This window comes from Macrosteles quadrilineatus, unplaced genomic scaffold, assembly GCF_028750875.1.
Source record: "Macrosteles quadrilineatus isolate MER2022 unplaced genomic scaffold, UCM_ALF_1.0 Scaffold_2__2_contigs__length_208266976, whole genome shotgun sequence".
Lineage (NCBI taxonomy): Eukaryota > Metazoa > Arthropoda > Insecta > Hemiptera > Cicadellidae > Macrosteles > Macrosteles quadrilineatus.
This window is the reverse complement of record NW_026542595.1, coordinates 9602460-9674548: the sequence shown is the minus strand read 5'-3', so window position 1 is coordinate 9674548 and position 72089 is coordinate 9602460. Positions and strand designations below refer to the sequence as shown.

The 72089-nt window shown below is 34.6% G+C and overlaps 3 protein-coding genes across 3 annotated transcripts; 2 read left to right on the top strand and 1 right to left on the bottom strand.

Moving 5' to 3' along the window:
- The first annotated feature begins 12828 nt into the window (after positions 1-12828).
- Positions 12829-27727, top strand: LOC128987740 (uncharacterized). The gene is made up of 8 exons (XM_054408748.1): positions 12829-12909; positions 15115-15260; positions 15864-16043; positions 20359-20545; positions 21195-21313; positions 22009-22142; positions 22532-22649; positions 24876-27727. Exons 2-8 carry the CDS (start codon positions 15146-15148, stop codon positions 27038-27040), a joined length of 3018 nt encoding a protein of 1005 aa, XP_054264723.1. The 5' UTR covers positions 12829-12909; positions 15115-15145; the 3' UTR covers positions 27041-27727.
- Positions 27728-33216: 5489 nt separating this feature from the next.
- On the bottom strand, positions 33217-43865 carry LOC128987744 (zinc metalloproteinase nas-15-like). Its single transcript, XM_054408752.1, has 8 exons — positions 43674-43865; positions 43481-43619; positions 43295-43351; positions 38784-38960; positions 38352-38532; positions 36473-36591; positions 36168-36301; positions 33217-33413 (listed from the first exon to the last, which is right to left on the bottom strand). The coding sequence occupies exons 1-8, from the start codon at positions 43863-43865 to the stop codon at positions 33264-33266; spliced, it is 1149 nt and encodes a 382-aa protein (XP_054264727.1). The 3' UTR covers positions 33217-33263.
- Positions 43866-48748: 4883 nt separating this feature from the next.
- Positions 48749-54945, top strand: LOC128987983 (zinc metalloproteinase nas-13-like). Its single transcript, XM_054409144.1, has 6 exons — positions 48749-48891; positions 50013-50222; positions 52257-52443; positions 53137-53261; positions 54423-54556; positions 54793-54945. The coding sequence occupies exons 1-6, from the start codon at positions 48780-48782 to the stop codon at positions 54943-54945; spliced, it is 921 nt and encodes a 306-aa protein (XP_054265119.1). The 5' UTR covers positions 48749-48779.
- The last annotated feature ends 17144 nt before the right edge of the window (positions 54946-72089 follow it).

Here is a 72089-nt window from a genome sequence, read left to right as displayed (position 1 = left end):
TTTAAATTACCATACAAATGGCTACAGTAAACTATTTGGTGCTAAACCAGCATAAGTGCTCCAATCACACATAGAGGTCCAATCATGAGAAGGGTCGAGTGCAAATTAATTAATTGTTTCCTATACTGTTAACATTTGATCGAAAAACACCCTTCCCTTCCATGTAGTAGCAAACCTAATTACTCCCTTAACTAATGCTATTTACTGTATAGAGAATGAATATATCTTTTTTTAAGATGATATTTTTATGGAAATTCAATCAGGCAAATGGAAATTCGCTTATTCTGCAGGTTGATGCACTGTAGATATAGAAAATGAATATATCTTTTAAGATAATATTTTTATGAAAATTCAATCAGGCAAATGAAAATTCGCTTAACCTGCAGGTTGGCTGCGGCGGGGGTATTTACTCTTTTTCCTGTGCTCATAACTAAATAAATGTTTGCGTAATCTTACACACAAAGTATTTTACTATCTGTACATTTTTACAGACACATGAAATTAGCAGGCTTACGAGGACTAAATACAACTTACAACTCTGCATAACTTTGTTACGTTTTAACGTATTTCCAACAATTCAACGATGACAAGGTTCAGTTAAGGAATTGGTAACGTAAAGTCAAGAGTAGTTACGTTTCTATTCTTTGTCTCATCCAGTATTCAGTGGCAATTTTATAAAATAACTCTTCATCAATTACAGTACCTCCAATATAAAGAATATAAAGAAGTATATCAAGGATATTTTTCCGTGATATTAGCCAGGAATGGCCCATGAATCACCTAAGTAGCTGATTGCTCCGCTTACACAGTGGTATTTGATAATAAGACTGGAAGGTCAGGCCGCCCACCACCTGCTATCATAGACTAACCAACACAAGTAGACTTGTCATCCCATTGTAAATTTTGAAGCACGTTTTTCGTGTCTAGTTCATGTACGGTGACACTGGGCGCTAGTGTTGACAAAATTTTGTTTCTATTATTTTATGGTTAATTTCTTGATTTGTGCTTTACTGTTTGGTTATATAACTAGGAGACAAGTTATTGTTTATGATTGGATCGTATTATTTTGTTAAACGAGGTTTTAAATGACTGTAATAACTGGAAACAAATTGTAAACAAAACACGACCTCTACATAAACCGTACAGAACTAACAATAAAATTGTCTTCAGCTGTTGCATAAGGATGAGAAATCTACTTGGGGGAGTATGTTTTATCTATGCTGCTATGTAGCTATAATGTGACGGGGACAGAGCAAGGGCACCGTGGACTGTAGTTGTAGTTGTAGAATATAATCAACTGTGAGATAGTGCAAGCATAGATAAAGTAATATGTGCAAGTATATATACAATACAATACTATATGTACATTGGAGAAAGCGAGACAGCCTAAAGCTGTTGTTACAACAAGAGAAGCTTTGTCTTCTTGTGGTCATATATAAACTGTACTTCGTAGCCTTCAAAGCGACAAAAATATTAGTGGTGACAAAAAGCTCGGTACAGTAGCAAGACATATCTATTGACTATAATATTATTTTTGGTATAACAACTCTGTATACATGTGCAAGGTTAGTTAGAGTATATGGAATATAGTTTGGCCAAGCAGGCTATGATTGGATTTATGTTATGATAGTCTTTGGCTATATAATAATTACCTCATTGTGGTGACACTGCAGGTGAGGCGATCAAGCAAGCAGTGGCGGCATTCAAGACTCACTCAAGGAAGTCAAGGCCATCTACATAACCGGAAGTTCTGTGGACGGTGGACAAGCCACAGCCACCGTGTGAGAAACGCTCGTCTCCCACGATACAAGTGGCACTGATGATCTCATTACAACATTAAAATTTGCCCCTGTGTCGGTGACTCGGTAGAGGACCCCACCTGTAGTTCAGCAGAACAGAACGGTACTATCAAAGACAACAGTGGTACTACACTCAATACACCATTTCAACAAGATTATTGTATCCACCCATCCAAGGTGTCATAAAAAGTGTCGTTGAATAATTTTGGTCATCAATTGATTGAAACGCAACAGAGATATTTTAACCAATAATAAGAGAAGGATAAATGTAAAATGGAGTGTATTGCATTGTATTTTACTTTGTGGGTAAACCAGCTATTGCTTTTAGCCGTAACCATTTGTTAAGAGCTCTATGATCAGGTAGAGCTCACGGAACGGACAACTGTACGTTCATCATTTACATTGTAATACAATCAGGAGGCATCGATGTATAAGCATCTCTGATTTAGGTTCAACTTACACTGCACATTCTGTGTAGGATGTTGCAAGTACTATACGAAGAACCTTTCACCCACAATGTGGGTCGCACCTCTCGCGTCGCTCATACATTAACATTTCATCCACCAAACGTGACGAGGCCTGAGTGACGCAGTTTGGGACGAGTTTTGCAACCCAAGTACGACTTGGTTGGTTTCAAGGGGCTGTCAAAGCAAAATGGCGAAGCAATCTTATTACATCACGAACAAGATTGATAAAAGGTTGTTTGGCTGAAATTATTATTCTAATTCTATTCAAACGACTCGACTAGGAGCTCACCCGAGTGTGGGGGAACTGCCTACTGACTGGAGCTAGGGGCGTGCAAGATTTTGGAATCTGAAAACGAAAGCCGGCGGAATCTGAACACCTCCGCACTCTAACTTCAACAGCAGAATCAAGGTCATTAGAGAACATACGAGACCAAGATGTATTGAGTGTTGAGTGGGGCTTTAATATGCGATACTATAACGTACGTACGCATCATTTGACATACATTAGAATTCCAACTCATCTGTAAGGCGACCCTAAACGGTTAGTGTCTGTCCTTGAACCGAGAAAAGTTGAACGGTGACCAACTGAAAATCTGAAATGGACGATAGAGTCTCCAGATCGTTGTCTATCAGTTCAAACCCGAATGGCAACATGCACATCTGAACCATAGCACATTATTTTCTTCGAGCGGCTTTATTTAGCATAAAAACCCGAATACGAGGCAGTGAGGCACTAAATTCTACCTACCTTGTTAACAATCATGAAATAATTTGACCATGAATCATTACTAACAATCATGGTTTGGTCGGGAAAAGATTTATTAAGTGAAGCCTCGTATAGATACTATGATAGCCTCGTCATCTAAGGTTTGATGACAGGTGCTGCCATGGAACATTATGTGAATGACCCTGTATTAGGGTTTTCATTCTCCACAACAGCACAGACAACAGTCAACAGTCTACGGCTATAACTCTCGATCTGTGGATTCTCCTGGAGCCCAGTACAATTGGCTGGAAAGGTTTTGGCAACCGTCCGGGTTTCTTATTGGCAAATATTTATTGTATGAAGCTCAAGCAAACGGTCCTTGGTTTAATGTAAACAGCAGACCGTTAGAAAATTAAGAATCTTGCTAATTCGTTTTGGATAGGAAACACACGTTTTGATGCGTACTTTAGCAGAATGTGCCTGTACTAAGCTAAACAGTGTGCATACAATAACTTAAAGTGTTAATGATTTGATGTACGTTACCTATTGCCCACCCATTATTCCGGCTCCTGTGTTGGGTCTACTTATCTTTCTGAGATCTTCTTATGATTTCTTAGAATTTATAAATTAAATTGTGATTTAATTGATTATAAAAACAACAGTCTTAGCGAGTCTTTGTTTATTCCAACATTTTGAACTCTTCGCAATTTGCTTAGTTTTAAATTTGGATAAAAATAGGAATTCCTAATTTGGCTCTCTAGGCTCAATTGGAGTGGAGTCCCCGAGGTATATAATTTGACTAATCAGGCCGAACTAGCGCTAAGTGACAATTTCCCAACAACTATATCTGCGCCCACACGTTTACACCCACAGGTACAGGTGCAGGTAGTGGGGTTGGAGTTGGAGTTGCCTCGCACAGCACTCACCGCCTACGTCAATCACCTGCAGTCCACCATATTGTTATTTTAGCAATGCACTGGTCTATTATTTTTCTTTAACACAATATAAAACAATGTGTGATGTGCTTTTCATACAGCTCTTCCAGCACTTAAATTGGCTAATTACAATTACAGTTAATCAAACAAACATTTCTTATAGTAAATCTCTTTTTAATTCTTAATTCTATGCTGTTTTATGAGAATAAACCCTAAATAAATTATGATTAAAGGCATCTTTTAACATCCGCATTATAATGTAAGGATTCCCTGCAGCACCCCCGAAATCAAATGAGCAGTAGTGGTGATGACGGAAGTCAAGGATTCTAGAAGGCATTGGCCATCTGCTGCTCCCATCCGGTCTTGGTTTTTGTAGCGATGCTCGCACATCCGACATCCGTTGTAGGGCCATCAACGGAGCCACTCGATGGAGAATTACACCAATTATGTTTAGGAATGAGCTACAATTCGATACGCAAATTGCTACATATAGTTGGTTATAAGTTGTTTTAAGTCCTAAACAGCAGAAGCTCCTCGTCTTTATACTACTTATATTTCCTTTTTCTAAGGTCAGCATGGGACACTTGGGTCATTGGTAGATGGGAACAGGTTAACCAAAATGTATTAGTTGTTGACCAAACATATGTAGAAAATAGCTCCAAATATTGCTATAAAAACACACTTCATAAAAATATCAAGACGTATAATTTTTTTTGGAATACGTGTAACATTTTAGGTGGCTCTCTTTTAGGCTAAAAGACACGTGTTTCAAAAAATTAATGTTAACCATGTTAACTACCTAATGAAGATGTTGAACTATATAAAAATCTCGCTTGTCATTTATTGTAGTCCCCGATATGGTGCATGTGATAGATCAAGCTAATTTGACGATCCATTTAATTTACCAAACTATAGATACATGAACACCTTTTTTTCAAAATACACATTTAGAAAGAACAAAATTCAAAATTTCGAAACGCTAAGTAAAGTTTTGGACAATCACTCTAATAATTTGTAAAAAATAAATGTTAGTGATTTGAAAAACAGTAACATAATGTACAGTACTGTAATTCACAAATAAGGAATAAATGAGTTAAAAAGAGTTGAAATAAACAAATGTGTTTTTATAACATGTTATATTACAATTGTTTGTGGCTGATGGTCTTCTCCCAAACCCTGGAACCACATGCCGATCTCCTTTCATTCCGACAAAATTTTCTGAGGGAGTCATTGTAACTCATTGGTACATTTTATAACTGGCATCAAAGTATTTTCGGTGTGTGCATGAGACGAAGCCGAGGGCAGGAATTGCATTTCCATATTTAAACAGTAAAAACATGTGACTTGAATAAAAAAATAAACTTTATTTGCTTTAATTTAATAATTAAAAATTAAGTTGTTAACAAACACTAATGCGGGTAGTGGCCAAATAGTGAACTGTTTGAGAGCTAAAAGAAAAATCATCTGATCGTTTTCCTCTCTGCTGTAAACTGAAGCTTGGGAAACAAATACTTTATTTAAAACTGTATCAGCTGTTATCGTAAATAGCTACTTTTTGTACAGGGTAATGGAAACGTAATACCACAAGTAATATAAATCACATTGCTTCCTCACAAATACAATTTTCCATCCCAATACGCTCAGCCTCAGAGTGTTTGTAATGGTCTCGTTCAGCCTCAGCCGTCCATAATCATCCCAAATTCTTTACGGTCCGCCCCTGTAGAGTGTAGAGCACCCAAGGAGCCCCACTTATACTTTTGTCCGTGGTTGGATACAGATTCAGCAGCTGTCAGCCCAACAGATGCCCGCCACGCGACAGCTGTGTCTAGCCTCACCTGCCCAGCTGTCTGTGTGTCTGTCCGGGCACTACGCTCTGTATATCCATCATAGGCACCCCCGCCTCGGACACAGTACTTGCCCACTGCAGCTGTCTGTGTGTCTGTCCGGGCACTACGCTCTGTATATCCATCATAGGCACCCCCGCCTCGGACACAGTACTTGCCCACTGCAGCTGTCTGTGTGTCTGTCCGGGCACTACGCTCTGTATATCCATCATAGGCACCCCCGCCTCGGACACAGTACTTGCCCACTGCAGCTGTCTGTGTGTCTGTCCGGGCACTACGCTCTGTATATCCATCATAGGCACCCCCGCCTCGGACACAGTACTTGCCCACTGCAGCTGTCTGTGTGTCTGTCCGGGCACTACGCTCTGTATATCCATCATAGGCACCCCCGCCTCGGACACAGTACTTGCCCACTGCAGCTGTCTGTGTGTCTGTCCGGGCACTACGCTCTGTATATCCATCATAGGCACCCCCGCCTCGGACACAGTACTTGCCCACTGCAGCTGTCTGTGTGTCTGTCCGGGCACTACGCTCTGTATATCCATCATAGGCACCCCCGCCTCGGACACAGTACTTGCCCACTGCAGCTGTCTGTGTGTCTGTCCGGGCACTACGCTCTGTATATCCATCATAGGCACCCCCGCCTCGGACACAGTACTTGCCCACTGCAGCTGTCTGTGTGTCTGTCCGGGCACTACGCTCTGTATATCCATCATAGGCACCCCCGCCTCGGACACAGTACTTGCCCACTGCAGCGACCGTGACGGCCTCTCAGTTGCGGCGCTTTCATCTATATGTTAACTTCCATAGCCCAATAAAGAGTGTTAGTATGTGAATTTATTGCGTGACTACGTCTACTCGTATGGGGCATAACTTCATACTCAGTAGTAGAACCTCGATAACATTACTCTCATGAGGATTATAAAATAAGACTTGTTTGTAATAACATGTGATTAGGGGTAAAATAAATCTAAAGGGATTTGACAATGAAACTTGTTATCCAGGGTGACTTGTTATCGAGGGTCTTGTTATCAAGGTATTATCATTATTGTACTGGTTGTTTGCCCTTAATTAGTTAGGCGCATTGGGGCGAGTGTACCTAATGACTTAATGGGTAATTAGGTACCTAATGTGTATATTTAATGTTGATGGCAATAAATAGATTTGATTTAGATTTTTTTTTTTTACACGGCCCACTGTTTGCAACGTATTCAGATGATAGCATAGTATCAAACAACCACCCACGACAGACAGTACATATTATAATAGGAAGTCATTTCGCCTCTTATTGGTATACTAACGGATAGTAACCAAATGATGGGGCTCACGTAAACAGGTGATCGCAGATCTTTCGAAGGCACGGGATTGAAAGTCGTCGTCATCGCCAAACTCATTATCATCACTGATTATATTGTCATCGCTGAAGTCGTAAAATAAGAAATGTTTCATAAAATGCAAAGTTATTTGAATTCATTGGTTATAACAATAAAATCTAAACACAAACCCACTATTACACTATTTAAGCCACAAAACTACGAGCAATTTGTTCCTTAAAAGCCTCTTTTCACTTCCAACGTGACCATTTTTCTCCTCTAGCACAATCTCTCAACTTGTGATACCAGCTGTCGCAGAATGTACATTGCAAGCTCTGACAAGACGTATGCCATTATGTTCGTTCACTTTAGCTGCTTTAGAGTGGAACGACAGAACAAGAAATACTGTAGAATGAAACATCTCTTTCTTATGTGGTACCGTAGTGTACTGTAAGTGTAGTATCCAAAAGACAATGGTAGGTAGCTGGAACGATCCCATACGAACTAACAACTTTATTGGTGTTTGTCACAGCAGTGTACAAACCTAGTTCAAATAATTATGGAATGATTACGAAATGCATAGTTTCATTTATCAAAAGTATTAATCTTTGCAGTCTGTCTCCTGGAGCAAGGGTTGATGTTTAACTAACATGATAGACGGATTTAGTTATATTGACATAACGATTATTTATTTTTCAGTTGCACCCCTTTAGGCCCCATAAAAGTGGCTATTTTATACCGATTATAGATGTCCCTGCATATATCCGATGGACAAAGTCATGTTAGGTGTTTCCCCTTTGTCTTCGGGAGCGGAAGTGGTCAGCTCAGCGTATCCAGCCGGCTCTGAGGAATGCGACGCCGCCACCTGGACATCAGGATGGCGGATATCCTCCAGTAATAGACAACACCACCTGTCTCTCTCTCTCTCACACACACACTCACACACGCTAGCAGCCTAATTGCTGTTGCGAGGGTGGCAAGGCCGTGTGAAGTTGAGACAATAGTCCCAGGAATGTCAGGAGGAGGGACCGTTTTATGTGGGAGTTTCAGTTGGAATTTGGCTTTTCTGTTAACATTTCCTTTGTTGACTCCCAGGTTTCTCTTGGGTGAGTCCCAGCATTCAGCGAAAGCTCTGGAAGCTACTAGGTTGATGAGAGTAAACATAGTTTGTAAAGACAATCTCTAAGCTAATACACGGCCCTATGAGGTCTGAAGTCGCGTCCGTCCGCGAGCTAGCTACACGACGAAATCGCTCAGTGAACGATTCAGCGCAGACGTCTGCGGCTGGACGAGGACGACTTCCCTTTCCCATAGTTGCACAGGAAAAAGCCTGAGGTGAGGTCGAAAACGAAAACGGTATGGGAATAAAGAGAAAGTAATTGATTTTTATGACCGATTCGTGTGTTGACAGCCTCCGCCCGCCTGCCGTCAGTCGGACGACCGGCGTGTGTGTGTGTGTGTGTGTGTTGGAATTATTTTGGAGATGTAATTTTGAAATATCCTTAGCAAGACGATACTGCTTTGCTGCTTTGATATGGCGGACTGCCGACAATATCGCTTTGGAAACTATACTGTGTACAACAGACTTTGCCTATTGTATGAATTCCAACATTTTCTCTAATTATTGAATAACAACAATCTATTGGAAATTAGGAACAATGTGTAACTCTGTTTCTTTGCTTCTTTCCATAAAACACTACCGGTACCCCGTTTCAATAATCCGATTTCGGTGGTTGGAATAAAATGCATGTTTACACGTTTGTACCAAATTGCATCAAAATCGGATTAGTTTTGCTCGAGTTATCGTGCCGGACACATATATCTAGCTAGAAACTTCGGTATATCGTAGTATTTGAAAGTATCAAATCGTGTTCCGCTCCACTGATTGGTTAGTCTGCAACAATATCAACAATAGAGTCACAGTCGCATCGCGTCCTGGGTCCAGGTTATCACAGAACGATAATGGACATGACGTGATTGGCATTCAAATGGGGCTGCGATCGACTTGATTGGAATAATCTTTACTTGACTCCTTCCAATTGCTAGTTTAGATTTACAAAACATTTCTAATAAATTTTTAATTGTGAACATTCCAAAAGTCTGCATTTTACTAAGGCATATACAGTATTTTATAGTATTTATCTGATGCCTATACGATTGAAAAAGGTTTATAATAATAAAATATTGAAGATAAAAACTTACCTCCATAAGAAAATATTTAGAAGACGACATTTGTTTTTGTGTTAGACAGACACTGAGATTTCTATCTTTATCAACATCTGATATTGTCTGAAAGCTGTATATAATACGAACTTAACGCGCAACACATATGTGTGTACTCTGCAGTATCACGGTAAACGAAGGCACTGTAACAGCAACTGTTTTGTACGGCGTGACCGGGCGTGACTTAATTATTGGTAATGATATTCAGTTAATATAGGTAATATCTGGAATACTTCTGGTATTGTAAAATGATAAATATATTGATTGATCTTACTATCACGCAGTTATCTACTTGATGTTAATAATTTGTCCGTTGTTGTGCATAATATACTGAAAAAAAAAACTCTCACGTCATTACCAGTTTTAAATAGCCATTTTTTATAACTGGATGTAAAAAATACATAAGAGGAAAACTACTGTAAACATGACCTACTGTCTCATAGTAAATCGTTTAAAAATGGGATGAGAAGTCTACTTGCGTTGGTTAGTCTATGGCTTAGCTATTCTCCAAAGTTCTCATAGGACAGTTTTATTTAAAAGTTAGTCGTTAACATTTCTTGTTATAAAATATAAAGAATTTTACATTAGTGCAGCTCCTGTTGAGCTGGAGAAACTTCGTTTGTTGTTAGGGACAGGATAAGTAGAGGCAAGGTATCGTTTGGGACTTGAAAAATCCTATGTTTTGATATATTGTTAATTGACGATTTTTGTTAAACTCAGATGTACGGAAATGAGCAATTTTAGAATAAAGAGTTATTATAAATTTATCGCAATACAGTAAATTAACAGTAAAATTTACTTCAGTGTAATTTAAATGTGTTACAAATTTCAATACAGTAGTACCTTTGACTATCCAATACTGTAGTCAATGACTTCATCTATGGCAGTAGCTTTGGAGCATCGGAGATGAACCGAACAACCTCAGTCATCACGTCATCACTCATCAAAGCCTTTGATTTGTTGGTTACAGTTCAATAGATTGCCACTACAAAGCGCTAGCGCTATGATCTCCACAATCTTCGCTACCGACATTATTACATTGCTATAAATGCTGTGTCAAAACTACTCTCCGCTTTCGATAGTCAGTACATGTAGCATAGCTTGCGCTTGCATATCCTTTCAACAGTTTGTAAATATTGCACCATAAATACTAAAAAAATAATCTTTTTACGTGTTTTATTCTTAACTTAACGTATTGATAAACATGTGTAAAACTACCAATATGGCAAACTTTTCTCATTTTGGTTACTTATCAGTTCAAATAATTTATGATAGTATACAGAACTGTAGGGATGCCTGAAGCTGGAATAAATTACCCTTCATTCCACAGCACAGTATTCTCAAACAAGGACCCACATATCTAAAATCATAGCAAATAATTACTTAAAAACTGTTGCATTTTTGAATGGTGTTCAAAAACCGTTTGGCGATTGTCTACTCATTTTATGTTTTAAACATCTATATTTGCATACACAATATATATTTTGCTCTCCTTTAGGTGTATAATGAACCCCTACTCAGTAGGTCCTTAGGCCTAGATAACAATTAATTAATCGCCTATTATACATAAAATATTTTCCAGGTACACCTGGAACAGAACGGAAATATTATACCAAGTTTGATTGAGTAACAGTAACAAATAAACATGAAACAAGAAGTATCACAAATGAAACCTGAATATTACTGTACTTTATAACAAAACAGAAGTTGTAGCGCCTTCATTACCTGTGACACTGCAAAGCTCACATAAACGTAATGCGTGTAACGTTAGTCATAGTAGGCTTATAGCCATTCGCAATAAAGAGTAGTAACATCGTTGTAAAGTATAATACCACTATAGATCAATAATTTTGGTGTCGGATCACTGATGGTATCACTAGATTGTGCTATTGCGGTTTTTCCATATCCGTCCGTTCTCATATAAATCGTTGAATAGAACTTTATTACAAAGCATTTATTGCATTCCAGCAATAAAACAGTAAAACAAAACCAACATGTAAATTGTTTCATAAAGTAGTGTCGAAAAATGTTGTTACACCATAAGTTGCAATATTTGAAAAATATAATTTTAAATAAGTCCTGCAAAATTAATTTAATGTCCATGAAATGTAGTAAAACACTGCGTCTACACAAAACAGGCAGGGGTAGAGTGTACCCTTAAGAGTTCATCATTCTTCAAAGAAAATAAAACTTGACAGTTAATTTAATCGACGTTTCCCAATATTTTTGAGAGAGAGTAAGTGGTTTATTTATTTCTTTGACTACAGTAATATGTTTTTCAACCCCACTTTTGTTGGCAACAAAGAAATCAATGGATGCTACATCTTTCCTTACCAGTTACTACGAGTACATCGTTAAAGATATAGCGTAGGTAAGGTTTGATAAAACGTTATAGTGGTTTTGATAATATGATTTAAAATAAATGGGATAAATTTTAAACCGTAAACATATACTCATATATATAACTTGTCTAGTCTATGATATTATACAACAAGTTTGTGGATAAATATCAACGAACATTTTAACAAGTTTAGTAGTTTAAGACCTGTTTAAACCCAGTTTTCAGTAAATACTAATGTGTACATACTAATGTGTAGTATGTATGCAAGTGATCGCGCTGAACAATGTTTATATGTAGTCGCAAATGTCGACGGCACGGCGTTCTGATGGTTTTCCAATATTATCATCTCCAGCCAGAAACTGGATTCTCCGTTCTTGTTCGATTTCAATAAATCTCACGTCAAGAATAAAGAACTCTCGCAATTAGATTTCACTCTGTAAGGAGTTGAAAAGTTACATAAGTAATCTCTTATCTGTGAACGAAAGTAGATATTAATCAATGATAAAATAATATTTTGGTAATAAATGTTATCATAGGGCACCACTAAACTTGATTGTTTTTTTGTTAGCTAAGGTTCATCGTTTTATTTTTTTCTAGTGGCTATCATGACTATGAAAAGTTACATAAGTAATCTCTTATCTGTAAACGAAAGTAGATATTAATCAATGTGAGATGTAGATCAATGTAGATATAGTCCGATTATGCTGGTTCGCGAACTCGTTCCAATAAATGTAGGTTTACACGTTTGTACCAAATTTCATCAAAATCTGATCATATTTGCTCACCCTAATATAAATCTAGTAGAGAAACCCCACAATTTAAGATGCAGTATTTTATACATCGATAGCAATACCAATGTAAAAACTTTGAATGCGGCATAACAATACACATCATCAATTAAGAAAGCATTTTTTATTATTTTCCATACGTATGCGTCCATAGAATACGTAAAAATATATATTTAGTGTCTAAGGGCCGTGTTACGATCAAACACATCGGTTTCGGATCTAGGACTCACCATAAATACCACGACAATTGCTACTTTAATAGAAAAAATCACTATATCTAAATACAGTAACTTGTCTAAGTCACCTAAAAGCCAACTTACATATGATGTCATTATAGATTTATGTAAAATGAAAAACTGGAACACCTCTGTTATCACTATAGCAATGATAAGGTCAACACAGTCTCTGAACAGTATCAGTGTGCTATGTACTCTATGCTAGTGCCAGTGTGTGTCAACCAACCAATGCTGCTTCATGCCTACGTTAGAACTTTGTGAGTCCTCCCTGGTTTTACAGCAATAATTATAGCTTAGTGATTTACATTTACTAAATATGTGTAAGGTTTAAAGCTCAGTAGCCTCCGTAGGAAAACACACGTTTGTTTTGATTTTGTATGTTAGCGACTGTCCTTTTGAATGCAAATTGTTTAACCACTCACATTTGTGTATTAGGAAAAAAATGAAAGAATTCGTTAAAAGTTAGTTTATTAATATTTATAAAATATTGCAGCCTTGTAGTTGATTACATCACTATCAAATACACTAGCGGCGAAATTGCAGTACCAAATAACATGGATGCCAGCAGTGCCAACAGTTGTATTACGGATAGCTGACATGTATAGTCGATCCACATTAATGTATCACTCCAATGTATTAAACATTCCTGATTCTTGGAATTATGCACGATCAAGCGTTTTAAAAACAATGCTCAAATGCTTATTGTCAAATACAGTCTCCCTTAAAAGAGTCTTCCGTAGTGGAAGCCATGTTGGATTTCTTCCCCATAAGAACAATGTTAGAATTGCATCATTTGTGGACACGTAACGGCGTTATTTGTTAAGATATAGCTTTGAAATTTATAATTTGTATTTTTAACATAATAGACTCGTGACTGAGGTTTTTGAATTTCGAAAATCCATTTTCATTTCCTTTCAATAATTAGCTTAATTTTAAGCTAATTAATAATCAATTATTCATTATAAAAATTAAAAATTGTGAAATAAAAAACGTCAATCTCTGGAGGACCGCAATTCCTTAAATTTAACTCCTTATCCATAATTATATGACAATTTGCTGATGAGATATTTGGACCCAAAGTTAACATTGTTCTTATGGGGAAGAAATCCAACATAGCTTCCACTACGGAAGACTCAAAAATACGGGAAATGGTTCTATGGGTCAAAATAAAGAGAAAATGATGAATTAAACTTTTACAAAATAGCTTTGTTAATAATATATGCACCAATTTGTATTTTTCACGTATATACAGTATTTAAATTTTTAATTAGTTTGTTCGAACAGATCTTTATGAAACTTGCTATTTATATCAAGGTAAAAGAAACCTTTGTTACCAAAAGTTAATTTTGTCCATTTCAAAATTCAAAATGGTGCCCATTAACGTTTTTATAAATTACATTAGGCATAATGCCGCAACCCCTAGCCTGAAGTAATGTGAAAAACAATCCCGGGCTCGTGCCTAGCGTCTTAGAAAAAAAAAACAAGAAAAAACTATGAACTGCCATGAAAAATATGAAGAACACTTTTATTTAGCATTTTTAATTTCCTATAAAATATCACGACTTTTAGTTCAAAGAAACCAAAATGAGGTGCAACCTGATTATGTAGCTTGCCCTTATTCCACCTCATTTTACAACAAAAATCGAGATATTTCAAATATTTCTTTATTTTTCATCTAGGGACTTACTGATGCTTATGCCTACTGATCTTTGGAAACACTGTGACATGGTTTGGATTCATAAATTGTGATTTTCAAACTACAAAAAATAATGATCTCATTTTAGATTTCACGCAAAAGGAGTATTTCGTAGTAAAGAAGACTAAATAGTTTTAATATGATGTAGTAAAAAAATACTTGGTTTGACAAATCTCAAAGCTATCTAGCTAACGCTCATTATAAAATAAGTATTTAGATCTGAGTACCTAACATGTGCCTAAGCCCTGTGTTAAGCTAATCATAATATATACATCAGATATGAAATATTGAAGTTAAAAATGTTCACTAACAAAGTTTATCATTTTGATTTGTAAACTTTAATAAAATTCCCATAGATTCTTTCATAAAGGTCGCCATCGTATTACTCAATAGATAAGAGGTGTAATAAATATATTTTCAAGGTTGAGAGACGATATTTTCATTGTTCTTGATAGCAAGCATACAGCTACGACAATGAACTATTAGTTTCCCCTAGAAAAGATTTAGAGGGAACTACTTTTTGGTTCAGTAATGTATTATTCAATTTTTAATAAATTCACCATAATAATTTATCATAATGTAATGATAAGGTTTCCTACAGAAAATAGTGGTTTGTGAATTTGTTATGACGTCGAATTTTTAGTGGTACATGAATTCTCTACCAAATTAATAGGCTACTCTATATTTTTATAATCATAAAAAAATATTAGAAACAAAATATTAGTTAGTTTTCAGTGTTTTAATGTGTTTTATTTTTTATTTTTAGGGTGACATTGATGAACTGAAACTCTTTATTCATGCTACTGCTTCTGTTGCTGAGTGTTTATATTCTGCCGAATGTCTACACAAAGCCTGTTCATCCCCTCAACCCTGTGGAACAACCCTCGGAATGCTACATCTTACCTCCGTCACGTATGTAATCAATCGTTAGCATCTATAGACAGCTATTTAAGCCCGTAATAGATCGATCGATATAAGCTACAGCTGGTCCATATAGGTTGAATGTCCACTCTATTTATTACGGTAATGTGTACGTCAACGGTGTCATAGTCAATTTAATCCATTTTACCTATCAGGAACCAATATAAAAAAATCCTTAACCATAAACATTTTTAGACGATTATATACTCTGGCTAAAGAGAACTAAGTCCTAAAACAGCCTCAGTCCAGTAGGGTTTCAGCTCTCTGGATTGGAACATCACGAAGAATAGAAAATAAGATTATAAAAAATTACTTCCTTAATGGATTTTACGGTTGGTATGGTTTGACGAATCTTGTATTTGGAAGATATCTTTGGGGTAGTCCTAAGGTAGAATTCAACCATTTAACGATGAGGTAACTTGCCAATGACCAAACTAAACAGTTAGGTACCTATGTTATTCTATTTTCATATCGTACAATATCATCCTTATATACCTTAAATTGGTAATAAATGATAATTTTTTCGATTGGACACTCAAATCATCATCAGACCCAATGATCGAGTTTTTTGATGGGATTAACCTGTTTCCGCAGCCCCCAAGGTGTACCACTGGACCCCAGAGAGCCCCGTCAACCTGTGGGAGCTGTCAGGGAGGTTCCAGGGAGACTTGGTGAGTCACCAGGTGGTGTCCCGGGGGGAGCGATGTGTCCTCAAGCAAGGTGTTGACTACTGGCCTGAGGCCGTCGTCCCTGTGTCCATCGGCCCTGGGTTCGGTAAGTAAAACAGATAAATAAATAGTAGTTGTAATCTGTATGAATACACATTTGTTAACAGTCGGATTGGTTTAGTTTCGTACTTGTTGAAATTGTATGCAATAGAGTATTAATATTCGGAAATTGTGTTTGAGTTTATATTATTACATTCTTATTACAGATACGATTTTATATAGATTTATTCTATATTAAAATATGTTTCAAATTGTCTGAGGCTAGATTTATTATTTACTAACAAAATAGTTGGCTCCAGATATACACCCTTCAATCAAATGTATTATTTTACTAAAGAGAATTTATCAACATGGTTTTCATTGAACATAAACCTGAAAAAGCAATATATATATACACAACCATCTATTCTAATTATCGGCATTTAACAATATTAAAATTATAATTAAAATATCGATATTAGTATTAAAACACCAATAATTAGAACAAAGTAACCAATACAAGTTTAATATTATATTTAGAATTCATTAGATTTTAAATATATTATTACGTTATTTTTTGTATTGAAACAATGGAAAGAACAACCTTTAGTGCTGTGGTACTTTGAATAGATTTTCAAATAGTCTTATTGGTAATTTAAATCTGTTGGGGTTATTATCCACAATTGCTTATCTTATAATTAGGTTTTATTTGACTATAGACCTACAAATATATTACCAAAGACTACAAAACTGTTCATTCAAAAATCTTTTTTTATTGCCTTCAATATAAAAAAGGTAAACTTCATTGAGAAAAGGCCTTGGAGAGAAATTGAGGACTACTTATAGAAATATTAAAAAATGGCTTAATGCCACATCATACCGCATTTTCATCAACAATGCTACTTGTACTTACCAAGAAATAGTGACAAATAACTTTACTTAATGCGTACGCACAAATATAAAAGCATAAAGTTATCGTTCAGTTAGGACTTCTTCGGCTTTTGTTGAGTATGAAATAACATAAAAAAAACTCTACGCCAACTCAAGCAATGTACAGATGATATCTAATCTTAAAAAGATGGTCACAGTTTTGATAGAGAAATAAAAAAAAAAACGCAGCAAATTTTGAAGATTGATTGTGTCCAAGCCAAAACATAGGTTGACCTAGTTAATTCTAAAAACTCTTTAATTTTTAGGGAACGATTACTTAACAAAACATATTACAAATAATCATAAATGTAATTCACAATATGTAAATATTTAAGCGAAAATATTGTGCTTATTAAAGCGTAGATTATTTGAACTGTTGCGAGTCACAGGAATTACCTTCAATGATTGAAGGATTGACTATATGACAAGTGGACGTAGCAAATCCTCTCTGGCTTACAGAGTAAGCATGTACACACGCTGTGATCACCGTAAGCCATATGACAGAGTTTGATCAGGTTATTACATCTGATAACAAGATGGCAAATTACAAATACAAATGATGCAATGACAAACTAGTGTGCATTGAAGTGAATACAATAACGATACAATCCGGATTTCTTAACACTTAGCTTTTACATGAAACATAAATTTTTACATATTTGTTTGTATTAACCTCAGAAGGATCAAGGAAAATGTTTGGGTTGTGTCAGGTCATATGGGAATTTTAAAAGGAGTATCAGTGATATTTAGCTATTCAAATTCTTTTGGAAAGGAAAAGAAGTGTTTGGTGGGTTGACATGGTCGCACAATGAAAATGCTTAGTAAATCCAAACAAAAACAATTACAAAGAAAAAAATAGTTCAACAAAACAACAAAACAAACATTTTTAAGCCTCTAATAATTTCGATTAAATTCATTATATCAATATTTATGGAATACTAGCAACAGTGCCCGTTGTGGTTAAATACAACGGTCTCTAGTAAAATAATGGTTATGAAATCCATACACCACTTTACTCACTAATATTATTGGTACAGTTTAAGCACGTAACATTAGAATCACACATTTAACATAAGGAACACACTTTAAACATAAATGCAAATTGTTAACAACAACATGAATCAAATAAAAATTAATTAGATAACAATATAACAATAAGCTGTTGAATTATTAACACATGTTTCGTATGATTAGATTATGCATACTGGTAAACCAATTATTGCCATCTATAAAAATATCTAATTGGTTTTTCTTTTCCGAGTTGGGTTAGTTCTTCTACCCGACCGATTCTCATAATTTTGGCCTTAAACTAAAGGTATGGACAGATTTGCCATCAAGCATCGGCATTCATTTTGACGTATATTTCGAGTTATGCACAAACTGCCTCCCTGTACATTTCTTATGGGAGATAAATTTGTTTTTTTTTCGAGTTCAATGTTTTGCAGGCGGGTGATGGTTTACAGGAGGGCTCTTCTACCTGCCCGATTTTCATAATTTTGGTCTTAAAATAAAGCTATGCATGCACATATTTGTCATCAAGCATCATTATTAATTTATCTAATGTATTACTCGACGAAAGTTTTTTTTTCTCTTCAATTAAAGATGTATTCCAGCAGTTCTAATTACATTATACATTTTGGTCTAAAAACCTTAAGTGAAATACCAGCTTTCATTTGAGCTATTGATTATTAAGATCGGACTACCTAAAGCACACTGCTGAATCACGAATCAACAATAAATACAATCGTTTTAGTACCTATCTGCAATCAATGTTACGTAACCCTATTTTTATTTAAGTTATTTTATATGTCTTGGTCTTAAAATACTTCAAAGGCTTTCACTTGAGATATTGATAGTTTTAATCAGTTAAGTTCAAGATACTGTATCGCTCAATCAGAAAATATAAATTTGATTATATCTTGGATATGGAATTTAGTTTTAGATACATTTTACTTAATTCTAATTACGTTATTCTATTTGTTTTGACCTAAGAACCTTCATTGAAATACCAGCTTCCATTTCATTAAAGCACACATCTAAATCACGACCAACACAAATTGTTCAATAAATGGAGTTATTTATCATCGATTTATAGCCAAACGATCTTGCTTGCAACCTCAACAGTACTTTGATAATTATTTGGAAATCTTCACAAATTAGGCTATCCAATGACCTATTACTTATTAAATTGGTTCAGTAGAACTGTAGATTTAATTGTACAAAGTTTAACAACAACATCTTTAATTCAGTATTTTCTCACTACTATAAACCTGGAGGTTGCTTAACGTTTTTGCAAATAACTTTGAAACGGCGAGGAAATCGACCAAAGTGGAAGGTGATAATCTGAAAGAGAATAAAATTTCCTACAAATTACCATTATGAATTTCTTGAATATACTCAAAAAAGGCAGCCTAAAGTTGGCTACAAATATAAAATTGAAAATATAAACCTGGAATAAAAGGAGTTTTAAATGTATTATTTTTTATTTTTTATTTTTTTTACCTTAAATATCTAATAAAATCATACTTTCATAATTATTTGCAAATCTACACAAATTAGGCTTTCCAACGACCCATTAAGTAACAAAATCGGTCCGGTAGAAGTCTAGATTTAGTTGTACAAAGTTTAACAAAAATATATCTAATTCAGTATTTTCTCACCACTATAAATTTGGAGATCACTTAGATTATTGCCAATATCTTTTAAATGGAGGGGAAATCGACCAAAGTGAATGTGATATTCTGAAAGAGAATAAAATTTGCTACAAATAACTACTATGCAATTCTTGAAAATACTTAATAAAGGCAGCCAAAAGCTGGCTACGAATAAAATCTTGAAAACGGAAACTTGAAAAACCCAGTTTTTAATGTATTTTTGTTATTTTTAATTTTTCACCACAAATATTTAATAAAATCGTAATTTTATAATTATTTGCAAATCTACATCGTTTAGGCTTTGTAATGACTCATTAATTAACAAAATCGGTCCAGTAGAAGTCTAGATTTAGTTGTACAAAGTTTAACAAAAATATCCTAAACTCAATATTTTCTCATTACCATAAATTCGGAGGTTGCTTAGCTTTTTTGCAAATAACTTTTAAATGGTGAGGAAATCGACCAAAGTGGAAGGTGATATTCTGAAAGAGAATAAAATTTCCTACAAATTGATACCATGCACTTCATGGAAATATTCAAAAATGGCAGCTAAAAGTCACGCCCAAATAAAAAGTGTGAAAACACCGTTTTCAATGTATTTCTTATGGAAAACACATTTTATTTAATTTATCACCATAAATCATAACAAAAACAAACTTTCATAATTATTTGCAAATCTACACGACTTAAGCTTTCCAACGACCCATTAATTAATAAAATCGGTCCAGTAGAACTCTAGATTTAGTTGTACAAAGATTTTTAAAACTGAATTATATATAGAATAGATATTAATTTTAGGATTTAAAGATATGAACATTCTGAAGAAAGCTTTGCGGATAATCGAGGATAAGACGTGTATTCGCTTCCCACCTCGACAAGAGAACCACACGTCCTATGTGGAGCTGAAGGGAGACTTGGGCTATGGTGAGTGCTGGTCCTATCTTGGGAGGATCAGTGGCAACCAGACCCTCAGCTTAGGGGAAGGGTGAGTATGATGTAGGCTACAGTGTAGAGAGGACACTATCTGGGGCTGGAAAATACTACATGGGACTACGATTAAGAGTGTTTTGTAAAATCTTTGACTATGGATAATACTAGACTTACCATGGTTTTGGAATGAAAATGGACTACAGTGGACATAAGCCACAACAGAGTGTGCTGGTGTCATAGTTGACAAATGTTGTAAATAAACGTTTTAAACAAACATATATTGTTAACTACACCTCAGTAACAAAAACTAAGGGCTGTATGCTTTTAGCATTCACAGTTAATGACTCATTGAACCATGTTCTTTGGACTCACATTGGATACAGCTTGTCAAAGTGTATGGGATATCTACTTCAGTATCAAACATGTATATATATATAAAGTCCATTAGTTAATGGCAAAACACAAGTAAGTATTTTGTAAAAAGCCGTGGCGTATCCCAAGAAAAATAGGGACATAAAAGATATTGTCAGAGGGCTGAATGAATATACAGAATTAAGAATACACGGTGTAAAGGTAATTTAGTTAGAGAAAGATGATAGTAGGCCTATATAATGAAAGTGAAATAATTTGATATTGCATAATCATATCACAAAATTTAACTTGACATTCTTACATGGGACTAAATGTACACGTCTGTATCTCAGGTGTGTCAATCTTCACCACGCCCTGCATGAGATCTGCCACGCTCTAGGTCTGGTGCATCAACACAGCTCTCCTGACAGAGACGACTACATCAACATCCACTGGGAGAACATAGACCCAGGTATAGACGCAGACGTGGACGTATTTGCCAAACCTGCGTCCTTAATTATTACATAATCTGTCAAAAATAGAAAACAATGTATATCATTAATATCCATACCCCAACCTTGAATCACTAAATAAACATGTAACCTCAAAGGTCAATCAACTCTGATAGGAAGGGATAATTTCCTTGAGTTTAACTTTTTTACATTCTAGCCTAAACTATGATTAGAAAATAAAAATAACGCGTTATTCAAGAGGAGACGATAAGATTGTTTTGACTGAGATATTTTAGATTTTACCATGGATAAACCATAGTTCCTTATTAACCATTTTATCACAACTCTGCTGTACCTAAACCACGAGAATACAGTATATATATTCATCTGTTACAACTGATATGATCCCAGCAGCTGAAACAAAAGTTACTCGTCTAACGATTGGTTTTTCACAAGTTATTAATGTCACAAGGAGTTATGTGTGCCTTTGTAACTCCACTTAAGTGGCCTAAGTTAAAATTCTTCATGTGCATAGCAAAAAACAAGGATAGTTTTAAATATTTTCAATAATTGTGTGACCCTCCTTCTTCCCTTATTGGCAGGGGCCTCTTAGAAGTCCCTGGCTGTTATTATTATTATTTGAATATAATACTTGTGAAGCAGAACTGTTCGGATTATTTCACGGTGATTGACTTGCCTAACTTGTTCATTTCAGATTTCGTAGAATGGTTCGACAAGTACACCTGGGACGAGTATACGGACTTCGGTCTAGGCTACGACTACTACAGTGTCATGCATTACAGTGCCTACATCGCGTCCAGCAACGGCAAACCGACTCTGTCCGCAAAGGTTGTGGTCAAGTACAAACCCAATTTATATATACTGTAGTCTATTTATAGTAATGTGTGATAACAGCACAGTAACAACAATGCCCTCATTACTGCTTCGAGGATACTTTTTATTGCTACCGAACTAAATAGATATTTTACTTGGTAGAATTAAATAGCAGTGTTAACTACTGATGGGAAAATTGCCGGTACGATTCTGAGAAATGTCACTCACTAGGTGTTTGATGATTCGAAACTATACCCTACTGAACTTGACCATTCCCTTTTAATAAACAGTCCTGGCTAAAAGCATCATTCATAGTCAGTGTAGCTATCATTTCATCCTTTCAATATTCACCTCCAGTCATCCTCGTAAAATGTAATCTGATCTAATGAGAGAATTCTCTTCAGGACCCGGACGTGAAGATAGAACCACGCACGACGTTGAGTGAAAAGGATGTGCAGAAGCTGAACATGATGTACTGCAGCGACGGCGCGTACGCTAGACAGTTCAACTACAGGACGTTTGGTAACTAATTACTCTACATCAACAATCTACAGTAATGCTACGGAGTAGTGGCTTGTAATATAATTTTAATTACGACTATTGTAAATAGATTTTTTTTTAATTCAGCTTAAAGATGATGACAAGGTTTCAGTATAGTTGAGATATTCTGTAAGTTAAAGTGTACATCGACTTTATATCCCAGAACACTTAGACCCAGGAATTTATGTTTTCATGAATTATATTTTGCCTTTGACTTTGGAAATTGCTATGAAAGCCGAATAAGAAAACCAATAAAATTACTATTTTACTCTGAATCAAACTTGGTACCTACCAGATAAACATACATAGCATAATAGGCTACTTTGGCTTTGTAGTAGACAAAAAATGAGGTGTATAATATTGTGTATATTGTTCATAGTGCTTAGATTATATCTTGTATCAGTTCAAAATTAACTCTAGTAGTGTGCAATTAAGTGCTTTATAATCTAAAAAGGCCGAGGTTTGTTTTGCTGAATGACGTTAATCCCAGTTTCTTGAAATTAAACCTGGGAACATGACGCAATTAAAACACCCCTCATCGATTGAATGCTGAAGTATCAACTGAGCTTCAACCAAAGCTTCAATTGGCATTCATAAAGTATACAGGGTGATTGATATAAGTGTGCCAGCCGTTTTATTCGAAAACTATAAGAGATATAAAAAAAAGTTAAATGGTAAGTGCCTTGGATTTTGTATTTAAAAAATTGTAGTCAAGTCAAAAAAATTATTTTAGCCGCCATTTTTCCAATATGGCCACCAACTTTGATTTTTCTTATGGAATACCCTGTATTTTATGATGTATTCTGGTAGAATATGTAATTTTAAGACGATTTTATTCTTGTGATTTTTTTCATAAAACTAACCGTTTCAAAGATAATAATGGTTAGTTTTGAGATTTCTGCATGAGAAAGAGTTTCGATAAAGGCTTAAGCAAGCATGCCAGCTGTTTTATTCGAAAACCATTCAAAATTTCACAACTTTAACCATTATTATCTTTGAAACGGTTATGTTTATGAAAAAAATCACAAGAATAAAATTGTCTTAAAATTACGTTTTCTACCAGAATACATCATAAAATACAGGGTATTCCATAAGAAAAATCAAAGTTGGCGGCCATATTGGAAAAATGGCGGCTAAAATAATTTTTTCGACATTACTACAATTTTTTAAATAAAAAGTCCAAGGCACTTACCATTTAACTTTTTTTGATATCTCTTATGGTTTTCGAATAAAACGGCTGGCACACTTATATCAATCACCCTGTATTTCATTCCTCCATGTTTTCTGAGTTAATTAAAAGTTAAAGATAAGTTTTCAGGAAAGGGTTACGTGTTTTACGACATATTTACTTTGACCCCAATGTAGGAAAGTTGTAAGTGGAGAGTTATTTACACGTGGTGTGCGTATGTCGTATATAGGCCCGAAGCTCCAAATCACTTTAACCCGATCAGCTCGTCCGTGGCTAGGGACCAAAATGCAACCCTTTGAAAGCTTTGATCAAAGTTCTATCCCTAACCATCAAGTTTACGGCTTAGCATATCTTGATAAATCTGTAGTTTTCAGATTATATCATGTTTTGAGAATATTTGTTGCATTGAAGATTAGTAACAACAAATGAATTTGTCATTTGTAGTAAATTATACATTTCCCAAATAAAAGATCGTGCAAATTCTGCTTAAAAAGGTATTTTTAGAGATTTTAATTCACATAGTTGATCAATTTATATTTGTATCACACGTAATGTTCAGGGAACAAAATAAACTTTTTGCCAACACTGCCTGAACCAAATTTGACTTTATTATATTTTCAATCGCATGATAAACACATTATTGAAAAAGAACAGCCACTAGGCACTGTAATGATTATATTCGTGTAACGTTATGTAAAAAGTTTCAATAGTATTCAATTATGATTGCGCGTTACTTCCTATGATTTCATACTATAATCAGTATTGGATCCACTTATAAATAGGATAATTAGGAGAACTACCCTAATAACAGGGTGACTATCCTAATTTTTTTTTGACGTATAAAAAAATAAAACCTCTGACAAAATGAAGCCTTATAGATGAAAACCTTTGTAAGTAATTATAAATGTAATTGCCGTAAATATAAAAAAATATGAATGTACCTACAGTTTTCTAATAAAACAATATTTTGATAATTTTTTAATATTTTGCAATTTATTCACCCTGTCCACCTCTCGCAGGAGGCTATGTCGTGGACCTGGTGGATGACTTGTCGCCCTTCACACGTCACATGATCATTCTGCTGACCGCCATCTGGCTCCTTCTGGTGACGTCACTGGCAGGCAACTGGCTGTTCTCCAGACTTCTTGTCAGGAAGACTGTCCCAGACACAGACAACCCAGAAGACGGGGGAGATCCGGAAGATGGGATGGGAAAAAATATTTTCTTGGAAAAAGAAGTCATATTGGAACAGGTGTTGACCAAACCAGATACAAAAAAGATTTTGAGGTTAGTGGAATGTGAGAAGGTAAATGAGTCATCTAATAGGATGTCAATGGGAAAGGAAATGGAAGAGTCGCAGGGTCAGGAGTTGACAAATACCAAAATAAGGAATGATATAGCCAAGGATGTAAAGGTGCCAAGAAATGAAGGGGATGCAAATATCGAAGACCAGAGGGTTCCGGAAGAAGTGATGAGGGAAAACGTATATCATGCTGAAGAGACGGTAAATAGCGAAATAAAAACCAAGGGGAAAGATATACTCAATGACGTAATGCTGCTCAAGGAGAAGGAAAATGAAAAATGTAAGGGAGAAGGAGACACTGTAAGAAATATAGATAACACTGGTGCGACTAAAGGAACAAGCGAGGAGAAAAGAAACAATAACGAAGAGAAGATGAAGAATGAGAGTATGATCAACGAAATTCAGATTGACTGTGAGAAAGTGGTTACAAATGTTGTGGAAAGTAACAGGAACAATGAAATTGATAATGATAATGTGGATAAGGAGAAGACCAATAATGAAATTACCATCAAAAAAGAAACGAAGATGGATGAGGTGGTGAAGATGGAAATCCTCAAAGCGATTCAGATGGACAATGAGGACGTGACAATGAATTTGATTAACAGGGCTGAGGAGGTGGATATCAACAGGGACAAGATAGTCGAGAGTAAGAAAAGTACCCAAAAACATAAGATTAACCAGGAGGAAGTTAGGAGTGTTGAGAGCAAAGGTATTCAAATTGATAATGGGGAAGTAGTAAAACATGCTTTGGAAGGGACTAGTAGGGAGGATATTAAAATGGAGGATGGAGCCAAGTATGAGAAAACGTTGATGGATATGGTGAAGAGCAAGAAAGATAATATTGATGAGGAGGATGTGAGGGGCAAGTACGGCAATATGGAGACGCTGATTAACCTGGAGGAAGTAGTAACAAATAAGGGAGATACATCAATCAGGGAAAGTGTACGAGAAATGTGGGAAGGGTCTGAGGAGGAAGTAATGACGAAAATAAATGAAGAAGAAACCACCCAGATAGAAAAGATTGTAGTAAAGGAGAATATTGAGGAAAATGATAAGATGTCAGGGGAGGAGGAAGTGAAAATTGAAATTGTTATAAAGGAAGATGAGACTTTCAAGGCAGAAAGAGGAGAGGAAAAGACAACCGAGGACCTGGAAATGGTTATAGCAAAAGAGGATGAAAAGGCTAAGGAAGACGATATAATGATGAGGTATGGAGGTAGGATGAGAGAGAGTAAAAAATCTACAAAGGGAGGTTCAATAAAAAAGAACGACCGGGCCAAGAAGATACTAATTGAAAGAGGGAGGGAGAAGACAAGAGACGAAGATAGTACCAGAGAGGAACGAACAACCGAAAATAATATAAAAATAGGAAAGGGGGCAGGGTTATTTGAGGATAACAACATGGCCGAGGAAAGTGAGGTAGAAAGGTGGAATGAGGATAAACCAAAATACAATGACATAGTAAAGAATATTGGAGATAAGACCAAGGAAGAACGAGACGCCAAAAATAAAATATCAAAGATGGTAGAGTTTTTTGAGGATGGCGACAGGGCTAAGGCGAAAGATATAGAAATATGGGAGGAGGAAAAACCCAAATATAATGAGATAGTAAAGAATATGGGGACTACAAATAAACATCTGGATGTTGATGATAAAGAGATAACTAATATAAATGAAGCCGTAAAACCCCACGAATCTGGCAAAGAGGTTGGAACAAGAAAGGGAGGAGGATCTAAGAAAACGGACTGTGAGAATGTTGATAAAGTGTCGGTAAAGCGGAAGGATAGTACTAAAGATGTAGAGATTGGCACGGAAAAGTCGACGAACAATGAAAATGATACAAGAACACCACGGAGAAGGAGGCAAAAAAGGAAAACCTAAATTCGAAATGTAAAAGTCAATGGAAGAAGTGAATGAAGAAATAAATCGAGCAAGTTATGATGTGTCGTTTAAAAGCAAAATTATAAACGACAGTTAAAAATATTTCAGTTCACATAATTTCAAATTCTGTTAAGTAAGCTGGAGGTTAATTTTTTACAGTCATTGAGATTAAAAATATACTTACTGTTGAAAGTATTTCCATATCCATACAGCCAATTACACCACACACAAATTAATATAAGGCATAGAAAAAAAGTAAACGAAAGAACATGTTATTTGTAATGAGACATTTATGTATAGTGCAAGATATGGTATGGTTATACTGTTTATAATTTGTAAACCCACAATAAAACACACGAGTTTACATTTTACAGGTACATACTTTTAAAACTGTTATGTTCTGCTAATTAAATATTTACTGAAGCAAAACTCTAACCAGAGTCGTATTTAACCGTGATATTTTATGTTTTTAAGTTGTTATATTTATGTTTGTTATCTGATTTTTTATTATTTGTTTGATCCAGGTAATACTGAGTCTCTGTTGGAAATTGAAGATACAAGTTTAGTTTTATCAGCTTTAACAGCTTTAACAGAAGCTTTTATGAATTTATTTAATATCTTCCTTCAGTAGTATTCAATCCTGTTGATAATTATATTTGACAATATACGTTAAAAGAAATATTTTTACCCAAGAGTTCTTATTACTTGGTCCAATTTGCCAATATAAAATCATTTCCTGTCAATATAACTATAATCGACGTTAAAGTTGGTAAATTATGATTACCTTGTGATCGATTTCTGGTTCCCTATCAAGTACTATGGGAAAACCAGTAGACAAAAATGTTATCAACACCAGGAGTTGCGACAAGAATAGCATATTACAAATATCATAACGCCACGAACTAGGATGATTAAACTATTGAAAGATATTTGGTTTTGTATCGTGAGATAATACTCCTTTTGCTAACAGACTGGTTTGTTTGAATTACTATAACGGTACTTCAATAAATACAACAGTTTAGCAATAGTGTATTCAAAGTGATATGGGTTTATGAATTCGTTACATTAACAAATATATTCGCCTTTGTGTTTGGGTGGAGTTGTAAACTGTAATGCTTTTGTATAATAACCCAGTTAGTTGGTCATGCTATTTAATACACTTACAAACAAAACTTCTTTGAAACAATGATGAATTCAATGGAAATTGCAAAATTCGTTGCAACTAAAAATAGTTGAGAAGTAAATAACTATTCGAGCTGATAGTTAATGTATATTTATGGCTAATGACATTTTTTAAATACTAATACCCTACTTCTCTACAATATTGATAGTAAAATACGCTATGTTTATCTGTGTATATTTGGGGGATGCTGCTGAACTTACCGATTTCAGGTAATGTGAAGAAAACCTGAACAATTCTTATATTTAAGTACATTTTACAAGTAAATATAAATTAATCATTTCCAATTATACACTTTGCTAAATAGAATGGCTTGAGTAGTAAACAAAATAACAAACTCATAAGTCAAATGAATACGTAAATTAAGGTATAATACATTCATATGCACGTGTAATAATCTGCCTATGGAAAACAGGTACGTGGATTTCAATTGATGTATAAATGATTGAAATTCATGAAAAACAATAATAAAATAATATACATTCTGATAGCTATACTTAACTTTGTTGTATGTTATTAGATTAAGGACTGTTTACGTTTTTGGCGAGGGAAGACCCAGGCCCTCGTGAGTATGATTTAAATTGTAGGTATTTTGTGTTGTTCGAAAACATAAATTTGTGCCAAAACTATTTTTTTTATTATAGTTTATTCAGAGACATAAAGATAAGTCAGAGTGAAGTTTTACAAAGTAATACCTCTGTTATAGATGAAACACTAGAAAGACTTTCTTTGAACAGTAATTTTATCTTTGTTCTTAGTTATTGTGAAGGCGTCCCTTGAAACATTACGAGAAGGAAATGTTGATGGTTTAATGTTGTTAAGCTATGTCATTTTTATTATTAACCATTCTTTGTTAGCCGTAGCGTGAAGTACCGTTTCTCATAATCATTTTTTATAGTATGGTATAATTCAAATTTGTCCTAACTACATAGCTTGTCTTGCGGTTCAAATATAGTTTTTTTAAATCCACTACATATGTTTCGCCAAATATGGCATTTTCAAGTGGTTTATGGATACATTATATCCAAATTGGATAAGTTAAATTTTTTAGTTTTATAAAGTTGAACACAAAAATACATCGTAACACGCAAAGCATTGCAGCGTTCAGGTTAAGTGTTGTGGGCCTACATGTTTAATGTTTTATTCGTGCTACAATGTATACATTTTTGTCTTTAACTTTTTTTACAATTTAATGTGTCCAATTTGGATATAATGTTTATGTTAATCACTTCAAAATGCCATATTTGACGAAACATATGTAGTGGATTTAAAACACTTAATAATTGGAACTGCAAGACGAGGTATGTGTTTAGTCTATCTAAGTAGTTCAGGGGCTTCGAAATGGAATTTAATCCAAATTTGTGTTGAATAATATTTTTGAAAAAAACACCACATTGGAAAACTTAATATAGTACCGAATAACTGTTCCTGAACAATTGAGACAATAGTTTCGTTGCAGTTACACCCTAAACAGCTATATTGGTTGCCAATACCAATATACTGTTGCAGTAGTCTATGGCGACTGTGGTTGTTGTATAGTTAAGCAATGCGGCTACACTAGGACAGCTCAGACTAACCTTAATGCAACTGTTGTCCAGGCTTCTGCTTCATGTGGCTACTCTCTGATCCGGGTGATCAATCCTAGCAAGAGAATATCCCTTGGTACAGTTGACTACCGAGGTGGCTCAGACTAACCTTAATGCAACTGTTGTCCAGGCTTCTGCTTCATGTGGCTACTCTCTGATCCGGGTGATCAATCCTAGCAAGAGAATATCCCTTGGTACAGTTGACTACCGAGGTGGCTCAGACTAGCCTTAATGCAACTGTTGTCCAGGCTTCTGCTTCATGTGGCTACTCTCTGATCCGGGTGATCAATCCTAGCAAGAGAATATCCCTTGGTACAGTTGACTACCGAGGTGGCTCAGACTAACCTTAATGCAACTGTTGTCCAGGCTTCTGCTTCATGTGGCTACTCTCTGATCCGGGTGATCAATCCTAGCTAGAGAATATCCCTTGGTACAGTTGACTACCGAGGTGGCTCAGACTAACCTTAATACAACTGTTGTCCAGGCTTCTGCTTCATGTGGCTACTCTCTGATCCGGGTGATCAATCCTAGCAAGAGAATATCCCTTGGTACAGTTGACTACCGAGGTGGCTCAGACTAGCCTTAATGCAACTGTTGTCCAGGCTTCTGCTTCATGTGGCTACTCTCTGATCCGGGTGATCAATCCTAGCTAGAGAATATCCCTTGGTACAGTTGACTACCGAGGTGGCTCAGACTAACCCTAATGCAACTGTTGTGCAGGCTTCTGCTTCATGTGGCTACTCTCTGATCCGGGTGATCAATCCTAGCTAGAGAATATCCCTTGGTACAGTTGACTACCGAGGTGGCTCAGACTAACCTTAATGCAACTGTTGTCCAGGCTTCTGCTTCATGTGGCTACTCTCTGATCCGGGTGATCAACCCTAGCAAGAGAATATCCCTTGGTACAGTTGACTACCGAGGTGGCTCAGACTAACCTTAATGCAACTGTTGTCCAGGCTTCTGCTTCATGTCGCTACTCTCTGATCCGGGTGATCAATCCTAGCAAGAGAATATCCCTTGGTACAGTTGACTACCGAGGTGGCTCAGACTAACCTTAATGCAACTGTTGTCCAGGCTTCTGCTTCATGTGGCTACTCTCTGATCCGGGTGATCAATCCTAGCAAGAGAATATCCCTTGGTACAGTTGACTACCGAGGTGGCTAAAATCTAGACGATAATTCGTCCATTTTATCTGGGTACAAACAAAATTAAATATAGCTTGACCTAATACTGTTGTTAGGTTTAATATTAAAAGAAAAACATAAAAAGAAAAAGTAGTGTACAGCAAATTGGAAAAAAAGTGTAAAGCAGTTCAAATTGAAGTGAATATTTTAACCGAATAACTATAGCCATTTCTTACAGAAAATCGCAAATGACTCTTTAAAACAATTATTTGAATACCTTTTCCGAGAATATACTCGGAATACCTGAATACTTGAATACCTGCCCGTCCAAATTTTCCCACATTTTTTTACCTTCTTTTTACTCATTTACTCTCACTGATTTTAAAACCAAAAATATTAAGCTCGTGGCGGCAACGCAAGGTCATGAAAACAAGTTAGCAAAACAACGATGGCTATGCATACTTAACAGTAGATCAGCTGTTTGTTATTGCGGTACATAGTTTACTAGTGTTACCGCCTAACATTTAAATAGTAATTTTTGTGTAATGGCATATTACGTGCTATGGGGGACAGTATGTAAATGTGTAATTCGTAATATTATTCGTGCTTAAAGTATGTTAGCTGCACACGACAGACTATTCAATGACTTGTGATTAAGCCTTGTGTCTGTTGAACGCAGCAAAATTCCACTAAAATACTGATATACAAACTGAGCCAGTAAAATAAAAACTCTCATCAGTTTTGTTCTGTTTTCGAAACATGCAGTTTCAGAATTCGACTAAGTAATTAAATGTTGTATCTGCAACCGAATTGTCGGTTAAGCCAACAGGTTTATTATTGGTTAATGCAATGAGCAGGTTATTAATTAAAGACAGAGTTTGATGGAAAATTGTATAAGCCTTGGAAATAAATGAAATTGCCGGAAATAACTGCATCCAAAACTGCCAGACCCGTAAACCGAGGGATAAAAACGACAATTTTCTTGACTGGATATTCCACAATCAGTGCCCTCATCCAAAACACTTTACTAGTTTTTAGTTACTAAGTTACTGGATACTGTAATAATGTCATTTTAAAAAGTTTGAATTTTTTGATCTACTTTGGAAGATTATATACTTTGACTGGTGTGTATAGAGCAGATAAATGCATCCTTTCAATATCCGACTACAGCCTGAGGCTTATAATGTCATGCTGAGAACATGAAACTGAATGCCATCCGTTCGTCAGAGATGAATATATAAGTATATATTTTTCTGAAATATATTGTGCTATTAACATCGTCTTGAAAGCTGACGATATCATATTTAAATAACTTAAACAGGCAAATAAAAACACTGTTCTGTGTAATCTTCAACATATTATAATAATGTATACGGTTAAATATTGACTTTATCGCCATAGTACTTTTAACTAATATAGTTAATACAAACTTATAATATTACCTCCACAAGTACACTAAGCAATCTAATTGATCTGCATGCCTAGAGGTCTGCATTGTATGGAGATTAGGATTGGACACTCCAATCATAATCAGACCCAATAGCCAGATACAAGCAATAGTCAGATCAGGGTATGATTGGAGACTTATTGCACTCTTACTCCACTTACCATAACTAGAATATACTTGACATCACGTATATGAAGAAGGTTATACAAGTAAACTAGAGACACTTAATTGTAGTAGAGCACTTATATCTTTTGTAGGTTATTAATAAGTTACTTTTAGCTCTTTTTTATTTGCAAAATGTTTGACTAAATGTATAAAAAAATCTTAAATGTTTTTTTCTTGTCCTTCGATAGGGCAACGGTACGTCATTGTGTGATTATATTATCTAGCACGTAATAATAGCAATTTAATCGCCTTGAACCACATAAGTAATCTGATTTAAAATTACACATTTTAACGCCAAACAACAGATTTATAACTACTGTTCCTGGGAGTAACTAGTTTTACACAACAGTTTTATATCCTGTAACATTACCTTTCGCAAATGCTAGGGTTCCATTAGATCAATTAATTGCCAATGCTATTAACCCATTTGCTCAACCCATTTGCAGTAAAGATGATTGATTGAACACGTGGACGCCACCCTTAAACGTTTACTTCAATTCAATACCTCTTTAGTATCTTATCAATTTAAGTTTAATCTGATGATACGTGCAATTTCAATACCTAATACCTTAGTTTAAATATAATTATATTATGTTTTATTTAAAAAAAAAAATTCCGTGAATCCTTAGGTGAAAACAATATTGACAACTAGTTGGTTTTCAACATACCGTTCTTTTATTAAATGTATCTTTACTTATGTTTTATTTTAGTTAACTTTATATTATCCAAGGTAGTCTACGATGGAGTTCATTTCATTGCTGTCGTCCTCTTCGTCCTTCTTGGCAATCTTGGGACAGTTGTACATGGTGTTTAGTTTAGCAATGTCTTTGTCACTGAGGGTCTTCCGTTGTCCGATCTTGGCCTTCTTGTCCTGAAACGAGAGGATCAGTTACTGGGAGTTGGGAGTGTCACTGTCGGACAACCACGGGGCGAGGAAGCCGAGGGGTACCAGGGGGGCTAGGGGGGACAGGCTGCCCCCGGGGATTTGTGACTCCCCACGACATGGATACATGATTCGCAGCTTGGCGATATCTTTCTGGCTCAACTGCTCGGATTGGCGTAGAGTAACATTTGCCACCTGTAATTACTTATCATTACTTACTGACTTTCCTTAAAGTAGACAACAACAGTTAAGTCAACAAGTAAGTGATAAGTGTTAGACAGTTAATTTCCAATGAAAAAAGAAAGTTACATTCTTTATGCACACACATAGATGTAGTATTAAGGAGCAACACCAGTTTTATTATGGTCATATTCATACGGGACAGGGTGTGATTGGTGACTAATCGGGATGGATATTCACTTTCCATATTTACACAAACACCGGCATGCAAAATCATATGATTGGTAAAATAATAACCACGACTATCTCCATTAACCTCCATTAACTATGGGAGACTGCAAATCTAGATATACTTCAACAAGAAAAGTGAGGTGTATTTTAAAGCTAATCATAATCAAACATATTCTAGCAACGCTTAAGACTAACGTGAACAGAATATTACTATACAAAGGAAATTTTACAATTTTACATTGAATGTAAGATCAATATGTTTCCAAGATTAGTCTAATAATAATCTACACGTTATCAAATGGAAAATGGTATATAAAAAGCTGATGTTATTTTTTAATTTGTGAAATTTTGCATAAGGTTAGCCAAGTTACGAAAAGTTCCATACCAACATAAGCTCGCTAAGAAGCCGAAAAAGTTACACGTTGTGTTAAAATTACAGTAAACAGGATGTGAGAACTCGTTTCGAGAGGTTGGGCAACTAATCAACCCACTGAAGGAAGTTTTCCTTTGTTGTTTGTTCTTTTTCATTTCAGTTTTCAAACAGGTGATGTACACAAGGGAAACCTTAGGGAATTCTATTTACTTAAATGACACCTTTCATTCAGCATACTATGTTTACCTCCATAATAAGACTTATAAATGTAACAAATAAATATAAAATCTAATGTCTGTCAGTTCTGTAACACATCGTAAATAGTTAAAAACTTTAAGTGATTGTTGTTTTTAATTTAAGCCAAAATGTACACAGACAATAACACAATTTCATCAAACTACAAAATATCATAAGCGTTAACCGATAACAGTAAAGAATCCAAGAAATATATTGTAAACTTACAATCGTATGTAAAACAAATTTAATTTAAAATGGAAATAACAATAGCAAATCTGGATTAACTGCTATTTTCTAGGCCAAACATACACTGAACGTAATTAATTCATGTACGTGTTTTGCGACTATTGCATCGTAGCAATATGCTCTATATAAGTGCACCTGCACCAACTGTTCAACTATTTAACTACTTCAGCTGTTGGAATTACCTTTACAAACTGGAGCATTTATTTAGATAAATGTTTATTATATTAAAGGGGTATGTTGATCTTTTAGGACGGGGGTTTTATCCCATAAACTCTTGTTCTCCAGTATTTATCACATACCCTCACAGTTTATTTTTATTTTTGCAAACATACCAACAAAGCCAATAAGCTAAACTCTCAGATACTCACCTATCTACCTTAAATACCCTCAGATTGTCGCATAGTTTTACCTCCTGGTCAGTGCGTATTTATCGATGCATAATTTAAAGTGTAATAGATTAAAACTAAGTTGGATTACTGTTTTAATAAACTAGTACATAATCAAAGGCTTATTGAAGACAACCACTACGTTATAAAAGGAACCTGAAATACTGAAGACGCTATGTTTTGTAGGCTACGAGTATGGATAGAACAATCAAAGTTTGGCGTTGCATGCCGGGACTTTTACATTACTTTGTAAATTGCAACAGCAGATTACAACAACATGCACATGAGGTAAACTAGGTTCAAACCATATGCCATGATTTTGAATTTACATGAAATCGTATATTCAATGTAACTTACGTCAAACACATTGCCGATTAGTAAAATGTCATAATTAACTATTGAAGTGTAAACAAGTGTGAATATATTGGGATTGACGCATAATAAGCCACGTGACTCTTTGTAACGTGAACCAGATATCGAGACTTCTAGACCTACGGGTATGATGTAAAATTTCAAATTTGACGTAATGTTAAATGAGTGGAATTATGTGTTTACAATTGATTGTTACGTGTACAACAAGTATGAACTTATTTTAAAGTAGGTCAATGTAATGATAGTTAAAGTCCATAAGGAAGGTTTTCTTTAACATAGTCACCCAGTTTTAGACAGCAAATACCGTTTGTTGGCAGTAGAAAAATTACTTTATTGAAACAATAGACATGCATACAGGGCTGTTGGGCAATTTCTTGCAAAAGGGCCTTTATTTAAGGAAATTTGTGAATTATATGTATGATGGCACTCGTTTTTGAGATTTAAAACATCCTTACTAATTCTTGCTGTTAACACACTTTTGCATGACGATGTAGAATGCATAAACTCTATGATATGTCTAGGTTGTTGAGTGCTACTGACGCTACAGCCATCCTTATTACGGTCTTTAAGAGAGCGGAATAAATATTTAGGTAATTTCATAAATTTTTTGTTCGAAATGATGACTATACGTGCTATACGTGACTATACGATGACGTACGTAAGCAGTATTTAAAATCAGACGGTTATACACGGACTGTATACAACAACTCAGCCTACCTTGGGTGTTATGGTCATCTGGTCGTTGCGAGAGAAGGCGTAGGCGCTGTAGTGCATGATGCTCTCATAGTCGTAGCCCACCCCATGGTCAGTCACAGTGCTGGTGTTGTACTTGTCAAAGTTGTGTTTATGATCTGTAAATGAAATAAGATTTTAGGTTATGTACAAAACAAACAATACCTGTTGATCGTTATTTTAAGTGGTAACTAAATCTTTGCTTAACTAACTATGAAGTGTCTTTTGTTTCAAATATTTTTCTAATGAAAAGGTGATGTTGTTGATGTACTTGGTGACGTCATACACACCAGACTCGATGTTGTCCCAGTGGATGGTGACGTAGTCATCTCTATCGTGAGAGCTCTGCTGGTGGTGGAGTCCTAGCGCATGTAGAAACTCGTGCACAGCAACTCCGTGACGGACACACCTGGAATGTGTGTAATAACTACTGTAATTCTGTTGAATAATGTATGTTTTTCTAAATTATAATTTCAGATAGTCTCTAAGCTGGATTTTATAATAAGTTTTACCGATATATTAACTTTTACTACTAGTACCGAAAATGACATTTTCCCAGTGCTCGCTCAAGTTTAAAGTGTGAGGTAAAGCTCATCAACGTAAATGTTAAAAGTTAAAGATTATTGTGCAGTAAGCACGCACTAAAGATACAACAAAACTATCTTTTGCCTATTTCTGTCCACAATTAATTGTGCAATTGAAAAAAAGCTCATTTAATGGTAAAGAAACACGGTTGTGTGTAGTTGGTAGTAGCATTGATTATACACAGAATAGACTTCCCGTGTAATGTAAAAGTTTGAAGCCAAAAATGCGTGGTGCAATCTGTTGAAATTGTCTACCAACTAATGATCTGTGTATAGTCAATGGTAAAAGTAGAATTAATTGCAAGAAAGGGGAAATCAGCTGATCGTTTCCCCTTACTCTAATATAAGTTAGAGCTAGGAAAACAATTACTTGCTTCGATATCAGCTATCGAAAGTGGCTACTTTCAGTACTTAAAACTTAAAAACTTTATTTTTTAAGTGCATCACCAAAAGAATAAAAACAAAATCAAGTTAAGGATACAAAAATATAAAACATCCTAAGAGGAGTTTCATGTATTGTTTCAAAAGAACACTTCAATATGTATTATACGGATGACACGTATTTAACTGATAAAGCTACAATCGAAACTGAGGCTAGAGTACATGGCTTCATTAAATCAGTTACATGTATACTAATCAACGTATAGGTGATAACTGATTGTACCTTTAAAGGTACAAACATATCGTTAAGTATTTGTATATTTATAAATGATCATTTAAATATAAAATTAATAATATTCAATTTTACTTTTGTCAGGCATGATGGTTATATAAATCCACTGATCCATATTAGCAAGTATCTCATCCCAGCAAAGTATTAGGTCACTCTTGGTTAAACAACATACAAGCTGAACCAATCCTGTTTCTGTAGAACTTGTAACGGCTCTGGGCGGATGACCGGCGATATCCGTCTTCACTCAACTGTAAGCTTTACATCCCAACTTGTAATTAATGTGTTTCCGGACACAAGATTCAAACCTCAGGGCATGGTGATATCATTCATTCGAATGTAAATCTTCCCGTGTAAAAACTTAATAAATATCTGAATACCTTGAAATTAAAAATATAAATAATTTATCCAACAAATTAATTAATGATTGGTTTTTGAAAATGTCATTGTTAAAGGTTTTTTCGGGTATGATAGCCTAAATAAAAAAAAATAAATCTGTGTAGGTTTTATGTTTTACAGTTAGTTTTTTTACAAAGTCAAGTATCTAGTACAACTAGCAACTGGGCTACAGTATACTCAATTAAACAAATTATAAACTCATTAGTTGGACAATTAAAAATACATCAAAGATAAACTCGTAACGGTTTGAACGTATTATATGTTTTTACAAATTTTCAAGCTACATATATACCACAGTCTTTAAATTCTACTGAAAATGTTTTAGGAGTTTGACTATTTTAATGCCATTTAGCTTGTAAGCATTATCTTACTAACCTCGACATTTCATAAACTTATCACACCAATCTCTGGGTTGGTAACGATATTATGAAAGCAAACACTATGCATTCGAGCATCTCATATTTTTTCTAAACCTAAAGTAATATTTTCATCACAAGCATGCACTTGACAGCTTACTTCTCGCTAAGGTTGAGCGTCTGTCCTCCATCCTTCCTGCCCACGTAGGACCAGCAGCCGTCCCTGTCCCCTCTCACCACCACGTAGGCGTCATCCCCGTCCTTGTAGGGGCGGAACTGTATACACGTCTCTGACTCTATGTTCTTCACCGCTCCTCGAATGATCTTCCTATCTTCTTTATCTGGAGGAATTTCAAAATATAGTTTGTATTGTTTTAAAATCTATAGAAAATTAACACACTTGATTGTTTGGAATTAATGTTTGGTAATGGTATGTTTAGGTTACGCCTAAGGATTATTTAGACAATTTTACAAATTTTGAATTTCGCTCATTTTGAAGTGATTCAGCAATATATAAAATGTGTATACCACATTTACTAGCGCAAATTTGTTTCATGCAATTACTGTTTGGACAGGAAGGTATGCAGGTTACCAAAGTCGTCAGTGTCTATGTAGTATGGCACCACCGCCCCGGGCCAGAGCTTTGCCTTGTCTTGCACCGCGTTCCTCCCTTCTCCATCACCCTCCATCATGATGTCTCCCTCGTACTGACCACTCAACTCCCAGATGTTCACCCGAGACTTGCTGGACCATGAGGAAAACGCCTGAGCTGCAACAAGAAATAACCCACTTGACCGTAATGGTAAACAGGTGTAATTTATCATTTCGTACACGTTTTACCATCCAGCAATTATTTTATAGTAGAGTAGATGTGCAGAATCCCTTTATAAATTAAAATAGGCTCAAAAATAAGCACAAAAATGAATTAAAAAGTTAAAAAAATACATAGGCTTTATGGGTTGCCAAGTTGGTGACGAATAAACAACAAAGTACAATCAGAAACAAATGGAAGAAATTCCATTCACATGTTTTATTTACAGCGTGGGGCGAAAATAGAGAAGTTTGCACAATACATACTTTTGGTCAAGTTTTCGACCATGGAGTGAGCTCTAGTTCATTAAAACTTGTGTAATCATTCTAATAGTATGTCACACCAAGAAAACCCATTCAAGGAACCCAACCCAAGTAGCTATCAGGTCAACCATGGAATCGTCATTTTATGTTAGATAGAGTTTATTTATGATTTTAGCAAATTTTTACTAGAAAGGAGAAGTAACCTTTCATTTTTAGAATGCAGTAGTTTTATTTGATACGCATAGGTATCGCCCTAGCAGTGATCCGTAGTTCACGACTGATTCCAAGTTATTTAAGATGGCTTTTGTTAAACTCCTTTAACCATATCTTCAACTTTAACAAAACTAAGTCAAGAATGAATTGGTTTTAATTTGAGCTTTAATTACAAATGAAAGAATATATTGAATGATTAATTCAGATGCTCAGAGCCCAGCTATTTTATTGTGTCTGACATAATTGACCTCTGAACCCAAACGACTGAGCACATCCCAGGTTTATAGGGTGTAAGTTTTACCCTCCCGAAGACACCACCTTTCATTTTAAATTTATTTTTGGTCCCACTGAAATACACCATTTAACGTGTTATATTATTTCAAGCAATAACACTTAGGAGTGTGTTGCATATGTTTAGTTAGTGAGCACAGAATGGTGACTTGACGTATCTACGTTCACATTGTCAAAGACTATTTGCCCTGTCACCCAACATGCATTCACTTCCACTCCACGACTTTACTCGATCCCTCTACCTATAAGAATACCAGAAATGTCAGATAAATATGATGGATCGATTATTTCAAAAGTCGCAAAACGCCATATTATTGTAGAGCTTATTCTTTTTATTTCAAACAATAAACCACAGGTTCCCAATAAAACCCCAAATAAACCTCAAGTGGCAATCCGCGTGAAAGTCTATTTATATGCACATATTCCAGGCTTCTTTAAGTGTATTGATTCAATAAATGTAGTACCATCGTTAAAGTAAAAGAGTTAGAACAAAACAGACGTTATTTAAAATCTATTGCCACTTATGTTTGGACTCCTTGTATCATCGGTAGTTTTTTAGCGAATTTCCCTATAGGGAAGTAGCTATTACCGTAGGTGGCAGCATGGTAAGACCTAGGCCCGGGACCGATTTACTTTTTCATTTTGATGTCCCCAGAGGCCAAAAACACCATTCGTTTAAATTTTTATATATGTATAAAATATTTATGTATTTTATATATACATATACAGGGTGAGTCTTCTAAGCTGTCCTAAACAGATTACAGACGAACGGCTTGACATACAGAGATGAAACAAAACTTTCCCCCACTAATTTATACCCAAGGAACAACGTAAAAATATTTTTACCATTTTTAAAATACAGGGTGTTCAAGAAACTGGGGGTCATGGGTTCGAATCTCAGAGTTTTCAAATGTAAACATATGTCATATCATGCATCATTTTTAATCTCTAGACTAGACAAACAATTTAGTGAAAACAGAACTCATTTATCTTTGTCCGTTTCAAAATGGCGGCCATTTTTATAGAAAATATTGATACTTACAGAATACTCTGTATCTTGAAAACCACTAAACTTATTTTCGTTCAGTTTGAAAATTCTTAATTAAGAATTTCAAGATACAGGGTATTCTGTAAGTATCAATATTTTCTATAAAAATGGCCGCCATTTTGAAACGGACAAAGATAAATGAGTTCTGTTTTCACTAAATTGTTTGTCTAGTCTAGAGCTTTAAAATGATGCATAATATGACATATGTTTACATTTGAAAACTCTGAGATTCGAACCCATGACCCCCAGTTTCTTGAACACCCTGTATTTTAAAAATGGTAAAAATATTTTTACGTTGTTCCTTGGGTATGAATTAGTGGGGAAAAGTTTTGTTTCATCTCTGTATGTCAAGCCATTCGTCTGTAATCTGTTTAGGACAGCTTAGAAGATTCACCCTGCATATATACAGGGTGTCCCTCGAGAGGTGTCTCAAATCGATTACTGGAAACGGCTTAACGTACAAGGATGAAATAAAATTATTTCCAACTAAATCGACCCCAAGGAATAACGTAAAAATATTTTTAACTTTTTTCAAATACAGGGTGTGCCAAAAACTGAGGGTCACTAGTTCGAATCTCGGATTTTTCAAATGTAAACATATGTCATGATATACATCATTTTAAAGGTATTTGATAGACAAACATTTTGGCGAAAACCAAAATTAGTTATCTTTTTCCGTTTCAAAATGGCGGCAGTTTTTTTGAAAGAAATCTATATTTTTTAATACTCTGTATTTCCTATACCAATGCATTTAGCACTTCTCCGGTTGCATTTTCTTACTCGTTATGAAATTAGCTTTACTGTGATATGCAACAAGTAACGGTTTTTTGAAATAATAAAAATTCCAAAAAAAATTATTTTTGAAAATTTGCAAATGCTCATTGTTCAAAATTTTCAAATAGCAACATATGTCAAGTGGCACATCATTTTATAGGTTTTTCAATTCCTAACAACTTTGTAATTTACACTTACTTCGTATCTCTTTTAGTTTTTGTGTAAATAACAAAAAACCTAATTTTCCTATATCAAATGCATGTTATTTGGGTTTGACATGGTTCAACACTAAATGAAAAGAAGCCTTTAGACACCTCTCGTGGGACACCCTGTATATATATATATATATATATATATATATATAAATAGATTTATATATATATAGATTTATATATATATGTGTCCGTGAACACGATAACTTGAGTAATTTTTGTCCGATTTTGATGAAATTTGGTTTGAAGGTGTAAGGCGGGATAAACTTGAATGAGTTCGCGAACCAGCATGATCGGACCATGAGAACAGGGTTTTAACGGGTGGTTTTATGGGGTAAAAATTGGATTTTCTAATTTTTTACCCTCTAAACACAAATTTTCCCAATTTCTCTCCGGACCTTTTTAAAGAGCTTAAAAAAAGAAATAATTCAGTATATCCAAGTGTTTTTGTACAATTATTGGTTACGGAGAAAATTCAAAAAAATGTTATTTTAAAATTCCCATGTTATTCTTATGGAGAATATTGTAAAATGTTGTAGTTTGCTCGTTTATGGATATATTTTAATCAAACTTGGTAAATTTATTTATTTTATACAAAGTTATTCATATTTTACCAAAAAATACACTTTTTTACCCTCCCTGTAGCACCAAGCCTAGGTACTCGTAAAACCTAATGTTAATTAAATACATTCAATTGAAAATCAATTCAGGCAAATGGAAATTCGCTTAGTCGGCAGGTTTGCTGCGGCAGGGGTATTATATTTTACTACCTTTTCGATAATCAATAAAATAAACTACAACCTGCTATTTTAGTGTCTTCCCGAATGTGGTACCTATGCATAAATGTTCGTAACTAATTAAATCAATTGAACAAGAATATTATTTTCATTATCGTCTATCAATAAGCTAACCATCAGTAAGTTAAGCCGAAATAAAAAATACATTACCGGATATTTTTGATTTTTTTTATATACAATTAGATCTTGCATAGCCCGATACGCATTTTTGCGACACCATGTACTTTTAAGTTTTCGTCCATGATTGATTTTGAGTTTATTTTAATTTACTTTCACACAACTGATTCCAGGAATCATGGTTTCTCAACTGACAATCTTGTTACAGTACCATACGTAGAGTACATAATACGAATTAAGGTTATTTTAGACCAACAAATGTAAAAAATAGAACATAAAATAAATTCAGATCAGATTAAGAAATCTTTTGGTAAGCTGACAGTTCGTTTTAAGATTAAAGTTCTAAATTACTGGTCTGACTTATTGACAAAACATTTATAGCTTGAGGCCTGAAGTCGTTCCCAGCAGTATATGCCCTATGGAATTAATCTGTATTCCTTCCTCTTCAGAAGTGAACACAGCTATCAAATCACGGAGTGTACAACATAATGCTGTCAATCACCCAACACTCACCCATGGCCGCAGCGGGAGCCTGTTTGCCAGTAGGGCCAACACATACTGTGGAGACGGTACTCACCCATGGCCGCAGCAGGAGCCTGTTTGCCAGCAGGGCCAACATACTGTGGAGGCGGTACTCACCCATGGCCGCAGCAGGAGCCTGTTTGCCAGTAGGGCCAACATACTGTGGAGACGGTACTCACCCATGGCCGCAGCAGGAGCCTGTTTGCCAGTAGGGCCAACATACTGTGGAGACGGTACTCACCCATGGCCGCAGCAGGAGCCTGTTTGCCAGCAGGGCCAACATACTGTGGAGGCGGTGGTTTGGTCTTGCTCTCAGCAGATACCAGCAACACACTCAGCACACTCAGTGCGATCAGCAGCGATGTACACATGTTGTAGGCCTACAGAGACACTGGCCAGCCTGGCCCACATACATACAATCACCCAATACTCACCCATGGCCGCAGCAGGAGCCTGTTTGCCAGTAGGGCCAACATACTGTGGAGACGGTACTCACCCATGGCCGCAGCAGGAGCCTGTTTGCCAGTAGGGCCAACATACTGTGGAGACGGTGGTTTGGTCTTGCACTCAGCAGATACCAGCAACACACTCAGCACACTCAGAGCGATCAGCAGCGATGTATACATGTTGTAGGCCTACAGAGACACTGGCCAGCCTGGCCCACATACATACAATCATCGGCCACTGATAACACTCATCAGCATGCAGAGAGGTCGCATATACACAGGTAGCCGCTGATAGTAGATACATGTGTAACTGTCACCCATGAATCATCCCACCGAGGCGAGACCAAATAAACACATGAACCAATCAATTGTCTGTGTAATTAATGCTGCTGTTGAATATAAAACAATTAATTTAATTATTGATAATATGTACCTTCATTTTCTATTCGTATGTTCAGAACATGTATAACCTAGCTCCTTTACGATCAAATGAATTGTGGGAATCAGCTATTAAACTGAAGTAAAGTAAAATAAAAATCTGTTTAATGTCAGGTTACCTTCACCAACCAACATTTATTAAATGTAAGAGATTTAAAAAAAAATAATGATTTCTACTTTGTTTTATTAATAATTTAAATTTAGAGCATTTTCATATTTAATTACCTTTCCTACAGTAATAATCCAAACATTATTGATAATTTACCATCCCTGTTTGTTACTTACTTTCGACTCGACGCCTAGACTGTAATATAAACACATTTATAAGTGTTGAATACGGAATTTAATCAAGCTCTGTCAGATTTTGTTGAATTTAACATGAGTAGTACTTATTAAACACAATCACATTAACGCTGAGTAACGTCCGAGCATCTAATCCTATGTATGACTGTAAGCAAGGGATCTGTTGTCGGACGCTTGTTGCATCTCTTTCGATAGTTTTGTGTACATTTTAGTTGTTTTATGGATATAAAGTAATAGCATTTCCACTAAAACATCAGTTAGTTAACTCCAAGAAAAGCTGTCAAATACTATTTAGAATGTTAATTTGACCTTTAAAGTTCTCTAAATTACTTTGAAACTCATTCTAATGCTGCTAGTTACGCAAGTATAGCTTCGAGAAGATTCAGTAAATTTCTGTACCATAATCCTACACATTCATTGCCGTTAAGAAATCCATGTTTAAAGGTTAGCCAGGTGTCGTTGAACACGAATATTTTAATTTTAAATATGAACAACATTTGCACGCACGCAGTATGAAATATAAATGTGTTATATTTTTAAATGTATACAACCATAGATTAAGCATATTCCCTAAGGGAGTATGCTTAATCTATGATACAACCAACTTATTTTGTAACCAAAAAATGCCCAAGTGCTTGAATTTATTGAAGTACTCAACTACTATGAGTGCAACAATTACTATCTTTTAAAATCTACAAAAAAGATACATCACTTACATGTTACATTATTTGTTCATGTAGCATGGAACCAACCCAGACCCGATTGTGCAGTTCTCATTGTCACTCAATGATGATACCTCGTAACTAGGCTCCCTTAACCTGTGAGAATTCCACCGCACTGAACACAACGTTTGGTTCCATGTTTCACGTAATGTTTATTCACATAGATAGATAAGATCTGAAGTACACAACGTCACCTCGAAGTGTTCCAGCGCCATCTAGTACCTGATATGGTGATACACTACTTCAATATTCAGGTAAGATACATCTGGCTTTAGCTTATCACTAGATTCGTCAAGTTTCTCAATTCTTGATATGTGTAACAAGATAATAATATTCAAACAGATAAATTCAAATCGTTGTTTCATACCGTGTGCTGTTCCTGGGTGACCTTGACATTTTACCCTGGCCTAGTTTTCATATAGGCTAGTTTAAAAATCACACTATAGTGAAAGTGTACTAGGCTGGATATCTTTCGTTGCCTTAAAAAATCGTTACCTTAGTGAAAATCTATAAAGTGACGCTTTCAATTTCAACTTTTTCTATTTTACCAATTTTGTATTATTTAAAAATAAATAAAATAGTGTTAAAGAATGAAGTGAGACGCATAGAATACCTATGTTAACGGTAACGACTGGCTGTTTCTTTAGAATAGTTAGTAATTATCAAGCATTCATTTAGAAACACTGAGAAATTATATAAGAGCTCCAGAGAGAGGGAGAGAGCTTAGACTCATATTACAGCGATTATATACCTAATGAGCTTCCCTATTTTGAAGATAAATTTGTTGCATGAAAGGTTGAACAGTATTATATTTACCTAATTAATTACGAGTTAAAAAGGACTCAAGAGCTTCAAGAATTTATAGAGCACCAAAGTTTATACACTTCAAAAATTGATGAAAAGCTGATTTAGGTAAAGTGTGTTTGTTTTGCTTTTGTACAGTAAATCCATAGTTTACTTTATGCATAAGGTAAAGTTGGTGAGTTTATTTGTTTTGTTGCTGAACACCTTTCATAAAAAACTCGTCTATATACTTTCCGTCTGCTAAGTAACTTTTGAAAGAAAGTATAAAGTAGGTCATGAACAGAAGAAGTATAGTTATTTACTTTCTCAATTTATAGACGAGCTAGATAAGTGACTTCTAGCTGGATTGTTGGTGCGGGGTCATAAAATCTTAAAGATTTGAGTGAGGAATGTGGCATTTAATAATTAAAAAACCCCCCTACCACCCCGAAATATATAGAAATCCCCATTTAATTTTTACGTATAATGTAGCCTACACTTTGTGTTATTGTGTTTTCTACTAAAAATGTACTAGGGACTTTAAACATCAAGTTTATTTATTGGTATTGTAATTTTATCTGTTTCTCTCAGTGAATCTATGAAACTTTTTGAGGAATTGTAACTCCCCCCCCCCCAAAATAAATCTAGAAAACCCAAATGTAATTTCTAATTGAAACTTTGCATAGTTTTTCGTGTTAGGTATTAAACTAAGGTCTGATACTTAAAAAGTTTCAACCTACATTATTATGCACAAAATTCAAAGTAAAAAATACATTAGAAAATTGGCACACGAAATACAAAAATACCATACAAGAACTTAGTATGCACGGATACCCATTTAATAACAACACTAATTGCTTGAAAATAAATCATCAATCACCAATAGTGATAGTAATATTGTCGTCAAAATTAGTCGAAATCAAACAGTATTTTGCCCCAACACCATCAGTTTCTAGCCACCTTAAAAAACTTAGCTACGGCTAAAAACCTTAGCCACATTCAATATCTTTAATACTTTAATACCTTTCTATGAAATGGCGACCATGCAAAGTAGGTATTTTAAGCCAAGTATAAATGGGAATTATCTCTACTTACAACATACTTACACGGTATCAGTTTCAGCCGTGTATCGCAGTGTGATGCTGACGACATAGAGATGCTGATGCGGCTGATGCCACTTTGTCTGCTGATGGCACCGGTCCTCAGCAAACCTCTGGTTATAATATCTCCACTTACTAAATACTTACATAATACCAATTTCAGCCGTGTATCGCAGTGTGATGCTGACGACATAGAGATGCTGATGCGGCTGATGCCACTGTGTCTGCTGATGGCACCGGTCCTCAGCAAACCTCTGGTTATAATATCTCCACTTACTAAATACTTACATAATACCAATTTCAGCCGTGTATCGCAGTGTGATGCTGACAACATAGAGATGCTGATGCGGCTGATGCCACTTTGTCTGCTGATGGCACCGGTCCTCAGCAAACCTCTGGTTATAATATCTCTACTTACTAAATACTTACATAATACCAATTTCAGCCGTGTATCGCAGTGTGATGCTTACGACATAGAGATGCTGATGCGGCTGATACCACTGTGTCTGCTGATGGCACCGGTCCTCAGCAAACCTCTGGTTATAATATCTCTACTTACTAAATACTTACATAATACCAATTGCAGCCGTGTATCGCAGTGTGATGCTGACAACATAGGGATGCTGATGCGGCTGATGCTACTTTGTCTGCTGATGGCACCGGTCCTCAGCAAACCTCTGGTTATAATATCTCTACTTACTAAATACTTACATAATACCAATTGCAGCCGTGTATCGCAGTGTGATGCTGACGACATAGAGATGCTGATGCGGCTGATGCCACTTTGTCTGCTGATGGCGACGGCCCTCAGCAAACCTCTGGTTATAATATCTCTACTTACTAAATACTTACATAATACCAATTGCAGCCGTGTATCGCAGTGTGATGCTGACGACATAGAGATGTTGATGCGGCTGATGCCACTTTGTCTGCTGATGGCGACGGTCCTCAGCAAACCTCTGGTTATAATATCTCTAATTACTAACTACTTACATAATACCAATTGCAGCCGTGTATCGCAGTGTGATGCTGACAACATAGAGATGCTGATGCGGCTGATGCCACTTTGTCTGCTGATGGCGACGGCCCTCAGCAAACCTCTGGTTATAATATCTCTACTTACTAAATACTTACATAATACCAATTGCAGCCGTGTATCGCAGTGTGATGCTGACGACATAGAGATGCTGATGCGGCTGATGCCACTTTGTCTGCTGATGGCGACGGCCCTCAGCAAACCTCTGGTTATAATATCTCTACTTACTAAATACTTACATAATACCAATTGCAGCCGTGTATCGCAGTGTGATGCTGACGACATAGAGATGCTGATGCGGCTGATGCCACTTTGTCTGCTGATGGCGACGGTCCTCAGCAAACCTCTGGTTATAATATCTCTAATTACTAACTACTTACATAATACCAATTGCAGCCGTGTATCGCAGTGTGATGCTGACAACATAGAGATGCTGATGCGGCTGATGCCACTTTGTCTGCTGATGGCGACGGTCCTCAGCAAACCTCTGGTTATAATATCTCTAATTACTAACTACTTACATAATACCAATTGCAGCCGTGTATCGCAGTGTGATGCTGACAACATAGAGATGCTGATGCGACTGATGCCACTTTGTCTGCTGATGGCGACGGCCCTCAGCAAACCTCTGGTTATAATATCTCTACTTACTAAATACTTACATAATACCAATTGCAGCCGTGTATCGCAGTGTGATGCTGACGACATAGAGATGCTGATGCGGCTGATGCCACTTTGTCTGCTGATGGCGACGGTCCTCAGCAAACCTCTGGCACCTTCTCTCCACGTAGAAGTCTCCATCAGCGAGATATTCACAAAAATGCGTAAGGAATATGCAGTAGTTGATAGTGTTAGTATATTCTTAAACTTCCTTAAGAGTTCCCTTAGTGTTTGGCGTTTCTTAAACCTAGGCATGCAGTTTTCAAAATTCATCGCAGCTAAATTATTAAGTGTGAGATGGATTCTATTAATTTATAACTGATTAAATCAAACTAATTTTTGATCAGTACAAATATTTTTGTTTTTACTTAGAGTATAGTCTATTAGTGAAACGAAATTTACTGTCGCACTCGCACAGTGGTCAGTATTTTCGTTTGGTCAATCAACAATTTTAAAGTTACAGTCATACAACGGTCAGGAGAGTTTCCGAATATTTATATACTACTGTACGTTCAAGTCCTACTGTTTTGCTGATACCGAACTTGTCCGTTTAACACGTAACAACTACGTGGCCAAAACAATACTAAAACTTGTATTTTAAATCATTCTAGTATGTTAAATTAGATGCATGCATTTTAATTAGGAAAGTGGAATTGTTTAATCTTCATTTAGTTTGTCAAACATGTTTGTGCAGCTGCACTGATCTGCGTTGCAACATCAGCAGACATCACAACATAGGTACCACTACATGGGACTATTACATGGGAACCAGACTGCTGTTCGCTGACCTACATACTCGTACATTACAATAAAGCTTTGTAACAGTTTAATAGACTGGTCATTGTACGTGCAAACTTTATTAATCAACATTGAGTTAATGGATACTTAAAGGTCACACTTGTCGTAAGAAACTGTCAGTTGTGACCTTACCGATTTTCTCTGTAGGGAAAGCAAATAGTTTTATTTGAAAAAAGTTTAATAGTAACAAAAAAAGTTTAAAGTATACATAACACGGTTTTTTCAGTTTTCTGAATTCTAAATGTCAATAAACAAAGGAAATAAACTTCATTTGCTAATCAACGCAATAGATTTAAAAAAAAAACAAGAAATTTGGGAAAGGTGAGTATCATTTTGTGTTTTAACAATTAAACACGGAAAATGATAATTTTTAGACGCTAAAGTTCCCAATCAACATAAAATACAGTGACAACACTTCAGCACTACATTATTTTAAAGTGTTTGAGATTTTGAATGACACCGTTAAATCATGTTACTCTAAATCCAGTTTCAGGCTCAGAATTGTTCAACGAGGATGTCAGCTCTGGAGCAAATCTTCTGGAGAACGGAAGGTACCACGAAGGAGACATCATGAGGAGTTCTTCTTCTTACTCCACTTCCGGTGGCCACTCGAGAAGAAAGAGGTCCACAATGAGATACGACGTCGAGTATTGGAAGGACGGGGTCGTACCTATCCTCATCAAGTACGACAGCTTCGGTAGGGTGCGTTAGAGCAGAGTATGTACTGAATAGGATAGTTACTGACACTACTTAATCTTATTAGAGAACTAGCTGTTGTAACCCATGCTTTGCAACGGGAAGATGACGTGAAATAGAAACATTTGATCTTAACATAAATGATAATATTTAGACATCCACCAACACTTTAAAAACAAACTTCAAATCATACGACTTAATTTGATCAACGGTTACGGCTTTTAAATCAGATAAGTAGTGGAAACCAACATCTTGGTATGGGTTAATTAGCCTATTATGAAAATATAAGAAAATATTACCAACTTTTCCAAAAATATTTTCATATACTTGATTTACCTTCGTATCCTTCTTTATCTTTACTTATCCATATTCTTTATTATTGACATTTTAAATTTTAATCAAATATATGAAAATATTTTTGGTTTCAAAAATAATTATAGTTAAATTTAAATAAACAAACTTTATTAGGTACATAAAATCTCCTTCAAACCAAATCACAAAGCCTTCGACCACTCGCAAGTCACAATAAATCATAAAAAAAAAACACAAACATTAGCTGTTATAAACTTTATAAATATGGTTATGAGTTATCAATAGTGTTTCAAAATATATAAAGAAACAATATCTATACTATATAGAGTTGGAAATTATTAATTTACCACATAAAGGTAACAATGCCAACAATGACTTTTGTGAAAATTATATAATTAAAAAACTTTCATCTTTGTATCTTTAATTAATATAGAGTTGGAAATTATTAATTTACCACATAAAGGTAACAATGCCAACAATGACTTTTGTGAAAATTATATAATTAAAAAACTTTCATCTTTGTATCTTTAATTAATACTAGCAGAGTACCCGTCCTTCGTACGGGGTTGGCATATAAGTATCAAATGCTTATAGCAGTTATGAGTGAGGACATGGTTTAAGAAATTTCGGTTCTTTTTGAAGTTCGTTCGCTACGCTCACTCACCTTTAGGTTGGAGCTCGTTCGCTGCGCTCACTTTCCTTCAGGTTAGCTCGTTCGCTACGCTCACTTGCCTTCAGGTTAGCTCGTTCGCTACGCTCACTCGCCTCCAGGTTGAAGTTTGTTCGCTACGCTCACTCACCTTTTGCTGTTGTCATAAATGTAAAAGAAATAATAGTGCTAGTGCTGCACCCTGTTGGTAATCCTTGTAACTTTAATGCTATTGAACATCACAGAACAGAACCAACTTGTTTAATTGAAACAGCTGTTAAGATTCAATAATTTCATTTCTCATAAGGTTAACATGGGAAACTCCAGAGCCACTGGGGCGGAGCCCAAAAGGATTTTTGGGATAAAAATATGCCTATATGTTAATCGGGAATGTGAGCTATCATCATGCCAATAATTTCAGCCCGATCCGACCAGTAGTTTTCGCGTTTACTTTTCCCATACACACACACAGACACCACCTCTTTTTTATAATAGTATAGATAGATAGATTATTAATTTACAAATGAAATTGAGCATTGGATAGAACAAAAAAAAGGCATATGATTATCAAAACATCAAGTACCAAAAATGTTATGGTAAAATTAAGTTTTATTACATCTCTGATTACACACTACAAAAACATTATCGAACAACATGCCATACAAGCAAGTTCTTGTTAATATATGGCTTTGCCCTTTGACAATTTAACACTCACCTCCAATACTTCTGCCAAAAACAGTAAACAGGAGTTCATTGAAGGTCTCTGATTTTTCACAAAAAATAATATCTACCAAATATTACTAAAGAGTAGCAGTAAGTTTTCGAAAGCTAAAACTACAAATGGATTTTCATGATAAATAATTGTTATTAACAAGTCGTAAAAATAATTAGAAAATTAGCATTAACAGACATGTGTTTATTGGATGGATTGAGATTGTGAGCATGCAGAGTTACTAGAATACAATTTTTTTTAATTATCATAAGAGAAATCAATTTTATTGTTAAAGGTTTGATAAGGTGTTTAAGTGATCATTATACAGTTAAAAACTCAAAGTCCAACAAAACCTTTTTCAGATGACGACGAGATAGAAATAATTACCAAGTCGATTAAGAAAATCGAAGATCATACCTGCATTAGATTTCCAAAGAAGCGCAAGAAAGACAAGTCCTACGTAGAGTTGAGGGGAGACCTTGGAGAGGGCGAGTGCTGGTCCTACTTGGGGCGACAGGGTGGCAACCAAACACTTAGCCTAGGGGACGGGTAAGTTTATGTGTCTAATCAAAACTATATTACTGGCACTATCTTGTTGTTGAAATTTTCTTACTAGAAAAATAGGTAACTATTAGTTTTATTAATGACCTACTTGGTATAACATAATAATAAAAATTCAGGGCTTTTGTAATAATTATAAAAATTGAAGTACTGGAACCGTGGAATGTCTATTTTCAAACACCTGAGTAATATTATATAGCCTAACATTAGGATGCATATATTAATTATGTACATTAAAAATTATAATTCAAACAATATTTTTGTCGAGTGTAACACCCACAAACAAAAATCTTAGCCTGCAGCTAGTAAAAATAAGCTGATTGGGCGGGCAGTTGATTTTCGGCCCTAGGGATGTAAATACCTGCTCGGTCCCCAAATTACAATGACAGCTGGCACGGACAGCAATAGGTATCTTACGGCCTCTAATAAACCTTTGTAAAACGGCTAGTGTGGTGAAAATCACTACCTACTCTCAAAATCACTTTACCTTCCCCGTAGCAGCAAACCTTAGCCTTCATTAAATAAAATGTTATTTGAATATAGGTTAAGTATGTCTTGTTAATGGAAAACAGTATTAGTAAATATCAAATCAGACAAATTGAAATCCACATAGCCTAGTCTGCAGGTTTGCTGCGATGGGGTTATTTTTTATGTAACCTATTTAACTAAAACTGTCCACAGGTGTGTAATCTACCACTACGTGCTACACGAGATGTTGCACGCCTTGGGGTTTGTTCACCAACACAGTTCACCGGACAGAGACCGATACATCAAAATACACTGGAGCAACATTGACTCGTCCAGTAGTCAGTAATGTAACCATTTTATGTGTATCTTATGTTAACAAGTGTAATCTGATGACTACTAAGTTTCTCAAGTACCTCATATCCTGTTCACTAATTAACACTTATCACAACTATATTTACCGGTGACTAAAAGAATCCCACGAAAAGATATTGTAAAAAAAAATCATGATATTAACAACTTTAATTTGGCCGATAGTAAATTGTAATTCCTTCATAAAAAAATAACCCAATTCAAAATACTAAAACCATTTAAAATGCGAGTAAATAAACATATTTTTGAATAAAACATATACGTAGTACAATTTATGGTAATGAAACAAGATAATGATTTTTTTTGTTTTAATATATGAGACAAAATTGATTTTTTATTAGACGTTTTTGTTCAATTCTTCTCACGTTTACTCATTGTAGAATAATGGTCTAGGTTTGACAGCTGTTAAAGTGTTCGCCCGCCTTTTAAGTTAACTTAGATGGAGTTACCAAGAAACGAGAAAACCCAAGTGATTAATGCCCCTGAAGATGAGTTTGCGGTCTGATGGCTTCTGCTTGAATATGTATTACAAAATAACGAATTGGGTTTTAAGCCGGAGTTCCCGGTTAAAAGCTTTTTTTTAAGTTTTACTGGCAAAGTTAGAAGTATGGCAGCTGATGAAGGAAGATTATAATATCGAACCGAATTGTTATTATCATTTAAAAAATTCTTTACAATTTACAGTTATGCTATATTATATTTTAAAGGCCGATCAATAGGGTCACAGCCTAACAGCCTAATGGCCTATTTTGGCAGACAAAGCTAAAAATAAATATGCTTTTTGATTCAAAGAGCCCCTTGATTGTCATAAACTATGGAACATGTCCGGTCTTTAGGTAACGTCATTTTAAATGTTATATGTATTAAACCAGAAATACTTGATAAAACACGTATAAATAATTTTTAAATCTCATGAAATTGTGTGGATAGGTTAGGTTTGCGAAGAAAGGGGTTGCTTTAGGGTTCAGCTTTTCCTTTTAACTTCGATTCAAAGTGAGTTTCAAATATACATTCAGAGCACATTATGATGAAAATTAGAAGTATTTAGCCGAACAAATATGCTAACTGCTTGTGAAAAGCCACCTTAGTGTAATTTAGATGCATTCTCAATATTCTTGTTTTATGTGGAGAGTTCTCTGGCTGGTTCGATAAGTATGACTGGAACGAGTTCGATGACTTCGGTCTGGGCTACGACTACTACAGCGTGATGCACTACAGTGCCTACGTCGGCTCCAAGAACGGTAAACCTACCATCACGTCCAGGGTGAGTCGTCATTAATATTACGTCCTAATCATTTTAATGGGCACAATTATATATTTTTTACGTTAAAGAACAATACAATCAATAAAAAACTACTGTACAGAAACAGCTTGATATGATATAATGTTAATGATAAAAAACTAATGCTATTATGTATATTAAAAACCGATGCTATAATTCATCCAAAAATGCATTTTTAGTGAGAAAACTTAAAAATAAAAGAATGTTTTTGCTTTCAGAACAAAAAAATAAAAATTGAAGAAAGAATGGACCTTAGTGAAACGGACATTGAGAAACTAAACATCCTGTACTGCGTTGAGTATGTTGGTATCAAACAGGACGGGTCAAAATATTACAAGTTCTATGATAAGAACAAAAAGTTGAAAAAATAAAGTAGGTAGATGTGTAACTTTGTCTATTTTACTATCCTCACTAACAGATGTTGGGATACTGAATTCATTCTGTGATAATGAACTGTTGGTTACGATGTTACGACGTCAATATACGCATTTTATTACAACCCACAATCCAGCTTGCGTTGCCTTACTGAACACAACAAGAAGACTACATAAACTGTGTGGGAAATATGATTTCCCAGCAATTACGATGTGTTTGTGTTTTAAATTATGCAAATTCTTGCAATACTCAAGTGTATTGATGACGTAATAAAAAAGGACAGCACACATTTCAACTGAAATTGAAACTATTATAGGTCTTACTAATGAAACATCCATTATAGACTATTATAGGGGAAATGTGTACTTTATTTTACATACTTATCTCACATGATCATTGTTATTTCCATTCCTGATATATTGGTACCGTATATTGAATGTTGAATATATTGAATGCAAGAATTGAAATATTATGCTGAAATAGTTGTAGTTTATGTATAAACTCACTATTTTAATACGAATGGAACGTCATATAAACTCTCCATCCAATTATTTGCTTGAGATAATTTCTAGACAGCTTTAAATACTTTCTTAGACGTAATCGGCGATGAATATAATGCGAATTCAGTTAATTTTTACTCGTTTCCAAAGTAAAGAATCTGCTCTTCATCGAAATATTAATTCTATATCAAACTACAATAATCATAACACTATTATTGTGAAAGAATAACCAATACTCTTAGTTTATTTCGCAAATATGGCAAAATCTATATATATATATATGTGTGTGTGTGTGTGTGTGTATGTGTGTGTGTGCGTGTGTATGTATGTAAAGTATTACAGTTAGTACGAAAACTCGAATTGAAATTATCTGATTGTTATGAAATTTGGTACAAATCGAACGTTCGAACGAGTTCGCGAACCAGTATTGGGGTTTTCCCATTTTAATCATCAAAACACGAAATTTGAATTTTCTTTCTTTACTATTTTGTAGGGCCTACAAACAACCAATTTAGTTTGTTGAAGCGTTGTTGTATGCCTTATGGTTACGGAGAAAACTAAAATATAAAATAAAATACTGTAAAATAAAGAGTTCCATGGTATTTTCATGAAGGTAAAGTAAACTGTTGTAGTTTGCTTGTTTATGGTTATATTTGGATCAAATTTGGGGAATCTTTTAATTTCATACATAGCTCTTGAAGTTTTACAAATAACACACATTATTACTTTTCTTGTTTCATTAAACATTATATTATTTAAACAGAGAATAAATCTGACATGATTAAGGAAATCTTTTAGTGAAAATCAAATCAGCAAATGGAAGTTCGCTTAGTCTGCAGGTTTGCTGTGACAGGTATATTTGTATTTTATCCTTATCTTATGGAAGTATAAATCTGCATAATTAGTTGAATTAGGAAATTGAGTAGAATTTTCTACATCGTTTACATGGTTGATGGAAAACCCAGTCTACTAAGTAAGTAACTCCCAAATCAGTTTCATATTATCCTTATTAACTGTTAATTAATGTGGTATTTAACTTAGCATCTTAAGGAATCGTTCTTTTCAACTTTGTCTTGACTAGTGATATGGATTTTGTATACATATAACTCACATTCACGTAAGGTATCAGTATATTTTTTTTCATTCCATTCTTAAATTTATGAACTAACTCCTCCTTAAAAAATTATACATTTATAGAACCATACATATAAACTAAACTGAAAAATTTAAACCTTCAATTATTACAAATATATTTCATCTGATAAAAGACTAAAAGAAAACGGAAAGCACTTTAGGAAGTCAATACGCTAAGTAGCAATAAGGAGATGGATGAAGACATTAAAGTCTAATACATATTCAAACACCTTGTCTGTCGGGAAACCAGCTCATTTTAGCCGACCATTTACCATGATGCTTTCTCCGGAGAAATAGGCCGTTTTTTCAATTTTGTTGATCGGCTACGAGAACGTATATTATGCACATGCAGTAATATTATATTGCATATAACGTGCAATATGATTGCAGTACATATAATCTTTCTGCATCATAACATTCTCAGGATTTACATTATATTTAATTATGTTACCTATTTCCTTATTCAGTCATTTAAAATACAAGTTAAATTTGAGTTACTTGTTAAGTTATTTTAATAATTTTAAAGAAAAACCTTGACTTTATTGTATTATTTACAGCTGGGTAAATGTTTTATACTTTTATGCATGGGAACCATTACTAGGTCTTCTTTAGGTATGAAGCGGATGATCTATGAATTATTACACAAATATTTTTGCTTTATAACGTTACAGGAATTTACAAGTTAGGTTGTAAGCAAAGGACGTAAAATGTATAATACTAAAGATGTGTTTGTTGATAAAACATATATTGTAAGTAATTGAATACTTAAGAGTCAAGGGACGAAACACAAAAGATATGCTTACAGCCTACCTACACAATGTTTGGCTAACTGTCTTTGTGTGCATACCTAAGACCCGACACACCATACTCAGCTTTATCTCTAACAAATAGGCTACTTGTGAGTAAAAAGCAGGACTGATTAAATAAATGCTTTTTTTCAAATGATTTTGGTGAATGATTTGTTTGTGGAATACACACAAAATATGGTGCAATCATTACAAAGTCAACAATTATTTAGAATCAATTAAGTTCAAGCGTTACTTATATATATTGTTCAAGCGTTAGTCATATTTGTTCAAAAGCTATTTTGATCAAAACATTTGATAGAAAATACGTAATAGTTATTATGTTAATGAAAGAGATATACATAAACCAATTATTTGGTCAAATTAATAGAATCTAAAGAATAAATTGCTTTCTTTTATTATATGCACTTATAGATTGCAGTTAATTGTTTACTAACTGTAATAGACCAACAAATTAAAACACAACCAAATCGTAATGTAAGCACTAAGTTCCAATATGCAGACATTGTTTGGATGCAAATTTACTGTATAAATCAATCAAATCAACGTCAATACCTTGCTTTACAATAGAAGATGTCATTAGAAGTTCTGCGGAAACTAATATTTTAACTTGCGTATAGAAAGGTCCTAAACATCTTAAGATTTTGTTTTATATTAGCAATGATATTGACTTTGGATACTGATGCAGACAACCTATCCATATGAGCGAGGATTTCAAATCACCCCTACAAATTTCCTAAAGAAACATCATTGTAAGTGACTTTGGTATGCAGAACTAAATTCTTTAGAAAACGTACAAGAGGCTTCGAAATTGGAATAATTTAGGACGAGATTCCAAATTATCAGGGAATTGTACCGATAATTTAAATTTGGAAACGATTTCACGATAAGTCTATCAATCGGATAAAATAAAATAAATCAAGGAATGTCAGTGTATGTGTGCTTTCTAATGATTATGTTTCAAAATTTGTTAAGGTCAAAATGGCAATAAAATGTATTACATTTTAGCAGGATTATTATTTAGTAGGCATATAATGTGTATTTCCTCAATAGGCCTGTCAATTGTCATTAGCAGGGAACATTATTCATATGTAAATTTACTGTAGAAATTAATCAAACCGACGACAATAGACGTGTAGAGATAGCTCTACAATGGGCAATGATATTCACCTGAAAACTATTATGTCCTCATATTATTGGGAATTTAAAAAACTCTAAGACACAATAGATTTTCTTTATACGATTTGAAACATCTTTAAATAGAAATAAAGAAGTGAAATTTTGACAGAGTTGATCTCTCTAAAATGTTTAAAAAAATTAATTTATATTAAAATAAAAATAATAATATAAACGCTTATCAGTTATAATTGTGGAGCTTAGTGAATACACCTCTGACATGTCTCTACGTGCAGCACGTCACCAGCTGTAGCTGACAGAATACATCTCAGTGTCATCTCACGTCTACATGCAAAATATTCTCCTTGAGCCCGACAAGTTTATATTGGATAACACGTTGCTCCTGAAACATGCTATTTCCTGTTAGGCTATAATGTTAGTTTAGGTATGATTGAAGATAAGTAAAGAGATATTCTATGATACAATATTATTTTATTTAAATTAAAGGCTTGTTTTGTGTTGTGAAATTAAATAAGTTTTGTTTAAAATCATCACGTATTAGAGAAAAAAATACCGTCGCAATTTTACAGGAGACTAATTATTTTCTAAATTCCCTTTTAAAGCCCTGCAAAAGTCCAGTATACCTATTTCATGAACATGGAGTAATTGATTCGTGGAATAGATGTTGTGTCAGGTTTTAACACTTGTATTAATACATTCTTCATGAACGGATTTTATTCGTACACAGTTCAAGTTTGAGTGGTCCACACCATTATAAAGTATCGTTGTGTGAAAGATAACAATTTTACGAAGGTACAAATTAAGAAAAGTATGATCAAATTAATCAATAAACTATACTGATATATTTATTCATACAAAACCACTCCAAATTGTGAATTAAATTTTTATTTCTATTAATTTTTATTTACATACTCCTTTGCAACTAGGTCTTGGTTCAAAAACATAGTACGATATTCTAATAACAAACAGATATATTGATTGGTTATGCTTAACGTAGAGAAACTAACACACACATCATGAACCGTGTGATTTATTTAGCATCTACTGGAAAAAATTACATATTTCATCCATAGATTATTTATCTTAAATAAATCCTCTAAACTAACAACCTTGTATCATAAATATTCAAAAGTAAGAACCAAATATTTTCGTTTTGCGGTTTTACAATGCAATTAAGACAGTTCTTAGAGCAGCCATTAGCATTTATATTAACATCTTCAGTTATGTAAATAATTTAATATTCATAACTGGACTACACTACCCAATAAACTGGATTTCAAAATTTGCCTTTTTTTAAGTAACAGCTTGAAAATAATTATTATTGATTCGATGTAATGAGAAACTTACTTGGGTTTTAAAGAGTTGTGCAGTTAGTTGTAGGCAATGATATACAACGTTGGTTGTAGGGAGTTTATGCAGTTAGTTTTAAACTTAACGTCTTATATTTTTTACTTAAATTTGTGGTTCATTAAATATTTTTCTCTTCATTCAGTGAATTCTTTAAATTTTAATATGACGTTTTCAAGTGTTTTAATAGTTGGCATTTATTATTTTGTAATATCCTGAATAAACTGTATTGTTACATTTTGTAGGCTGTATTGGTCAAGTTGGCTGTAAATAGTTAGTTTTAAGCCATAATGTATTACGAATTTTAAATAACGAAAGATGGAAACCAGTTAAGTACACAAATCCAATACAATTATTTGTTATCTTTATTTATAGGATTAAGTTTAATCTGGATTTATTATAATTAGTTATAAGGATTTCTTAAAAGTGTTTCATCAAACAAATTATATCCAAGAGTTCCATGATCATATTATATACACCACCACGCTTCTTTTCTCTTGCAACTTTATGCTATATCTATGCATGTTTATTCACAGCTTTATGCTTAAAATTCAGAGTTGTACTATTGTATCTGCTATTTTAACATTTTTGTTTATCGTAATATGTAAAATCTCTTTAACAGAGTCGCATACTGTGAAGGTTGTAATATGTAGTAAAGTGTAGCTGATAATCATTGAGGGTCTTAATAATATTGACATGAATCTTTGGGATATGACCTAGAAGAAGAATCTTATGACCACAGTTAAAATATTAATTGAAAGTGGTTTATGTTAGTAATAAAGATAATAATATGAAAAAGACAAATTAAATTAATACTGTAGTACATCATTGAATCGTAAAGTATAATGCTTCAGAACAATTTGTAATATAGATCACACAACATATAACACAATATAGAACAATTTGTAGTAATAAATCTCTGAATAATGCCAAGTCGTATCACGTTAAGGAACAATCGTTATTGGCCTGATGTGAGCTCACGAGCATGAGCTGTGTTCAATGGAAGCTCAGTATTCTGCGTCGGAATATACCAGGAACAAAACAATAGTACGTAGACGTTGTGCGTTGTTTAATCGTATAACCGATCAGTTCTGTGTAACCATGTTTAACCAAACACAGTTAATCTTTTTATTTTTCGTGGTTTTATTTGATTTTGGGGTTGATTGATTGATTAAACAAATATAATCGATACTCAAATGTATGAAATAGTTTATGAACTACTTTAAGCAAAAAAAGAATGTGGAATAGGTAATAGTTATTTTTGCAACTAAAGTTAGTGAGCCAAGTATCACATTATCAAAAGAGAGAAAAAAACTTTGAAGAGTTTAAAAAGGGCACTTGGACACGAGTTGCACACATCGATATCAATTACTAGTTATATATCGATGGTTGGTATATTATTGGTCTACCATTGTTGTTGTTACAAATAAACAAATTTACTTTAGTTAATTAGACTTAATATACAAACAATTTAACTCAATTGTCTAAAATAATTCAAAATCTGGATTCTTTGTAAAAAAATAAAACTTTTATGGCTTTTTATTTTTATAGAAAAATACTTTCGAATAATTATTAACAGAGATAAAACGATAGTAAGTTTTAGATAAATAATAGAAGACCTGACATATACTAACGTCAAATAAATAACTCTGTATTTGAGGGTTTTATCTCGGGTCAATATTTAAATTTGAGTCTACATTGCTCGTTTTATGACGGCCTGGATATTTCAGGTTCAGAAATAATTATTCTGTATTAAGACAATAGAGATTGCTATTTCACCCTGCCAAGGTTTAAAAATCATCATACCTGCAATAATTAAACTTACGGAAAGTAAATAAAAGAAACGTCTTATAATTTTAAAACATATATTTACGCTTATACTTTTACTAACAAGGCGGTAAATATACAACAAAGACGTAAAAATGACGTCATTCGCCTATTGGGTCTGATAATGATTGGAGTGTCCAATCGAAATCGATCTCCACTTACCATCTTTGTTGTATATTTACTGTATTGTGAGTAACAGTATAAGCGTAAATATATGTTTTAAGTCTTATAAGACTTTTCTTTTATTTACTTTCCGTAAAATTAATAACACGTACAATGCTGATCAAGAAGTTATTTAAAATTAAACTCCAACGCAATTCATGTGAAGGGCTTCTGGCATAATCGGCTTAGAATGTGTATTTAAGATGAGTTATGGTACTGGTTACTACCAGTACTAGTCAGTAGGTATCTAGCCAGTAGGCTAGATTCTCCCAATGTTTTTTTTTACTAAATTATTAATATGCCAAACTGTATGTTTTTCAAGGGGGTCGCTGAACCCTACACTAAAGGGTTTAGCAGGCGTCTATTAGCATGTATATAGAACGTTAACTCAAAGGTTGTTGGACATTAATATTCATAACTGGTACAATGGGCGATCTGTCCCGGGTCATGGTTTACCAGCATGGTTACCAACTTAATTTAAAACATCTGTAGACAGGTTGTGTGTGACAACTCTTTAAAATCGAACAGTCTACAAAAAAGTAACCATATAATCATATAATTAAGTAAATAATGTTTTTTGAGGAGTTGTTAGACACATGTTTTCTGTAGTTTTAAGACAAGCTCAGGTCTTATATACAGCGTTCCTTCACCCCGGCATGAAGTTACCTGGATAGGATCATAGGGGGAGGGATTTACCATACAATTCGTCAGAAATTCAACCCCACGGTTAATTAACACATCCAGGAGTTCCCTTGGACTTCCAGGAGCTGCAGCTACCCACTTCAGTGCGAGACTTGTTTAACACAACCCATTGCATAAGGCCGGGGCCACACGACGCGGATCATCCGCGCGGACGGACCACGCGGATGATCCGCGTGGTCCGACAACACATTGAATCAAATGAGAGTGGCCACACGGGGCGATCCTAAGCCGCCTGGGCGGATTGTCCGCGCCATGTCGCGGATTGTCCGCGCGATCATAAGCCGCGTTGGAGGGGATGACACACGTAGTCTTATGAGAGTGGCCACACGACACGGATTGTCCGCGCGGTTGGAGCTCATTTTCAAGCATTTGTAGTGGTTTTCTTTTAGTTTGTGCTTGTGCATTTCGGTTTCTAGGTGTAAAATGTTCGATACAGACAAATCAATAGAACTTGTTAAAGATAATGTGGGATTTCTCATGTTGTACATTTCTCATCAGTATATCTTCCTCAGTTATATGCGGTCAAAGCAATTGAAGTAGCTCGTCAAACGATGCTATCTACATGCGATAGTAACAAAAAAACTCCGAACTATAGTTTCGCATGTGCTCGTAAAAGGTTTGGAACACAAATGGTTTATCGGTTATGAAATGATGGACCCAATGATTTCGGTTTGCCTTAGGCTCTAGCTCACCACACGCTTCTAATGCACAAACTAACATACGTGTTTTTTCCATGACTACAACGAGAACGAGTGAATTAAACCAATGAATACAAATTCATTGATTAAACCATGTTAGAATCTCAGTACGTAGGCTGGGAAACCTCAACCGGAAGCGGTTCATCCGCTCCGTGTGGCCGGGACATCGTCGCGCGGCTTATGATCGTATGATCATAAGCCGCGCGGACTTTCCACCACGTGTGGCCCCGGCCTAAGGGGAATCTGCTTGTTGTTGGGCAGGAGATCAAGAACAAGTTGCAACAAGTTGCACAGACCGTCTTGAGCGAGAATTGATTCATATCAGCTGGCGATCAGTACACACAATGAGCGAGTGCCAAGCGATGGCCCTTAGGTCCTTGGTAGATATATGAGTTGTGAGTAGAAAAGTTGAAAATAGTTTATTTAAATTTCTATTTACAAATAAATGGGGCCGGTAGCTCTGGTCGAAAATCTCTGAATTCAATGAAATGATTGTGTAAATAAACTTCTACAATATTTGGGTAATCCAGGCTGGTTAGAATTTTTGACGGAGTTTTACATTTTTATTTTTCGTCAGCTCTAATTAATATATTAATATGTTATAATTCCAATAAAACTTTAAATGAGCAAAAACCATACATGGAAAGGAGTTTCAGCAATAACTTACATTTATCATGATTATTTGTATTACCATTTCTGCTTTGGATTATCGATCATTTAATTTTGTAAGATTTTCCACAAATTTACTTGACGGCTTATTAGACAGGGAGAAAATATCGCAATGAAAAAGTTAATTTGGTAATTGGTAATTTGGTAAAAATAACTTATTTCCTATAAGTAAATTGTGCATTCTGTATCTGACTTAGTCATCATACTTAAGGTATAAACAAGGTATTGGAAATGTACGAGGTCGTATACAAAGCTGGTAGTTTCATTTCTTTGTGTCAGTTGAAATAGTCACGAGGGAAAATGAAATTTCTATTTCGCTTTAAAAAAAAAGAGGTTAAGGAGAATCTTTAGTTAAACGAATAGGCGTAAAAAATTTAAATATCGCACATCGAAGTCAGTTTGATTTGTTAAATGATTGCAATAAAAATAACTTCCAATTCCTAATATTGCATGGAGGTAGTTTTGTTTTGCCAGTCCTTTTAAAGAGAACAGAAGCAGAAGGTTATAATGATAGGGAGGGGTAAAAGGCTATTATTGGTTTATTGTGATTTTAATGCCACACTTATGCTAACCCGCCTTCAGTGTTTGCATACGAATCGCTTCGTTTATAGCTATTCACATTAAACCAACAACCTTCGCAGTATTGCAGATAATGACTTCTCTAACAAACAACTGTCCAAAACAATGATTAATATAACGGCAAGTGTAACATATAAGTATATAAAGTAAAAGTGCAAAGGTTGTGGAAAATATTCCGCAAACGTAATGAGTTTTTTGCCTTGCGGAATAGTATCAAATTGCCTACGGAATGTATAACGACTAAAACATATAACGGATGAGCATACCTTGGTGTAGATAGTGATCAAACAAGTCCTGGGAGGAAGTAAAGAGTGTTTATGTTAAAGGTAAGAACTACGCATGTCAGGACACGCATTATAAACTTACAAAATATAAATGTTTAAAATAAAAGGGGATTAGGCCACTTTCTTTAAGTAAAATGTTTTGAGAGCAACTGGAAGGCCTTAAAAGAAGGCAAAGGAAATGGTAAACCCATTAATAAGTACATTATTTTATTGATCTTATCATCAGCCGAAGCACATCACAGTATACATTTCTTTACCAGTAGGCAACAAATCGTAAATTTTTATCAGGTTTAACCCACTTATATGGACTGAAATGCCCTTACATTACTTCCGTTGATTGAAAATAATAGTTTCTAATATTCCGTGAAAAAATATATATATTCAAAATATTCCGATATTTGAGTGGGCGAAGTGGAACTTTGCTGCACACGAGAGAAATGTTTTTGGTGAATATTAAAGCATGGTTTTACTTTTTTCTGGTTTTCTGTCTTTTTATTGCACCAGCTGATCGTAGATGTAATATCTTAAGTGTTGCCAATTTATTTCCAGGCGTACACGGATTACGTGCATAATAAAAGCCCGCTGTTTTGTGTTATTTGGTTGGAATACTAGTGTGCGCCAAAGTAAGGCTTTCTGTACTATAATATGTGCAAGGAAGCCCACTTTGTCGGTAGTAATAATAAATTGTCATATTTCCAGGGTTTCAATTCACCATCCCTGTCCAGAAATAGGGGTTGTAAGCCACATTAAGTAAATATTTTAAGTGTCCACATTGAAAAAAAACAACAGCAAAGTGATGGATATTAATATCACAAAACAAAGCAGGTTATTTAAAAAGTTTATTATGTTCTTGTACATTCTTAACACAAAACGTCAAAGTGAAAATGAGACTATTAAAAATTATGCCAATTACATTGTTTCAGTAAACTACAAAAATATTTAGAATACTAGCACCAAGAAAGAATTTATAAATACAGATTTTATGTTTATGAGACAGCATATCTTGACTGATGGTAAATTTATACCCTTACCCATCCAACCCAAAACTTCCTTAACGGACGTGGGTTGATTTATTAGAAGCCCATAGGGCCATTCGGTTTGACGGCTTTCGCTTTTGCTTTCTAATAAATCTGCTATGTATTTCAACTAAAGCACAACTAAAGCTACATAAATACAAAAAATATAACATACAAAACACTTAAATATTAAAACTATGTAATTCGATGTATGTTTATGAAACTTGATTTGATTAATGGTTGATTATTAACAAAGTTAGTTTTTTACAATGAAGTAAACACTCATAACCTATTTCATAGCAGTTACATAATACTGTTCACAATGTGGCGTGTCTGAAGATGGCAGGTTTTATCTTTTACCATTGATTATACACGTCCCTTGGCTTGGTCTTAACTAAATACAAAGATCAGTCGACTTTTTATATAGACTTAATGTGGTTTACCAAGTGAGAGGTTTTTACTCCCTAAGCAACAACACACAACAACAACAACACACACACAACAACAACACAACACAACAACAACAACAATTACACAACAACAACAACAACAACAATTGCAACAATTGCTCTGATTACTTTGACCTGCAAACCTGTATAGTCAAAGTTCTCTTTTTACTTTAGTAAAATCCATACTTCAGACCAAAGGTGAATTTTTATCTTAGTATGTAATTAAGTTTATAGTAAAGTTGTAAGTTGTATCATATTGTATGAACCGAACAACGATAAGCATGAACCAGGTACTCTCCTTATAACACGGGAGAGAACTACTGCGGTTTTTTGTTGTAATATCAATGTAGCTAATAGGTGTATTTACGAATGTAACGTACCAAACTGTTTAGTATCTTATACTGATATGAATAGTTTACCAATATAGCTATACTAGCTACATTATCTGTACTTGTAAAATTAGGGTACATTACTGAAACAAATCAGTTTTAATATCAAACCAGGCTGGTTTGCAAAACCAATCAAGTAAATCCTGTAGGTATATATTTTGTAGAGAGCTCTCCACAAACCTAAACTATATAGGTAAAATATACTGAACTACAGGAACATTGATTAAAAGATTACATTTTATGGCTTCTATTGCTGACTTTTATGATTTTTTAGATATTTTAGACTATTTATTTTATACGCTAAGGTTTAAAATTATCTCTTGGATTTCTATTTTTGTACCTTATTGGAAATTGTTACATCAAACATTGACTGCAACCGTAAAGGGAAGTCCAATCCATTATCTCTCAATGTTCACCACGCCAAGGTCAACGTAAAAAAGATTCACCTTGATTCTATAATTTTATAAAGTGTACGTGCCACCCAAAGCTAGGCCCCCACCCTTGTTGAAAATAGTTGAGTGATGTTTCAACTCTGATGATATGACTCTTATAATATTGATATAAATAATTTATATTCAACATGGTTGGAACATGGAATGCCTTATTGCATGGTTCGACGAACTCAAATCGGTAATCATAGTTAGACCATATAAGAAAGTACATAATGCAAATTAAAGTTTTCCATTGTATTAAGATTTATCATATGTGTAAACTCTCTCATATGGGTGATTATATCTCTAGACACAAAATGGTCGCAGTGAGTATTTTAATACGCTGGTGGCATCTTTTACCTTGAATTTTCTCGTCCACATGGGACACAGAGGCTTGTGCATAGAACGTATCCAGCAGAGCAAGATGTGAGCCGGCACAGTACAATCCGAACCCACGACATCGCTCCCTTGGGTCCGAAGTCAGTGGCGCTACCGACTGAGCCTCCAACTCATCAAAGTTAGTGTTATGTAGATTATTATATTTAAAAAACTGCTTTACAGGATTATAAGTGGAAAAAGGTATGTAGGTGGAGTATAAAAATGATCTGACTATAAATAGTTCTTCAAATTTCGTTTGATACAAGTTGAAATGCCTTTTAAGGACTAATTAAAATAATGTAGTAGTTAGTAATTCTCTTGAAAACGGGAGGAGTTAATCGTCATCCTGAAACGTTGGAAAAGTCAAATAATAAATGTAACAAGTTGAGATAATATAATTGTAGTTAGTGAGTTGGACGTTTGTGGATGGGAAGGTCACACAACTTCATATAGCTTTAAAAAAAGAAAATATTTCTACTGTATAATTGTCTTACATTAATTATTCAACTCTCTTATGATGCTGCCAAAAATGTTGTAAGAATCTTCTAATAACTATTCTACTGACACCAATGAATGTGGAAGTGAATAGGCAAAATTATTGCACGATAGAATGAGTATCTAACAATTATGCTTTACCACGGTTATACTATAAACAGCTCAAAAACTATAAAACACCAGTATTCTTGTCACTGATATTTTATTATAATGGCATTTAATTGAAAATAACGTACAAATAAACACAAAAATATAATGTATTATGTTGAGATGTGTGTTGAGATGGACGCTTAACTTGACCAAACTCTAATCTCCACATCATTTGTCTCCCAGACCATTGTCCCTACATCACATCCAGTGCTTTATAAAGGAGTTCATTGTCTTGTGTCGTTGTCTCTTACAGTCAAAGCCTGAATCCCTTTTAAAACACTCTGTAACACCCATATGTAATTTACAGCGATTGTGCTAACCAAAACGGTTTTCAAAACTCTAAAGATGTCGTATATTTTAATAAATAAATAGAAAAACAAGTTTAGGATCAATATAAAGGATTTTACCAAACAATATGATATACAGATTCTAAAACCGTACATTTAGAATAACATAACATAGAAAGAAACACACTAAAAAAAATTATAGTGTTTTTGCAGGTGAATTTAATTTTTTGTTCAGGCCAAGAAGCCCGCGAACACTTACTATTTACTACTGTTTAAATCAGTCACTATAATGATAGCTTCATTACAAAGAAGGTAAGTATTATATATTATTATAGGATTGCATTATAATAATATTATAGGATGATAAGAGGAAGTCTATTACAAGTGGACACTATAGCCATAATCAGATTTAATAAATGAAACTAATGAAAATCTTGATTGCTGCATCTGATAAAAATGCTGCTTACATTGTTCGATTGGAATTGCGAAAGAAAACGTTTAATCAGAATGGTGAATTAATATTGTTATTAATGTGCAGATACATTGGTTTAATTTAGTAAACAGCTTTTAACATGTTCAATTAACGTTTTACCATTGACTATACACGTTTTACCGAGAAAATGAGATTCTGATTCCGAATCGAGCAAACAATTGATACAACTTCGACTTTAAATATTTTTCAAACAAAATGAACTCACATTTTAAATCAAATTATAAACTTTAAGTTATTTGTTGATCCATCATCGGCTATTAATAAATGGAACGGATATAGATGAAAACTACCTCGCTAATACTGCTGACTGCCAATGATCGCTTCGGCCAACGACGTTATCTTAATCGGTTTCTGTTGTGTCAAACAATATAACACGCGAGGTAATTCAATCTAGAAATTACTGCATGAAAACACGCACAACATCATGCACATGTTTCTGTCAACAAAATCTTATGACTACAACACAACCCATCTCTATTTTGGCGATTTTCACCTATCCTTGGTTTACTTTTTTCTGCCAAAGATCTTCCACGAGTTGTACGAAGCTATAACAACCTTCAACATCTATATCGTCAAAAACATGTTTGGTTGTGTGCATTGTTAGTATGCTTTAAAGAGGCGTTAATACCAACATTTGATATACAGGGTGTTGAAAATGTCTGGAACCAACATTATATCTGGTGAGTGGTTAAAGAAAAACAACTGATATTTTGTATACAGATATACTATGGTTTTACCTATCTTTTGGTGCCTTATGAAATTTTTTACCACTTATAGGGAACGTCCCGTAGAGGATGCAGTAACAAGTTTTAATGGAAGCCTATGGTAAATGATACATCATTTTAAAGGCCATTTTTTTCTGAGTAAGGAGCCACAAGTTTCATCTCAAAAGGACCACCCTAGCAAAAATGGCGACTGTTTGAAATTTAAAAACCCACTTATAGGGAACGTCCTGTGGAGGATGCAGTAAAAAGTTTTAATGGAAGCCTATGGTAAATGATACATCATTTTAAAGGCCATTTTTTTCTGAGTAAGGAGCCACAAGTTTCATCTCAAAAGGACCACCCTAGCAAAAATGGCGACTGTTTGAAATTTAAAAACCCACTTATAGGGAACGTCCTGTGGAGGATGCAGTAAAAAGTTTTAATGGAAGCCTATGGTAAATGATACATCATTTTAAAGGCCATTTTTTTCTGAGTAAGGAGCCACAAGTTTCATCTCAAAAGGACCACCATAGCAAAAATGGCGACTGTTTGAAATTTAAAATTCAATTATTTTCAAAAACTTCAAACAGTCACCATTTTTGCTAGGATGGTCCTTTTGAGATGAAACTTGTGGCTCCTTACTCAGAAAAAAATGGCCTTTTAAATGATGTATCATTTACCATAGGCTTCCTTTAAAACTCTTTACTGCATCCTCCACAGGACGTTCCCTATAAGTGGTAAAAAATGTCATAAGGCACCAAAAGATAGGTAAAACCATAGTATATCCGTACACAAAATATCAGTTGTATTTCTTTAACCACTCACCAGATATAATGCTGGTTCCAGACATTTTCAACACCCTGTATTTTGCTTTTCATTAATAAAAAGTAACAGTAACCTTAATTTATAAAATAAAAATCTCGTTATAACAAGGTGTAAATTGTTGTATACTTAATCCTATCTGGAGCTGGTTGACGAATTTGTACTCTGGCGTTTAGTTACAAATATTCTTATCACAACATAAATATTAAACATGCTTACTGTACGTGAAATATGCATATGAGAGCCGTGTTTTTCTAGCAAGCATACGTGTAATATACCTAAATTACTAAATCTATATTTAAAATTTTTAGACAGTTACTACAAGATGATAAGAAATGTAATAAAATGAATAATTAAAGTGTGGCAATTTAAGGGATTCAATATTAAGTATACTCTTTAGAGTTTCATCTGCAACTTCAACTACGCTTTTGATTTATTAAAAGATGTAACAAAAAATAAAAATATCATCAATGATCATACAACGAACCCACCAATAGACCAATGGTCTATACCAATTCACCATTTTACTACATATTCTAATTTCGTGAAATGTTAAAAAGAGAATACATTTTTATTTCAGTTGGTATAGTTGAATTATTTCATGTTATAAATATGTGTTATAGGACGATTAAATTATCCCTATTGACAAACTTCTAAGTAAATCTTGGTATTTTGATTAGATCATGAATTAGATGAAAGTGGATATAATCAAAAAGTGGATGGACTTATATAAGTTGAGTAATCGTGTTTACAGTGTAGCGCTTAGGCCTTAATCAATCATTTTGTCACTGTCGCAAGGTATTTTTCCCTTTCATGGAGTGAACACATTAAGAAAATATAAATAGACCTTGCAAAAAATTTAACAAATAGTTTAACCAATAAGGTTTTTATTAGTTTTTGTAATAATTTTATAAATAAAGTAGTAATTACTCATTTGAAGTGTGAAAACAATTTTTAAATTATCTTGACAAAAAGGATTTGATAAAAACTAATATCTTGGAAAGTTGGATTTAGCTATTGTGTGTAATATACTGTTTATATCAACATTAGAAAATGAAGGTAATAATAGTTTGATGTTAAAATAATTAGTTAATAACATGTTGTTAGATAGTTAAATGTAAAACTACATAATGCATGTTATGTAGTAAATTAATACATCAGCTGATTTATTATTATTTAGTTTGTTAGTAAATATTCTGCTTATCTTGATGTGTTTAAGAACTCAATAAAATGGTTCTTTTATATTTTGAATATCATTTAGTGTAATTCTACATTGGCGACGATGAGTAAACGAACCAAAAGAAGAAATAGTTATTTCAATGAAGAAGATAAGTATGAAACTAAAGAAGACGCATTACAATCAAAGATAGAGAAGTTCAAATGTCAAAGCTATGATGAGTCTAGTAGGTGGGATGATTATGAAGCACATTTTCTATTGTTATGCAAGGTAAAAGGATTGGGAGAAGATTCTCAGAGAGCAGAGGATGCTCGAAGGGATCTTTTGCTTGCCTATGTGGGTCCTGCACCATTAAGAAAAGTTTCAAACTTTCTGCTGCCTTTAAAAGTACATCAGGCTACATGGGCAGAACTAGTTAATGGTTTCAGGTCAGTATACAGAGCTAGTAAAACTATATTTTCAGCTAGAATGGAATTTGAAAAAAGTATCAGAGAAAATAGTGAA

What these genes read in the sequence shown, in the direction of transcription:
- LOC128987740 (XM_054408748.1), top strand. Translation starts at nt 15,146, where the DNA reads ATGCTACTGCTTCTGTTGCTGAGTGTTTATATTCTGCCGAATGTCTAC. An exon ending in CTACATCTTACCTCCGTCAC is followed by an intron (nt 15,261 to 15,863) that starts GTATGTAATCAA and finishes CTGTTTCCGCAG; the next exon opens with CCCCCAAGGTGTACCACTGG. An exon ending in CTGGGAGAACATAGACCCAG is followed by an intron (nt 21,314 to 22,008) that starts GTATAGACGCAG and finishes TGTTCATTTCAG; the next exon opens with ATTTCGTAGAATGGTTCGAC.
- LOC128987744 (XM_054408752.1), bottom strand. Translation starts at nt 43,865, where the DNA reads ATGTATACATCGCTGCTGATCGCTCTGAGTGTGCTGAGTGTGTTGCTG. An exon ending in ACGCTCAACCTTAGCGAGAA is followed by an intron (nt 36,592 to 38,351) that starts GTAAGCTGTCAA and finishes CACACATTCCAG; the next exon opens with GTGTGTCCGTCACGGAGTTG. An exon ending in AGATGACCATAACACCCAAG is followed by an intron (nt 33,414 to 36,167) that starts GTAGGCTGAGTT and finishes CTCTCGTTTCAG; the next exon opens with GACAAGAAGGCCAAGATCGG.
- LOC128987983 (XM_054409144.1), top strand. Translation starts at nt 48,780, where the DNA reads ATGCTGATGCGGCTGATGCCACTTTGTCTGCTGATGGCGACGGTCCTC. An exon ending in CGAGATATTCACAAAAATGC is followed by an intron (nt 48,892 to 50,012) that starts GTAAGGAATATG and finishes CTCTAAATCCAG; the next exon opens with TTTCAGGCTCAGAATTGTTC. An exon ending in AACCTACCATCACGTCCAGG is followed by an intron (nt 54,557 to 54,792) that starts GTGAGTCGTCAT and finishes TTTTGCTTTCAG; the next exon opens with AACAAAAAAATAAAAATTGA.